The sequence below is a fragment of the Rhamphochromis sp. 'chilingali' genome (genome assembly GCF_963969265.1).
Source record: "Rhamphochromis sp. 'chilingali' genome assembly, chromosome: 1".
Lineage (NCBI taxonomy): Eukaryota > Metazoa > Chordata > Actinopteri > Cichliformes > Cichlidae > Rhamphochromis > Rhamphochromis sp. 'chilingali'.
Genome location: NC_137929.1, coordinates 49064360 through 49127067, shown reverse-complemented (window position 1 = coordinate 49127067; position 62708 = coordinate 49064360). Strand labels below are relative to the sequence as shown.

The following is a 62708-nucleotide window of genomic DNA, read 5'->3' as shown; positions in this document are numbered from 1 at the left end:
AACATCCATGTAGATGCTAAAAATGACAGCCTCAACATGGCATTTAATCTGTTATTAGACTCAATTGGCTTCTCTCAAAACGTAAAAGAACCCACCCACCACTTTAATCACACTCTAGATCTTGTTTTAACATATGGCATCGAACCTGAACATTTAACAGTGTTTCCTGAAAACCCTCTCCTGTCTGATCATTTCCTGATAACATTTACTTTTACAATAATTGATTACACAGCGGTGAAGAGTAGACTTTATCAAAGTAGATGTCTTTCTGAAAGTGCTGTAACTAAGTTTAAGAATATAATCCACCCACTGTTATCATCTCCAATGCCCTGTACCAACACAGAGCAGAGCAGCTATCTGAACGCTACCCCAACAGAGGTCGATTATCTTGTTAATAATTTCACCTCCTCACTACGTACGACTCTGGATACTGTAGCTCCTGTGAAAACTAAGGCCTCAAATCAGAAGTACCTGACTCCGTGGTATAATTCTCAAACACGTACCCTAAAGCAGATGACTCGTAATCTGGAGAGGAAATGGCGTGTCACAAATCTAGAGGATCATCATTTAGCCTGGAGAAATAGTTTGCTGCTTTATAAGAAAGCCCTCCGCAAAGCCAGAACATCTTACTATTCATCACTGATTGAAGTAAATAAGAACAACCCCAGGTTTCTCTTCAGCACTGTAGCCAGGCTGACAAAAAGTCAGAGCTCTTTTGAGCCAACCATCCCTTTAACGTTAACTAGTAATGACTTCATGAACTTCTTCACAAATAAAATTTTTATCATTAGAGAAAAAATTACCAATAATCATCCCACAGATGTAATATTATCTACAGCTACTCTTAGTACCATTGATGTTAAGTTAGACTCTTTTTCTCCAATTGATCTTTCTGAGTTAACTTCAATAATTACTTCCTCCAAACCATCAACCTGTCTTTTAGACCCCATTCCTACAAAACTGCTCAAAGAAGTCCTGCCATTAATTAATTCTCCGATCTTAAATATAATCAACCTATCTCTAATGATCGGCTATGTACCACAGGCCTTCAAGCTGGCTGTAGTTAAACCTTTACTCAAAAAGCCATCTCTAGACCCAGCAGTCTTAGCTAATTATAGGCCAATCTCCAACCTTCCTTTCATATCAAAAATCCTTGAAAGAGTAGTTGTCAAACAGCTAACAGATCATCTGCAGAGGAATGGTTTATTTGAAGAGTTTCAGTCAGGTTTCAGAGCTCAGCACAGCACAGAAACAGCTTTAGTGAAGGTTACAAATGATCTTCTTATGGCCTCTGACAGTGGACTCATCTCTGTGCTTGTCCTGCTAGACCTCAGTGCAGCATTCGATACTGTCGACCATAATATCCTATTAGAGCGATTAGAACATGCTGTAGGTATTACAGGTACTGCGCTGCAGTGGTTTGTATCATATCTATCTAATAGACTCCAGTTTGTGCATGTAAATGGAGAGTCCTCTTCACACACTGAGGTTAATTATGGAGTTCCACAGGGTTCAGTGCTAGGACCAATTCTGTTTACATTATACATGCTTCCCTTAGGCAGTATCATTAGAAGACATAGCATACCTTTTCACTGCTATGCTGATGACACCCAGCTCTATCTGTCCATGAAGCCAGATAACACACACCAATTAGTTAAACTGCAGGAATGTCTTAAAGACATAAAGACCTGGATGGCCGCTAACTTTCTGCTTCTTAATTCAGATAAAACTGAGGTTATTGTACTCGGCCCTGAAAATCTTAGAAATATGGTATCTAACCAGATTCTTACTCTGGATGGCATTACCTTGGCCTCCAGTAACGCGGTGAGGAACCTTGGAGTCATTTTTGACCAGGACATGTCCTTCAACGCACATATTAAACAAATATGTAAGACTGCTTTCTTCCATTTGCGCAACATCTCTAAAATTAGAAATATCCTGTCTCAGAGTGACGCTGAAAAACTAGTTCATGCATTTATTACTTCCAGGCTGGACTACTGTAATTCATTATTATCAGGATGTCCAAAAAGCTCGCTGAAAAGCCTTCAACTAATCCAAAATGCTGCAGCAAGAGTCCTGACAGGGACTAGAAAGAGAGAGCATATTTCTCCTGTTTTGGCTTCCCTTCATTGGCTTCCTGTTAAATCCAGAATTGAATTCAAAATCCTGCTCCTCACATACAAGGTCTTAAATAATCAGGCCCCATCTTATCTTAATGACCTTGTAGTACCATATCACCCTATTAGAGCACTTCGCTCTCGCTCTGCAGGCCTACTTGTTGTTCCTAGAGTATTTAAAAGTAGAATGGGAGGGAGAGCCTTCAGTTTTCAGGCCCCTCTTCTGTGGAACCAGCTTCCAGTTTGGATTCAGGAGACAGACACTATCTCTACTTTTAAGATTAGGCTTAAAACTTTCCTTTTCGCTAAAGCATATAGTTAGGGCTGGACCAGGTGACCCTGAATCCTCCCTTAGTTATGCTGCAATAGATGTAGGCTGCCGGGGGATTCCCATGATGCATTGAGTTTTTCCTTTCCAGTCACCTTTCTCACTCACTATGTATTAACAGACCTCTCTGCATTGAATCATATCTGTTATTAACCTCTGTCTCTCTTCCACAGCATGTCTTTATCCTGTCTTCCTTCTCTCACCCCAACCGGTCGCAGCAGATGGCCGCCCCTCCCTGAGCCTGGTTCTGCCGGAGGTTTCTTCCTGTTAAAAGGGAGGTTTTCCTTCCCACTGTCGCCAAAGTGCTTGCTCATAGGGGGTCATATGATTGTTGGGTTTTTCTCTGTATCTATGAAGCGCCTTGAGGCGACTTTTGTTGTGATTTGGCGCTATATAAATAAAATTGAATTGAATTGAATTGAACATCAGAATCTGTAAGGTTTCGGCTTTCAGCCCCAACGGCTGGGTGTGAAAGCCAACACCTCACTGATTCTGATACGTTGGGTCCGCGCTCTGTGTTTACGTCTTCTTGCGGAAACCATGTTTCGTGGTTGTTGTAGTCAGGTTTAAACTGAGATTCTGACATTTCTGGCAAAGTACATGTATATTTAAAATTTGATTCACGATTTTAATGAATCAATATTTCATTATTAAAGCTAAAATTGATTTGAATCAATAAATCGATTATTGAAACCCACCCATAGTCAGTACTAAGATCTTGGAAACAATCATAGTGATGGAGACACACACCCGTGGGATTCATAGATTTTGATATCGCTCTATCTTTGTCTCACTTTGATATAGTATAGTGAGGTTTTTAACAACCAGTTATGGGACCTAACCCACACTAGTGTGGACTTTTAGTTGAAGCACCTGCATCAATTTAACCCTCTCATACTCTGTTACAAGATCAGAAATATTTATTAGGGTTAGGGTGCTGTTGGCTTCCATATGATGTACCAGTGAAGTAGTCATCGCTTTGGGCACTGTAACATCCCTGGTCTAGAGGTAACTTAGACTTAAAATGCACTTTGAACCCACACTTATCCCATGCTCAAGAAATATTCAGGAGAGCGGAAAAATTCATGATATTAGACATATCATGAACTTTTGTGGTGGGGTCGGGTGGGCTGCTTCGGGCTCTGTGGGTCGGGCGGTGCTGCTGAACTGGGCCCCATTCCGGATGGGCCTGGGCCCCCTTGCCCTGGTGGGTTGCAGAGTATCGGAGTGCCTACTGGGGTCAGCGGGGGAGCTGGCCCAAGGGAGGGGCCACTTGCCCCTCTCTTCCTTCCCTCGCCATCTCCTGCTGCCTCCCTTGTCCTGCTCCACCACAATCACCCACACATGCAGGGCCTTGGGGTAAAGGTGTGTCACCAGGGTGCAGGGGAGGCATCCCCCCCTCTGTCCCCTTCTGGCTGCCTGTGCCTCAATTTTATCCCACAACTTAGACATTCACATTACTGACACCTTGGACCTTGGAGGTGGGCACGCTACATGGCATCCAGAAGACCATCAGGGTGTACAACCTCACTCCTGGCGCCATTGCCCACCTCTCAATTTTAAATACACGTAGACATTGAGGGCTCTCGGGAGGGGCTATGCACTTACCTGCTGCTCTCTGGCAGGTAGCTCCATGCCCTCCTGGGTTTTAAATGCACCTTACACATGCATCAACACTACATATGAGCGGGCGGAGGGTGGTTTGGAGTCTTCACCCCCCCACTCTCTGTTGCCTGTTGGGGTGGGGGAGCTGGGAGGAGGAGTTGCCATCCGATTGGGGCATCTCTGCTGCTGCAGAGTCGGGGCGGTCTGCTTTTCTCTTTCTGGGACAGTGGCTCAGCTGCCCCTCTGTTGGTTTTTCTTGGTCTCTTGTGCTCTGAGGGCCTCTGGATATCTGGAGCCTGGATCTCCTCCATACCTGCTTAATGTCCCGGAGGACGCAGCTATGGCTCCCCAGCAGATCATTACATGAAGGAACCTTTTAAAAACAAGTGCGCTCATGCTCACAGGTGTACACACGGGTGTTCACACCCACAAACTACACCCTTTTTGGCTCCTACCTCAAAGCACACCGTGCGCTGTCGATCTTACGTGCTGCACAATAATGTTTAACATTTAGTATTTACTGTTATATTCACATACATCATCGCGATGATGTTGTTTATTATATTGCTCTCTTTTTTGCTTGTTTTCTTTTTTCTTTCTCAACAGGTGATCCAGGTGATTAATGTGTGTATTTTTGTCTGTTTGTTTTCTTGGTTTTTGTTTTTTGCCCTTTATCACCGTTCCTCTTCCCCACTGTTTTTTTTACCCTACCTCTCTTTCTTTCTCTCTTTTCCTTCCCCCAGTCATGTCTGTGTGTGTAGCAAGTGAAAATAAAATAAAATAAACAATAAAAACAAAGGTCAATCAAGTAGACCAATATGGCAAGGCCGGGATGGTCCATTTGGTAAAGTAAACCCATTGGGCATCTTTCTTGGCCTTTAGAAAATAATTCTGATGGCAAAAGAACCAAACGGAACAGGCGGAACAAAAAGAAAGAAGTTTGGTTCCAGTTAAGTGTGATATCATGATCTTTTAGACTTCCAGGACTCACACAGAAGCATTGAAGGATGATGAAGATGATGGAGGGACAGTAAGACAGCAGTTCAGATGATGAGGATGTGTAAGTGCATGGCACCAGAAGAGGTGTGGATCTTATTCTCTACATTTGCTCATATTTAATGTGATAGTAACTTTGCATTTTGTGTGATAGCCTCAGGGATGATCCCTGTCAATGTGACTCCTCTCTTCTGGCAAAACTCCTACTATGACCCCTCCTGCTGACTTCCCCCTCCATACCTGAGAATATCAATTGACTGTTGTGTTGTTAGGTTTATAAAAATCACGTCAGTCTTTGTTTTTACATTCATCAGGTCCCAATCAGCCCAAAATGCAAAGAGAAATTAAAAATGTATGCCATGAAAACGTTCTGATCTTAGGAGGTTAAATCTGTAAAAATTGAGGTCCACAAATGACATCCACTACAATTTTTGTCAAATAACAATGCTGCATTTGTATCATTTCTGCCATTTTTCTTCTTCTTTTAATATTAATACAACTTAATTAACATAGTATTTTATATTATTTCACTTTCAATTTGAAAAATGTTACAAAAGCCTTGAAATAAATATGGTCTAGTAAAGCACACTGGAGGCTAACTCCAGATGTTTTGCTGTGTAAAACAAACAACAGTGGATGGAACAGCTGCAAAGTTTGTTGGTTGATCAGGTGGTTTGATAAAGGACTTCCACTAGCTTTTTACCAGTAAATGTTTTCATGGTGAAAAGCACTGTTTTCTATGTTGCCAGAAACATAGAAACGTTTCTCTCAGACTGACCTCTTTGCTCCTCACTGTGGTGTAAACCGACTCCAGCTCCATGTTAAACTGTCCCAGTGTTATCATCACTGCTACTTTTACCCTTGCAGTGTGCGTAGGCTTAATATTAGACTTTTTATACACATGTGGCTCCTAAATACGTTTCAATTGTAGGTCTGTTTTTTTAGTTGCAAATGTGAGTGAAATACAATCCATTTCCATGGTAACAATGGCAAAAGGCAGGGCACACTCTAGACAGGTCATTGATCAAACTAACACACAGCGACCACCACCAATTAACCTGACCTTACTAACTGCATATCTGTGGGCTGTGGGAGGAATCCAGAATACCCCGAGGGGTACGGAACAACCACGGGGAGAACATGCAAACTTCACACAGAAAGTTAAGATGTTTATTTAAAAAGTTCAGATGGTTTAATCAAACTCAGAACCTTCCAGCTGGGAGTCAACAGTGCTAACCACTGTGGCACCATGCTACCCACAACAACAAAAACTCCACCCAATTTATCCAAACACACAACTTTCCTCTTGCTCACTTACGAATTGAGACAAATTTCCCCTTGCCAACGTCCCACAGATCCACAAATGTGGGTTGTGTTCATGTTCCAGTGTAAAAATAAGATATATAGTCTTCAACTGTATATAAGCGTGATAGTGTCTTTCCATATGTCACGGTGCGGCATGGCACACCGTGGAAGGTGTGGGGAAAGGAGGACCCAGGCGCGGTGCTCTATGTATAAACAGTGTGTTTATTTACAGAGTGGAACAAAAACAACAATAAATCCCCGTGTTCTCCCAGACTCCCGTGTCGTGTCTCTGCGTGAATAGTTCGTGTCTCTGTGCTCTCCGCTCCCGTGTCAGCACCCCCCGGTGCTCGCTGCTCTTCGTGCCTTCCACGCTCCTCCTGCGGGAAACAATAGACGCAGCCGTCAGGACACAAATAACCGCGGGCATACACTTACACACATTAACTCAATTCAATGGGACCACTAACGTGGAGTCTCAAGGAATGATCCCGCGTCGGTGGGAGCTCCAAGACTCTCTTAAGTAGCTCCCCCGACGAGGCCTGATCAGCAGCAGGTGTGTGGCTTCGGGTGTGGCCAGTCCCCTTGCAGGGCCACACCCTCCAGGCCTGACGCCGCCTATAAACAAGTGCTCAGCCACCCACACACACATATACACAAGCACAGGGAAGGGGGAGCCAGTGCCGTAGCTCCGCAAACGCACATAACGCACACTGCGTAGGGCACCAAATGGCCGGTAGGGCACCAAAAAAAAAAAAAAATCAGGGTCGTAAAAAAAAAAAAAAAAAAAAAAAAAGTAAACCATATTAATACTATAAATATCATATGCATTAATATGGTTAAACAATACAAAAGCAACATAAAACAATTTTCTCGAGAAAAGGGGTGAATCTGCTTTGTGCCCTGTCTCCAGTCTCCTCCTGGTGCCCCCCCACTCCCAGTGGTCTGTTCTATAATTGGTAAACACCTGTTTGAACATGGCCTCGAAACGGCAACAGGAGTCGGGAGCGGAGAAAAGAAAGAAGAAGAGGAAGCGTGATGAAACTCAGGCGTCGCTTGCCGGTAAGGCAATGTTTAAATAATAATAATAAAAAAAGTTCATTATTGTAGCCCTTGCTTGCACGCTCATGTCCGTCAACTCTGTGATAGCTCCTGTTAGCAGTGTTCATACTGTGTTAACAAATGTTGCAAATGATTGATGTTGGGTAGTTTGTTTACGTTGTGGATATGAATATAGAATGGACTACTAAAAGCAACTCATCATGGTCACTCAATTGACGGTTTTCAGATAACGTTAGCAATCGTGACTCACGATTGCTAACGTTATCGTGATTCGTGAGACTAGCATTTCCCTCCTCAGGTTGCTAGCTGGCTAACGTCATGCATGCTACTGATTAACCTTAACTTTGGGATAGGTCAGTGATGCAGTCAAGTATTATTATCAGATTAGACAAGATTACTTTGTATGTTGCTGCATTTCAGGATATCTATAAAGACGCATATCTTATTTATGCCATTGACGTCTGAACACATAAATAGTTCTCGTCTTTCTTTAGGTTCATAGATCAAGGGCGACATCTGTTGGTGAAACTGTAATATGAAACCTATATCTTCCAGTAATATAGATTTCCTACTTGCGCATTTATATCAAATTATGTACAGCATGTTTATATTGCCATTTGCCATTATGAAAATCTATACATGTAAAATATAGTTAGTAATTTTTAAATGTACCAGTGACTTACTTAATTTATTAGTCTTATAATGCAATCTTTCGTAGGCCTACTGTAGATTCAAAATTGTATTTCTGTAAAATCCCTGAATATTTTCTCTTGTATGCAGGGTCAATGCTTAAATATGTTCAAGGAGGATCTCAAGGACAGGATGAACCATCCAGTAGTAGTGCCATCCCTGGACATCAACCACCAGCCATTGTAGACCCTGCAACAATCCCTAGCCAAGAAGAACAAGAACCATCAACCACCAGTTCAGGTACAGTTCCATACACAAGTACCACTGAGAGTCCTGTCACTGAGAGACTATCAGAAAGTGACACTGTGGAGACATGTGTGCCCCCTTCAACCGATCCTGCTGTTTGGCCAGCTCACATTGTAGATGCTGATCGTGTTGAAATTGTGCGGAGAGGTCCTTTTAATGTCAGCTCTGATTTTAATTTTCCAAAGGGGCCTGATGGAAGAGCATTTCACACTAGCCTTAAGTTCAAAATTCTTCCCAATGGAGAAAAGGTTCACCGGAGCTGGTTAGTGTACTCACCGCAGAACAATGCTGTGTTCTGCTTTGCATGTAAGCTTTTCAGTGTGAAGGATATAAAGCTGAGTACAGAGGGCTTCAGTGACTGGTCGAACATCAACATCCGTTTGAGGGGTCATGAGTGTAGCCAAGACCACATACAGTGCATGCTTAAGTGGAGAGAACTGGACACACGGCTAAAGAAAAGCATGGCAATAGATCAACAGGAGTTGACCTTACTAGAGGCAGAAAGGAAAAAGTGGCGAGAGATTCTCAAACGATTACTCTCAATAACTCTCTCACTGGCTTCCAGAAATTTGTCTTTTAGGGGCTCTTCTGACTGTCTTTATGAGCCGGACAATGGCAACTTCTTGAAGGAAGTAGAGCTTATGGCAACATATGACCTTGTAATGGCAAATCACTTGGCCAACATAAAAGATGAAGGTTCCCACACACATTACCTCAGCCCTGAGACACAGAACGAACTAATTCAGATTATCTCTTCAGAAACATTCCGCGCCATTGTGAAGCAAATCCAGTTGGCAAAATACTTCTCCATCATTCTTGACTGTACTCCAGATGTGAGTCACACTGAACAAATGTCAGTCATAGTACGCATTGTTTGTTTCCAAGCACAACCAGATATTAAAGAATACTTTCTTGGCTATATAAATGTGGAGCAAACAACTGGCCTTAACCTGTCCAATGTTGTCCTTGACAAGTTGAAGGAGCTTGGCATTCCATTTGAAAACTGTCGAGGACAGGCCTATGACAATGGGGCCAACATGAAGGGGAAGAAGCAAGGTGTTCAGGCCAGACTGCTACAATTAAACCCGAGAGCATTGTTTGTGCCTTGTGGAGCTCACACGATGAATCTGGTCATAGCTGATGCTGCCAAGTCCACTCCAGATGCAACTGGCTACTTTGGGTATTTGCAGAAGTTGTTCAATTTCTTTTCCAGTGCCACCCAGCGATGGGCCATTTTAACAAAACATGTGAAATTGACACTTAAATCTTGGAGTGACGTTAGATGGGAAAGCAGGCTTCAAAGTGTAACTGCTGTCCGGAGTCAGACAAAAGAAGTGAGGGGTGCTCTCCTGGAGGCCAGAGAAGCTGTAAGTGATGCAGTCGCAAAGGTGGAGGCTCAAGTGCTTGCTGAGGAAGTAGCCTCATTTCGATTTTTGATTTGCTCCATCGTGTGGTGTGAACTTCTTACAATCACAAACCAGGTGAACAAGTTACTACAGTCCAGCTCCATGCAGCTCGATGTTGCTGTCAGGCTCATTGACACTGCCAAAAGTAACCTCTCTAAATACAGACAGTCTGGGTTTGATGAGGCTGTGTCAGCTGCCAAAGAACTCTGTGAGGCCCTGAACATAGAACCACAGTTGAAGGAGAAAAGGCTCAGGAGCACAAAAAGGCAGTTTGCATATGAAGCTGTTGATGAGCCCCTCCATGATGCCCTTAAAAAGCTTGAGGTCACATTTTTCAATTGTGTTGTGGACACTGCTTTAATCTCCCTACAGGAGAGGTTTGAGACCATGAATCAAGTGAAGGAGAAATATGGAGTGCTGCTTGATTTCAGCAAAGTGAATGGGATGTCCAAGGAGGATTTAAAAAAAAAAAACACTGCACTGAAGTACAGAAGACACTGACAGATAAGGGAGTAGCTGACATTGATGGACCTGAGATGATGCAGGAAATCATCAACCTTCCTCAGCTGCCACCACAGACGTCTGCTTTGGAAATGCTGTCATTTTTACATGACAATCAGCTTCAAGAGGTATATCCCAATCTGTGGATTGCTCTGCGTATTGCACTGACCCTGCCTGTCACAGTTGCCTCTGCTGAGCGAAGCTTTTCAAAGCTCAAACTCATTAAAACGTACCTGCGTTCATCAATGGGGCAGGAACGTTTAAGTGGTCTGGCTGTTATCAGCATCAATGGTGACGTGGCTCAGAAGCTATCATATGATGACCTTATAGCTGATTTTGCAACCAGAAAATGCAGGCGTGTGCCTCTCTAGGCCCTAGAGAGGCACACCACGCCTGCATTTTCTGGTTGTCAGAGTATGCCCTAGAGTCTAGGGCATACTCTGACAACGAATTGTAAAAATGTTTAACATAGTTACTTAAGGAATGTGGCTTTTGTGTTCAAATTCTTATTTTTCTTATTTAAGTTTATTTAAATTCTATTGTGAAACTATTTGTAAATATATTAATAATAATAATACTATTATATTATATATATTATTTTTTTATAAAAAAAAAATTACACATTATTGCCAGGCTCTTTGTTCTTGTTCCAATGTTCAATTTTTGTTTCAGTATTTATTTGTAACAGTATTTTTAACCTCCTTTAACCTTATTTATTTGTTTAACTGTCATGTTTGTTGTTATTTAATTAAACAAATTCCACTGAGAAATTCAAAAGTATTAATGGTTTTTTTTTTTCAGTGGCGGGGGGGGGGGGCACCATAAAGCATTTGTGCTTAGGGCACCCAAATGGCTAGCAACGGCCCTGGGGGGAGCAACACCAAAATACACAGCAATAATAATAATAATAATAATAATATAATACATGACTGCTCAGGGATCCTGGGTCGCCCAGTCCCAGGACCCTGACAGTACCCCCCCTCTAAGGCTCCCGACGACCCCAAAACCAAAACAAAAAACAGCACAACCAACCCAGGGCGGGCGGCGGGGGGAACCAGGACGGAGGGCCAGAACCAAAACAAGCAAAAACAACAAAACAACAAACCGACCCAGTCCACAGTCTCAGAGTCAGACCGCGCATCCCGCAGCGGTGCAAAAAGAAAACGAAAAGACGCCACAAACAGTCACAGGCGGCCCATCAACACAACAAGAGAGTTCAGGGGGCCTACCTCGAGCCCAACGGCGGCGACGTAGCAGCTCCGGCGGACGGCCCCGGGTCCGGCGGCAGCAGCAAAACAGTTCAGGGGGCCTGCCACGGGTCCGGTGGCGGCGGCGCTGCTCCTCCGGCGGCCTGCCACGGTTCCGGTGGCCTGCCACGGGTCCGGTGGCGCTGCCCCTCCGGCGGCCTGCCACGGGTCCGATGGCAACGTCGCTGCTCCGGTGAGCAACAGCGAGGCGTGGCAACAGGTCCCTGACGCGCCGATCGCTGACGTGGACGCACCGGACGTGGACGGCGAGGAGGCCGCGCTAGACGTGGAGGTCCCTCCGGTCTGCTGACCTCCTCGGCCGGCAGCGAGAGCTCCTCCTCGGCCGGCAGCGAGAGCTCCTCCTCGGCCGGCAGCGAGAGCTCCTCCTCGGCCGGCAGCGAGAGCTCCTCCTCGGCCGGCAGCGAGAGCTCCTCCTCGGCCGGCAGCGAGAGCTCCCCCTCCGGCTCGCTGAGCTCCTGCTCGGGCATGCTGAGCTCCACAGCTGGCGATGCGGGCTCCTCCGGCTCACTGAGCTCCTGCTCGGGCATGCCGAGCTCCTCCGGCTCGCTGAGCTCCTCAGCTGACGGTGCGAGCTCAGCTGGCGGTGCGGGCTCCTCCGGCTCGCTGAGCTCCTCAGCTGGCGGTGCGGGCTCCTCCGGCTCGCTGAGCTCCTGCTCGGGCATGCTGAGCTCCTCCGGCTCGCTGAGCTCCTCAGCTGGCGGTGCGGGCTCCTCCGGCTCGCTGAGCTCCTGCTCGGGCATGCCGAGCTCCTCCGGCTCGCTGAGCTCCTGCTCGGGCATGCTGAGCTCCTGCTGCAGCTGGACGAAGTCTGAGGTTTCCCGAGCTTGCACCACCCCCCGGGCTTTACGCAGGGTGCCAAGGCAGGCGGAAACTCCCTTGAGCTGGCCGAGGTAGGGGTTTCCCTCCAGGATTGCCTCGATGGCATTTAACCCCACCACTCTTGCCCTTGCGTTGGTGGTGTGAGTTACCCAGTCCATCAGGCGTTGGACGCGTGTGAGGTCGCCCCCTCCGGACAGGGCTGCTGGAGTGGGTAGTGGAATGGAGGCTGCCGCTGGTGGAGAAGATGGCTGAGGGATGACCGCATGCGGATGAGATGACGACAGCGCCACAACCGCAGATGGTGAAGCAGCGAGTGGTGTGAAGACCTCTGACCGAGGTGATGTTACCTGCGCTGTCAGCTCGTCCACTGCAGACACAAACACAGATGGTGAGGGAAATGGAAAATTGTCCGTACTACTCACCACAGCCGGCTCTTGAGATGACCGTGGATGTGGCTGCGGTGAGGAACGCTGGCGGCGCGAACGTCGTTTCCGTGTAGACGTCGGGGCCGGCGTCTCAGGCAGTGAATCCACCAGCTGTCCGAGCTGGTGGGCAGCCTGAGGAGGAGAGTGGAGGTGGAGGGTAGAAAGTAGAAAGTCCAGGACCACCGCATTAAGGGAGCCCACCAGCCAGGGGAATTTAAAAAGCATCTCCTGCAGCCGCCTCTCCACGGCGCGACGCAAACCTTCCGCTGGCTTCTCCCACCACACCTCACATAGGTGGTACACTTCATCCATAATTTCCCTCCTGAGCCTCTCCTCGGAGACCGCTGGGTCCATAAGTGGCGGGATCATTCTGTCACGGTGCGGCATGGCACACCGTGGAAGGTGTGGGGAAAGGAGGACCCAGGCGCGGTGCTCTATGTATAAACAGTGTGTTTATTTACAGAGTGGAACAAAAACAACAATAAATCCCCGTGTTCTCCCAGACTCCCGTGTCGTGTCTCTGCGTGAATAGTTCGTGTCTCTGTGCTCTCCGCTCCCGTGTCAGCACCCCCCGGTGCTCGCTGCTCTTCGTGCCTTCCACGCTCCTCCTGCGGGAAACAATAGACGCAGCCGTCAGGACACAAATAACCGCGGGCATACACTTACACACATTAACTCAATTCAATGGGACGACTAACGTGGAGTCTCAAGGAATGATCCCGCGTCGGTGGGAGCTCCAAGACTCTCTTAAGTAGCTCCCCCGACGAGGCCTGATCAGCAGCAGGTGTGTGGCTTCGGGTGTGGCCAGTCCCCTTGCAGGGCCACACCCTCCAGGCCTGACGCCGCCTATAAACAAGTGCTCAGCCACCCACACACACATATACACAAGCACAGGGAAGGGGGAGCAACACCAAAATACACAGCAATAATAATAATAATAATAATATAATACATGACTGCTCAGGGATCCTGGGTCGCCCACTCCCAGGACCCTGACACCATATGAAGTGGACGTTTCTTTTCTAAATAAACAGAACAGCTTTTAAACACTTTTTTTATATGTGTCAGAATTATTTATTATTGTTATTTTGTTTTATTTTTTTTTACAAAAGTAAGTGGCATCTCTCCTTATTTTGTTCAAATTCAGTTACCTAATATAGTATTATTATTGCTGTATAAGCTTACTAATATTTTACACCTATTTTTTTTATTTAGACTTTTTTTTTAAATATAAATTTTATTGCTTTTGCAACAACATACAAAGGTTTGTTTTCCCAATAATATGCTGCTGTAATAGGAACCCTTTTCCCCCGCCCTCACCTCCCACCCTGCTCTCTTCCAAACAACAAAATAATTTTTTAAAAAACAAAAACAAAAAAGCCCCACATATAATATGTATACATTTGTACAATATGTGGCATTTATACATATTCAAGGAAACAAAAAAAAGAAAGGAGAGAGAAAAAAAAGTAGACAATAGAAATAGCTAGCACATACTAAACAATTTTCTCCTCATCCACACTCCTACATGAGTTGTCCGATGTTTACTTCTTTTATAAAGTTTTTAAATGGCATCCAAATTTCATCAAAATATGTTAACTTGTTTTTGAGAAAGTACGTTATCCTTTCCATTGCCATACACTGTGCCAAAGAATTTATCCAAGCACCAATAGCAGGAGGATCTGATGTTTACCAATTTAATGCAATCATACGTTTTGCCTGTAATGTACAATAATCCATACACTTAATTTGATGGGCTGTTAGTTTAAGATTTTTAGAATACACTTGTAATAGCAACATTTCTACAAATTTAATGGCATTTTAAGAGAATTTGCTTCCATCCTCACCCATGACGGGGTATTTTGGGATGAAAAATAAAACATTATTGTCCTTAATTGAATAGCCAGATAGTACCAGTAAAAATTGGGGCATTTCAACCCCCCTGTGTCAAAGGGAAGATACAACAAAGACAAGCGAATGCAGGGATGCTTTTTGTTCCAGATAAACTCTCTGACTAATGATGCTAATTTAGTAAACAATCCAGCAGGAGGAGCCAGTGGGACATTTTGAAACATATACAACAGTTTAGGTAATACATTCATTTTAAGAACACTTATCCTTCCAATAATAGATAGTGGTAAACTTATCCAACGCTCCAAATCTTTGGAAATTTTCTGTAGAATTGTATTATAGTTAAGTACCACCACATCTTTTAATGAAGGAGCTATTTTAATGCCTAGATAAGTGAGTTCAGAATTAACAGTAAAGCCAGATATATTCTGACTTACGTTTTGATTATACCCTTGTTTAAGTAACATTAATGATGATTTTGTTACATTAACTTTATACCCTGAGAAGGCCCCAAACTGGTCTATTAAATCCTTTATAGCAGGCACAGAAGTTTTTAGTTGCTTTAAAAATAATATGACATCATCAGCAAATAAAGCAATTCTATGCTCCTTTCTACCAATCCTAACACCTTGTATTTGTCCGCTGGTTCTAACACCTATTGCCAGCGGTTCAATAGCTAAAAGGAATAAAAGTGGAGATAAAGGTGAACCCTGCGGGCACCCTCTTTTAATGTCAAATGGTACAAAAATTATCTCATTTGTCTGAACCTGAGCAACAGACTGACAGTGTAATAGCTTGATCCAATGCAGAAATAAATTTCCAAACCCAAATCTAACAATGACATCAAAGAGATATGACCGTTCAATTCTATCAAAGGCCTTCTCCGCGTCAAGCGAAAGAATGGCTGTATCTTCCTGCTCACTTTGATTATGAAGAATGTTGAGGACTCGTCTTACATTATGAAAACCCTGTCTATGTTTAACAAATCCATTTTGATCATCTCCTATAATAACTGGAAGAATACTTTCTAATCTTTTGGCAAGAATTTTACAAATAATTTTAGTGTCTGTGTTAATTAAGCTTATAGGACGCATATTTTCACACTTGTTATTTAGTTTTCCAGGTTTAGGAAGCAATATTATCAGGGACTCCCTTAATGAGTCAGTAAGATTACCAGTATTAAAACATTCTATATACATATCTAAGAGGGGCTGTGCTAATTTATCTTTGAAGTATTTATAAAGGTCAATTGGCAATCCGTCTGGGCCAGCTGTTTTACCAGCATTTAGAGAGTTTATAGCATCTATAATTTTATATATACTAATTTGCCTGTCAACATTTTCTTTGTCTTTGTCTGAAATTTTTGGTATATCAAGTTTATCTAGAAATAAAGATTGCATTCTAGTTGCATTGTTGAATTCAGAGTTATATAACGTTTCATAAAACATTTTAAATGCATTATTTATCTCTAATGGGTCTACTATGATATTTCCATTTGAAGTTTCAAGTTTTGTAATTGCCTTTTCAGATTCCTGCTTTTTTATACGCCAAGCCAGGAGTTTGCTGGGTTTTTCACCTTGATCATAGAATTGTTGCTTTAATCTCAATAAATTTACAGCTGCTTTTTCACTTGTCATTTCATTGTATTGCGTTCTCAATAGTAATAATTCTTTTACAATATGCTCATTATTTTGACCTGATTGAAAGCTGATCTCTTCTAACATTTTTATTTTTTCTTCCAGATATTTTATCCTTTGGTTTCTTTCTCTTGTTTTCTTACTAGAATAGCTTATAATTTGCCCTCTTAAGTATGCCTTAAAGGCTTCACATCTCACACTTGCCAATGTTTGATCTGAATTGTGCTCAAAGTATTCATTAATTTGCTTGCCTAAAAACTCAAGAAACTGTTTGTCCTGCATCCACTTCAATTGAAACCTCCATTCAATCAGAGTTTTGATCAGTTTTGGTTCTATGAAAGTCAAAATAACGGCTGCATGGTCAGATATTATTATTTCCTTATACTGGCAATCTTTTATATAGTGAGCCAGCTCAGTTGATACCAGAAAGTAATCTATTCTGGAGTACACTTTGTGTGTACCTGACCAGCAAGAATATTGTAATTTGGTTGGATTTTGCTCTCGCCATATATCAATTAAATTTAACTCCTTCATAAATTGCCTGATCACCTTTTGTGTTCTATTATGAGTATTATCCATGCCTGAAGATTTATCCTTCTGTGGGTTCAAAGCACAATTTAAGTCCCCAGCAATTATACATTTACCTTGCAAGTCTGAAATTTTAAGAAATAAATTGCTATAAAAGTTTGGATTATCTTCATTTGGGCCATAAATATTAATTAAATTTAGTCTAGTAGATAGTAGATTACCTTGTAGTATTAGAAAACGTCCATTACAATTCTTAAGCACATGCTCAACGTGAAAAGGTATAGATTTGTGAATCATTATCATGACGCCCCTGGAATTGGAGGAGTAAGGCGCTGAAAAGATTTGACCGGGCCATATATGTTTCATTCTATTTGTCTCACTGCCTAGCATATGAGTTTCTTGTAGGAACACAATTTTGGCCTTTAATTTCTTAATCCTACTAATGACTTGTTTTATTTTTACTAACTTACGTAGACCTCTGCAGTTCCAAGAAACACAGTCAATCAAGACTTCTGCCATATATATTCACTTATGTTAAAACTGTACTATTAAATAAATACACACATATATATACACAAAAGAACAGTATTGTACCATGTTAAGCATTTACTGATTTGAGAGAGCAACCCTTCCCACACCCCAGCCTGTGTAAGAACATACAGGCATCCCTTAACCCCCAAAATACTTCCGTCCTCTTCTTGGAACATGTCCACCCTAAACCGAGGAACTGTTCACCCGCGTTTAGCAACAGTTGTTAGAGTAATTACAATTGATTAAAAGAATTTAACTAAAGAAACAAAAAAAAGATAATAACAATAGAAATAAATCCACCTTGTCAAGTTTTTACTCTCACAGATTTGACACAATAAGTGAAATTACTAGTAACTCTTATTAAGAGAACAAAACAACCAATGTCTAGCCCAGCATTGTATAACAACCCTTTGGCAATATAATAAATTGTTCAGTCCATTATGGTTCGTAAATACAGTTAGAACAGAGTTAGTGATCTACCATCATATACCTTATCAAACATCTTGTACTTGATTAAGGCTCTTAATGTAGGCATCCACATCCGCTGGTGTATCGAATACATGCGTACGTTCCTCGTTGGTCAAAAGCAGCCTCGCTGGATAAATGATCCGATGTTTCCACAATCCAATCTCCCGCAGCTCCTCACACCATCGTACTGACGCTGCTGTCTGTATGTCTCTGCAGGCAGGTCCGGCAGGAAGGCTATCTTATTGTCAGTTCTTTTGTCGTCCTAGCGGCTTTCATGATGCCTTCTCGATCTCTGTAACTTAAGCACTTAATTATAAAAGTTCTCGATCAGTTTGCAATGGAGCTTTGCCTTGTGTTTATCCTGTGCACCCTTTCCAGGACAGGAGGGGGGATTTTCAAAATGTCCGATATAAACTTCTCCATGAAAGTACGTGGATCTGTACCTTCTTCTTTCTCAGGGATGCCGAGGATTCGGATGTTATTACGCCGACTTCTTCCTTCCAAATCCTCCACCTTTTTAGATAGAAGTTTGGGCTGTCTTTCAAGGCTTTCCATATCATTTTTCAATAAGGTGATTTCGTCCTCTGCGTTGGAGATTCTTTTTTCAGCCTCGTCAATTCGCCCTCCACATTTTTGTATATCAACTTGAACAGCTCCTATTGCTGACATAATACCACCCATTTCAGTATGGAACTCTTGCTTGAGCAATCGAATAGCGTTTAATAAGTCCAAGGTAGAAGGCATTTCTGGGTTTGCAGGTTGCTTTTCTTGTTCGTGTTCATGCATAGCGTCCATCTGCCCTTCCTCCACCCCGCTTTCGTCTTGTGCCTCAAACGTAGTTTTTTGTTTGTCCTTGTTCAGTTTTTTAGGCATGTTAGCGTTCTCTTATGTTCCCAAACGAACTATGTCAAAACGTAAGTTCTATTTTGGATTTACAGAGAGTATTTAACGAAAAAGACAACTGAGCACGCGAAGCACGGGTCTCCTCACTTTGCCGCCATTACCGGAAGCTTTTAAACACTTTACTAGAATTTTTACATTTACCAAACACAAATCAACTTTTTTAGTTTTGTTAGATTTGTGTTCTCATGACTAAATATATTAATTTATTTTATGTTGTGAAAGAAGTTTTCTGATTGTCATTTTATTTTGAAAAGGATTTTATTTTGGTGATTATAGATTACTTCACTTCCTGTTCCTGTTGTTCCAAAGCGCGAACTGCTGAAGTAATGTATGGTTTTCCCTCCTGTGTTACTAACAATAAAAGAAACGGGAAAAGTAATCAACCACCAAGTGTGTGCATTATTAAGAGAACATGGCCGAAGAAGAAGAAAACTCTTCAAGTTCAACAGGTTATGGGCCCAGGCGTGACACAACAGGAGGAAGATGGCAGAGGTTAGTGTTCAACGGAGACGAAAACAGTTACGAACTTTGGGAGGCAAAGTTTCTCGGCCACATGCGGATCATTGGTCTAAAGGACACTATATTATCAGCCACTAACCCAGATGCAGAGAAGAATGCTGAATGCTACGCTGAACTGATACAGTTTCTTGATGATAAAAGCCTTGCACTGGTAATGAGAGATGCGACTGACGATGGAAGAAAAGCTTTAAAAATACTACGTGACCACTACGATAGTAAAGGCAAGCCCAGAATCATCGCACTGTACACAGAGCTGACGTCTTTACAGAAGAAACCAGATGAGACAGTGACAGATTATATTATCCGAGCTGAAAAAGCAGTGACCTCCCTAAGAAATGCAAAAGAAGTCATCAGTGATGGACTTATTATCGCTATGATTCTAAAGGGGCTTCCTGAAGCTTACAAGCCATTTGCTATTCACACAACTCAAAGCAGTGAAGATTTAACATTCACACAGTTCAAAAGCAACCTACGAAGTTATGAGGAAATCGAGAAATTTGACAACAAAGTAAAAGCGGATAATGTGATGAAGGTTGATTTAACATCAATCACCTGCCATGGATGCGGAAACCGAGGACATTTTGTAAAAGATTGTCGCCAAAAGGGAACACCTAAGTGGTGTAGCTACCATAGAAGCTCGACACACAGTGATGAGACATGTAGAAGAAAAACCAAGTACAGAGATGACGCAAAACTAACTGTAGTAAAACTAGAGGGCAAGAAAGAAGAGCAGACTTTTGTATTTAAAGTTAGTCAAAGACTTCTGCCTACTGACATAATAAGAGAAGGACTAATGGTGGACTGTGGTGCGACTTCACACATCATTACGGAGAAGAACAAGTTCATGAAGTTTGATGAGACTTTTGATCCTGAGAAACACTACATGGAGCTCGCTGATGGATCCAGGACAAACAACGTCGCACTCAAGAGGGGAGATGCCAACGTCTCTCTACGGGACATACAAGGACACTGTACCACCATCACACTGAGAGACGCCCTGTTCATCCCATCCTACCCTCAGAGCATATTTTCAGTGAAGGCAGCTACAAACTATGGAGCACAGGTGATCTTCAAGAAGGGACAGAATGAACTGGTGAACAAAGATGGGACAGTCTTCTCCATCGAAGAATACAACAGACTCTACTATTTGAAAACGGTAAACAATGAAACATCATACAATGACATGATGTCCTGTGACACTGTTAATCTGGCTTGTGATGTGAAAACATGGCACGAAATTTTAGGACATTGTAATGTTAGTGATGTGTTAAAGCTACCCGATGTTGTAGATGGCATGAAAATCACAGGCAGTGGGATGCTAGATTGTAATGTGTGCACAGAAGGGAAATTCACTAACAACAGAAACAGACAAAGCGACCCAAAAGCGAGTGAGCCATTACAGTTGGTGCACACTGATCTAGCCGGCCCCATTGAACCAAGTGGCCAAAGTATTATTTACGGATGATTTTTCAGGGGCAGTGTCAGTTTACTTTCTAAAACAGAAAAGTGACACCACAGAGGCCACAGCAAAGTTTCTAGCTGACTGTGCACCATACGGCAGTGTTAAGTGCATTAGATCGGATAATGGCACAGAGTTCACAAGCAGTTCCTTCCAGTCTCTTTTAAGGGAAAAGGGTATAAAGCATGAGACATCTGCGCCATATTCTCCCCATCAGAATGGCACAACTGAGAGGCAATGGAGAACTCTCTTTGAAATGGGGAGGTGCCTTTTACTAGAAAAAGAGGACAAATATTCAAAGCCAGGTTTGTAGCAAAAGGTTACAACCAGACACAAGGAATAGATTACCAAGAGACATTTGCACCAACAGCAAACATGACATCTGTGCGAACACTAATGCAAATAGCAGTCCAGAATGATCTTATTATCCACCAAATGGATGTTAAAACTGCATATTTGCATGCTCCCATTGAGGAAGAAATATACATGGAACAACCAGAAGGTTTTGAGCAAACAGAGTCAGGAGAAAACTTGGTGTACAAATTAAAGAAATCCCTTTACGGGTTAAAACAATCAGGTAGAAACTGGTACAAACTCTTGAATGACTACCTTGAACAAAATGACTTTGAAAGAAACCTTTCTGATCACTGTGTATACAGAAAGGACATTGGACATGAAACCCTACTGGTTATCATCTGGGTAGATTACTTGATCATTGCGGCTAGCAATACTAACTTGTTAAACACATTCAAAGAAACAATGAGGTCAAAGTTTAACATGAAAGACCTGGGGAAAATATCTAGTTTTCTTGGGATACAGTTTATACAAAAAGAGAGTGAAATCAGGATGAATCAGAAGAGGTACATTCAAAGAATGTTGGAACGCTTTGGGATGTCTGAATGCAAACCCAGATCCACACCGTGTGAACTAAAAACGGACACTACTACATGTGGAGGAAGTGATGCAAATGAGACTGTTAACTCAAGAGAGTACAGAGAAATAGTGGGCAGTTTGATATATGCCATGACATGTACGAGACCAGATATAAGTTGGGTTGTTAGCAGACTATCTCAAACACTAGCTCAACCCACGAGAGAGGACTTAGTAATGGCAAAACAAGTCCTCAGATACCTAAAAGGCACAAATGACTTTGAACTGATCTTTAAGAAAAGCAGTGAGGATCTAGATCTAATTGCTTACAGTGACTCTGACTGGGCATCCTCTGTAAAAGACAGACGCAGTACAACAGGCTACTGTTTTGCACTTACTAAAGAGGGACCAGTAATATCTTGGAAAACAAAGAAACAGCCTACAGTGGCACTCTCAACATGTGAAGCTGAATACATTGGTCTTGCAACCACTACTCAGGAAAGCATGTACTTAACCCAACTGTTAAACAGCATGGACAGAAAAAGGTACACATGTACTAAACTGTTTGGGGACAACCAAGGGGCCATTGCGTTGAGTAAAAACCCAGTGAACAGACAGAGGTCAAAGCATATTGATGTGAAATATCACTTCATTCGTGAAGCAGTAAATGAAAGGAAAATCTGCATTGAACACTGTCCATCAGAAGAAATGGCTGCAGACATACTAACAAAACCAGTTACAAGAGTGAGACTCAGAGGGTTTCAAAAATGGTTCTTTGGAAACGCATAAGATGCTATGGGTTAACAGCATGAGAACAAGGGGGGGTGTTAGATTTGTGTTCTCATGACTAAATGACTAAACTTAGAAAAAACACACATTAAGACAATAACAAAATCAGCTTACTATCACCTCAAGAATATTTCAAGGATAAAAGATCTGATGTCTCAACAGGACCTGGAAAAACTAGTCCATGCATTCATCTTTAGTAGGCTTGATTACTGTAACAGCATCTTTACAGGCCTACCTAAAAAATCAGTCAGACAACTACAGCTCATTCAGAACTCTGCTGCTCGAGTCCTCACTAAGACCAAAAAAGTGGACCACATCAGTCCAGCTCTGAGGTCTTTACACTGGCTGCCTGTCCGTCAGAGGATAGACTTTAAAGTTCTGATGCTGGCCTATAAAGCTCTGAATGGTTTAGGACCAAAATACATCAATGACCTCCTGACCCAGTATGAACCTTCCAGATCCCTCAGGTCATCTGGATCCGGTCTTTTATCAGTTCCCAGAGTCAGAACCAGACACGGAGAAGCTGCATTCAGCTTTTATGCTCCTTATATCTGGAACAAACTCCCAGAAAGCCTCAGATCAGCTGAAACACTCAGTTTATTTAAATCCAGGTTGAAGACTCACCTATTCTCAGCTGCATTTGAATAAAGCACCAAATCCACACTTTTAAGCTTAAATTTCAAAACTTACACTAACCACTGATCTTATCTATTTCTGATTTTATCTGTTTTGATTTTATATACTGTTTTGTTTGTTTGTTAAGCTTAAATTTCAAAACTTACACTAACTACTGATCTTATCTATTTCTGATTTTATCTGTTTTGATTTTATATACTGTTTTGTTTGTTTGTTTGTTTGTTTGTTTGTTTGTTTGTTTGTTAAGTGGGTTTAGAGCTCTGGGTAGCTCCCCAACTGGGTCTAGACTGGGTCTAGAGAGTATTTTAAATTCAGGGAATTTAAAATAGAAAGTAGCTCGTCCACAGAAGGACTGGTAGCTCCCCTTACGATAAGGGTTCAGATCGCGCGAACAGGTGTGGGATTAGAGCTCTGGGTAGCTCCCCAACTGGGTCTAGACTGGGTCTAGAGAGTATTTTAAATTCAGGGAATTTAAAATAGAAAGTAGCTCGTCCACAGAAGGACTGGTAGCTCCCCTTACGATAAGGGTTCAGATCGCGCGAACAGGTGTGAAATGTGTGTGTTTAGTTAGTTTGTTTGTTTGCTTGTTTTAATCAATTTTAAATCATGCTTTTTATTTGTTTTTTGTTTCTAATGTCTCTGTAAAGCACTTTGAATCACCTTGTTGTTGAATTGTGCTATACAAATAAACTTGCCTTGCCTTGCCTAAATATATTAATTTATTTTATGTTGTGAAAGAAGTTTTCTGATTGTCATTTTATTTTGAAAAGGATTTTATTTTGGTGATTATAGATCACTTCCTGTTCCTTTTGTTCCAAAGCGCGAACTGCTGAAGTAATGTATGGTTTTCCCTCCTGTGTTACTAACAATAAAAGAAACGGGAAAAGTAATCAACCACCAAGTGTGTGCATTATTAAGAGAACATGGCTGAAGAAGAAGAAAACTCTTCAAGTTCAACAAGTTTGTTTAAAAACACGATCCATTTTATTTGGATAAAAGCAGGTATACGGAGGAAAGTCACAAGTCCTAGTTTTACACTGGGACATGAACGCAGCTTCCGTTTGGGGAATCGGGACGACGTCATCAACAAGCGCCACAAGAGCTCTTCACAAAAATCTTCCTGGTTTCGGGTTAGTCGGCTCACATTTAGAACCCTGGACACAGAAGACACAGCAACGCAAGTGTGGATCTGATGGCACAACCCGACAGAAACTCACACATCACAGGTATGTTACAGCAGCTCTGCTCATTCTGAGTTTCTTTCTTTCTTATCTTTTTTCTCGTAATTTTTTTATAACTAACGTATTAGTAATTAGACTCTTATTGTATTCTAATTTTTGCGTCATAACTTTTGCACTGTCCACTTCCTGCTGTGACAAAACAAATTTCCCACGTGTGGGACTAATAAAGGTTATCTTATCTTATCTTATGGACATGTTGTTCCACGATGTCTCTAAGCCGATGTTAGCTGAGAGCAGGACGCTGTTACTTTGGTGATGAATTCAGAGGAAAAGAAAAATCTCTATTTTGAATGGAAAACTGTTTTAATGGCATCTGTTATTAAAGGTGATAGGCTCAGACATTCTTAACATGCTGTGTTGCCTTCATCCAGTTTTATTTATACAGCGCCAAATCATAACAGTTGTGTCAAGTAGCTTTATGTAAGTATATTATAAATGCTCCCACACGTGAGATTTAAGTTATACTGGAAGTTTCTCGAGCTCCTCTGCAGATAGATAGGCAGATAAATCTTCAAGTCATTTGAAAAAATGACTTTCAAAGAATTTTGTGTATATAGCACCTTTCAAGTAGACAAAAGATCAAAGTGCTTTTGTCTTAAATAACAAGGCATAAAACAAAACAGACAAAATTAACCAATAGCAATTCTAAAATGTGTTTTTAGTTTTTAAAAAAGAGACTACTGACTCCACAGATCTTAAGCTCAGAGGGAGAGAGTTCCACAGTCTGTGGCCACACTGGCAAAACCTCTGTCTCCCTTAGTTCTTAGCCTTGCATGTTGTATAACAAGCAGGCCCTAAACATATGGCCCCTGCTAGGACAGGGGTGGGCAATTCCAGGCCCTGAGGGCCAGTGTCCTGCAGGTTTCAGATCTCACCTTGGGTCAACACACCTGAATCGCATGATTAGTTCGTTACCAGGCCTCTGGGGAACTTCAGAACATGTTGAGGAGCTAATTTAGCCATTTAAATCAGCTGTGCTGGTTCAAGGACACATCTAAAACCTGCAGGGATGCCGGCCCTCGAGGCCTGGAGTTGCCCACCCCTGTGCTAGGGACAAAAGGCTGTAGAAGTTCAATAATGTAAGCTGGTGCTTGTCCACGAAGAGCTCTAAAAGTCAGAACCAGAATCTTAAAATTGATTCTTAATTGAATTGGGAGCCAGTGCTGCTGTATTAGCAACACTGCCACATGTGAATACTTAGTGGATTTGGTCAGAAGCCTTGGTGCAGCATTTTGAACAACTTGCAGACGTCCCAGGGAGGAAGAAAATAGACCCCAGTGGCAACATATACAGTGCAAACAAGGCAGGACCAAAAATAGAGCTTTGAGGTTCGGCTCACTAAAAAGAGCCGGCTCTTTCGGCTCCGAACTGGCTCTTCAGGTTGTTTTGTTGCTTTAATTAATTTATTATTAACAATAATATAAAATTGTGCACAAAAGGAATTACTAACGTAAAAAAAAGTGGTTTTATTTATATATGTTTATATATAAATATAAAACACATTTCTAACATGAACTGAACTTCCAAAGCAGAGCTACTAGATCACTTAAATTACACAATTGAAAGCATGTGTGTATTGTTTGTGTATTTATACACAGGCACTCATATATATTCAAATAATTTTTAAAAAAAAAGTTCATTTACCTGTTACTACCACACACCAAATCCGGTCGTTGGTACTTGCTGGCTTGTGTAGCCACAAGATAACAAAAGCTCCACACTGGCCCCCAGCATCCTGGAGCACTTCTGTTGTCTTTTGTACGTGTTTTGAGTTTTTATGTGCTTCTGAGTTTTTACGTGTTTTGGAGTTTTTACGCGCTTTGTCTCTAGGGACCACCGTAAATATACTTTTATTTATTCACTCCACAAAAATTGTAATAAATAAATCATATAATACAAAAATCAACTGTTCACATTTCAACTTTTAACTATTTAAATTTTCCGCTTTTTCCTTTTACAAATTTAAAGTGAAACAACACAAAACACTGCAAACCACAACACAATTAAATATAAATTATAATATGACAACAAAAAGAACATGCATATTCTCTGTCATATGGACCTGCATGAATAAACTTTCTGAATCCTTTATCATCTGCAACTGAAAATAGTTGTGGATGATTACTATACCTTTCTAATGTGACGTTGTTGTCCCTGGCTCTCTCTCCCTCTGGATCTGTTCCTGTGCTACTTAGTGTAACTACCGCCCCTCCCCCTCTGCCCAGCATAAAGCACAAGACTCGCGTGCAGAGTGAAGCGGAAAAAAGTGCGAGAGAGAGGCTGAGAGAAAGAAAAGAGGGGGGAAAAAAAACACGTGACGGCTCGCGATAAGGAGCCGGCTCGCGTCGTTCACTTCAAAGAGCCGGCTCTAAGAGCCATTTCGTTCGCGAACGACCCATCACTATGAGGTACATTATAATTAAGAGGGGCTATTTTGGAGCTGTAAGGGTCCATGTTGACATAAAAAGTGCTTCCAGATAAGTAGGGCCAAAACCACTGAAGAGCAGACCCTTTTAGCCAGCATATGATTCCAGGATAACACGATATCATGCTCAACTGTGTTAAAAGCTTCTGTCAGGTCCAACAACAAGAGGGCAGCAGGGCTGCCCGAGTCCAGAGTTAAAAGAATGTATTTAAAACCCTTAAAAGCAGTTATTGTGCAGTTATTTAAAACCTGTTTGAAACTTTCCAGAGATCACTTTAAGATCAAGGTGGGCCTGCAGCTGTAAATGGACTACTTTCTCCAGAACTTTTGAAAGAAAGGGAAGCTTCTAAATTCGCCTGTAATCGGTCAGAACAGTTGGGTCCAGATTGTGTTTTTAAGAAGAGGCTGAACTATAGCTTGTTTAAAACATGATGTGCATTGCTATAGGCTGTGTCCCATGTGTAAATGATCACCTTTTATTCAGGTTTTGATATTAAACATGTGTCTTTATGTGTTTTTGTATCATTACATTATTGGTTATTGGTCTTTTGTTTCTTTGTACCTCAAGACCTCCCACATCATCATGACTGTGAGGAAGAGGAGGGTCTGGATGAGCTGCAGGTCTGTAACCAGGAGATGAACTCCAGTCTGGACCAGGAGGACCCAGAGCCTCCACAGATTAAAGAGGAACAGGAGGAGCTCTGCAGCATTCAGGAGGGAGAGCAGCTTGGACTGAAGCAGGAGGCTGAAGGCATTATCGTCTGGACTGATGAAGAGCGACTCACACTGCTGGAGACCATCTGCAAACCTGTGATAAAGTTACACAGAATAGGTATGTAAAACCAGGGCTCTAGAGTGCGACCAAATTTCTCAGTGGTGTGACTTAAAAAAATTCGGTCGCACCAGTGCAACCAGCTGTTCAGTACAAAAGAAAAAAAGTCTCAGCAACTGTGAAAGTCTCCGTGTGGTCAACAACAGACACACCTTATGCCCATATCGTGGTCTAAACCGTGGGACCTCTCCCATTGGCCGTGGTCCAGATATTCCTGTAGCCCTTCACGTCTGTGTTTGAAAGTGAATAAAAGCATATCGATTAACTAAATCCTGAATCGAGTATAAATGTTTTTAGCCAAAAACGGCACAATCTCAGGTTAAAGCTGGTTAAACCAAACAGCTGAATCAGTGAATGAAAGCAGGTGCCCTGATTCTGCACAAAGACTTAAACACAGAGCGCAGACCCACGTACACATCAGAATCAGTGAGATGTCGGCTTTCTCATCCGACATGACATACATGGGCACGCCGACATTCTGCGTCTCCGTGTTTACGTATTTGTCTTTGTTTGTGTGTTTGTTTGTTTGTTTGTTTGCTGCAGGTTTCTGACTGAACCAGTAGCAAAAGATCAAAACTACATTTCACATTTAATAAACATTATCATGATATCAATACTTATTTTCCACCCTGATTTACGAATAAATTCTTTACAAATCCTACCATGTGGATTCATGGATTTTTTTTTTTTTTTTTCACATTCTGTCTCTCACAGTTGAAGTGTACCTCTGGTGCAAATTACTGACCTCTGTCATCATTTTAGGTGGGGGAACTTGCACAATCGGTGGCTGACTAAATACTTTTTTGCCCCACTGTATGTTGATTAATGGTTTTCTTCAGTTTTTGATCTACTGCAGAATATTTTTCAGGCGGTTATCGCCTATAAAAAGCCAGGTCAGGAAAATCTTCATGTTTTTCTGTGTTTTATTCTCAGTTACTTTGACTCAAAGGCATCTGCTGTGATGCTCACACCTCTGACGAAGTCTCACATGATCAGAAATGAAAGAAATGGATTATAGAAATCAGTGACGATACACAGCCCTAGTGAGTAGCCTAGGCCTAACAGAAGTGGATGTAGCTGTGGGTAATGAGAAAAGATGAAAAGAACAATTGATAACTTTTTTGCTAAGTTAAGGCCTGATCCGTCTGAAATTCATAGCCAGTGCTCTGATACGGACATTATATCCCCATGTTTGCGTGGGTTCTCTCCGGGTACTCCGGCTTCCTCCCACCGTCCAAAGACATGCAGCTTGTGGGGATAGGTTAATTGATTAATCCAAATTGTCACTAGGTGTGAATGTGCGAGTGAATGTGAGTGTGAATGGTTGTCTGTCCCTGTGTGTTGGCCCTGCGACAGACTGGCGACCTGTCCAGGGTGTACCCCGCCTTTCGCCCTATGACAGCTGGGATAGGCTCCAGCACCCCCCGCGACCCTGAAAAGGATAAGCGGAAGCGAATGGATGGATGGATGCTCTGATACGGACATTATATGCCGTGATAAATGTACTGCCCAAGTGTCCCCTCTCCCCACTGCCTTTCTTGTAGAACTGTGCTCCAAGTAAAGAACTTTGTTTTGACAAGATTGCTAGTAAATCATTTACAAATTAATGTTGGACAGCAGTTAAAAAAAAAAAAAAGTTGAACATTTAAAACTGTGGTCAGAGAGGTCCGGGTGAATATCCTGATGGCATGAGCGAGAGCAGTGAGTCCATCCTGGGTGATCCAGGGATGATGGAGGCAGGAGGTCTGGAAGGTGAAGCTAGATGGAAAACCGAGCATTGTTTTTGTACTCTCTTTGACAGTGTCAATCTTACTTGTGCCTTTGTTTTTTGTTTTCTTTATCACTGTTGTGTGTATGTATACCTTCCTGCATTATCTTATAATATATTTCCTCAAAAGTTTGTTTTTCCTCTCAGACTTCCTACAGGAGGATGTCTGTGAGGAGGAGGTTCTTGCAGACCAGCAAGTCTGTACCCAAGAGAGAAACTCCAGCCTGGACGAGGAGGACCCAGAGCCTCCACAGATTAAGGAGGAACAGGAGGAACATTGCAGCAGTCAGGAGGAAGAGCAACTTGGACTGAAGCAGGAGGCTGATACCTTCATGGTGACTCAATCTTATGAGGAAAGTTCCCACAGTGAGCCAGAACCAAACAGTGAGCAGCTCCTTTCTCACAGCTCTCCTGAACCAGAGAGCCGAGATCATGAAGAAAGCCAGCATGTGGACTCAGGATCAACTAGAAATGAAGAGCTGAAGAAAAGGAGACGTTACAGAAAGAGACGTCACAGTAAAAGAGGAGGCAAAGAGAGCCAACGTAAAACTGAAAGGAAAATGTCCCTAAAATGTGAAACTTGTGGCAAAACTTTCGAGTTTATATCCTGCCTCGCTGCACATTTAGAAATTCACGCAAGTGAGAAAATGTATTCTTGTAGCACGTGTGGGAAAAGATTTGATCAGAAATCTGCATTGGATCATCATTTAACAAGTTATCTAGGTCAGAAGATGTATTCTTGTAGCATCTGTGGAAAAAAAATGCACTCTAAAGCCTACATGCCTACACATATGAGACTTCACACAGGTGAGAAACCATATTCTTGTAGCATCTGTGGGAAACGATTCAATCAGAAAACAGGATTGAAAACTCACATAAGACGTCACACAGGGGAGAAGAGGTATTCTTGTAGCACCTGTGGGAAAAGTTTTCTTTTGAAAGCAGCACTGGAGCGTCATATAAGATGTCACACAGGTGAGAAGCCGTATGTTTGTTTAAACTGTGAGAAACCATTTGCAGATAAAACGGCACTGGACCGTCACTTAGTAATCCACACAGGTGAGAAACCATATTGCTGTAACAGCTGTGGAAAAAAGTTCAATCAGAGCGCAAACTTAAAGAAGCACATGATGAGAATTCATACTGGTTAAAGTTTCATGCTTAGAAAATGTGGGACGGCTGTGACTTACCCCCTATTTTTTTTTTTTTTTTTTTTTTTTTTTTTTTTTTTTTCAAAATTGTCAGCACTGTGTTCTTCTGTTCATTGGATTAAAATGAAGGCTCCGATATCATGTTGGCTCCTTTCTTTACTCAACCACACACTTAACTAGGGCTGTGCGATGTGACCAAAATCTCAGATACCCATATAAGACATTTATCGTCCCGACAACGATATATATCACAAAAAATTTACATTTACTATAAATTATGTGAATCTTGGGCAACTCGTGTGTTTTCAGCTGGGCATTGTGTACCTTATGCTGAGTGTTTTGACAGATGAATTAAACTATATAAATTCAGATATAATTTGTAACGGCCTCTATTTTCCTTTTTTTAATATTTGCTACATAGTGTGCTGCTGAGAAAAGCCTGTTCTTTTTTTTTGGACAACTTTATGATTTTACAATGTGACAGATAGTAGGTGGCTTTAAAGAAAAAAAAAAAAAGAAAAGGTAAAGGCCTGTTCTAACGTTTGAGTCTAAGGTTTATTTTGTCAGGGTTCGTACGGGTGCTTGAAATTCTTGAGAATGCTTGAATTTTAATGTTGTCTTTTCAAGGTTTGAAAACTGCTTGAATTTCAGATGTGGTGCTTAAAAGTGCTTGAAAGTAACTATATTTCATTCACCACAAATAACTATCTGACTGAATAGTTTTCGTATCAGATAAAAAAAATAAAATAAAATGAATCACAAAATGTAGAAGCAAAATTTTTTTTTAAACTATTTTTAACTACTTTTGATGTTTCCTCTACATTTTACCTTTAAAAACTATTTACTTTGCCTTGTTTGGTATCATCCTTTTCAGCACAACCTCGCATGTCTGAATTTACAGTTATGTTTTCATTTTGACATACTGTATTAACACAATTGATCTAAAATCAGACAAAAAACATAAAATCCTAGTAGAAAGTTATATTTTTTTTACTGTAACAACCACAAACATGTTTATTGAATCATATTTCATAACTTGCAAATATAAATTGTCAATTTTGCACAAGTTTTGCAAACAAAGTTATTTGCAGCCATTTACCTTTTACCTTGATTTTTTTTAAATAACCATTTCAAACTATTTACAGAACAATCAGCTGTTCTTCATTCAATGCCACACAAATTATTTGTGCAACTCCAAAACAATAATTTCTGTCCACTATAAAGGAGAACATCACAGCCTGATACCTGCAGGTCTGACAGCAGCAGGTGTATCACTCCTGTTTCTACCTGGAGACAGCAGTCGCCTCATTGTTCTGGCACACAAGACAACACATTAACTACACACTCCAAACACGCTAAACATCATAAATCTCTCACATCTCAAAACTCTCTCTCTCTCTCGTCGTCACTCCTAAAACGTCCCCAGTTCTTTTGTTTGTTTGGTTTTTTTGCTCATAAGCAGAGAGTGCTTGCTAGCGCTAACGTGACGAAACACCGTGTATATATTGTTTATCATGACTCTGGTTTTACGTGGCCTATCAACACAATTTAAAAACTGGTATTTATCACCTTGTTGCTTTGTCTTTAAGTGGTCATGTGATTGGCTTACCACAACCACTTTATTCTTCCTCAGTCAAACAGCAGCACTCATGCGATTGTTTTGCACCCTTAGCTCCAGGTGTTGTGCTAGACAGTGATCGTGATTACAGCTGTACTGTCCAGATTACTTACAGCTACTTCCGTGCAACTGATATAAGATGCGGTAAGCTGAACACAGCTTCAACCGTCTGTTTGTTGAAAAATAGTAACAGGCCGCATTTTCTTGTTAGTAACTGTAACGGCGTTGTAACGATAGGAATAGTAATTAGTTAGATTACTCGTTACTGAAAAAATTAACGCCGTTATTCCCATAACTGGTAGTTAGTGTGTAGTATAGTCGTTGTTTTGTTGTTTTTGTCAGTTCTACTAGTGAACATCACAGTTGCTTAGGGTTGCCAACTCCCTGAAAAATAAATAAGGGACACCTCGTGGCCAGGGCCGGGCAACCCAGTTGTCTTCACCCTTCCTAGTGCGGTAGCTCTTTTTTTGTGTGTGAAATTATTTTTTAACCATTTGACTTTAATTTGATTAAAGTAGATGCATATTCTTTGTGATATGACCATATGGGAAACAAATGATCATTTAGCCATTTATTTTTAGCTCACAATGACAACATTAACACAGTAAAACAGGTCTCTTTCTTAAACAGAAGCCTGTCATGCTTAACTTTTGAGAATATAAGTAAATCTTTCTTTAAAAGAACTCTGTCCTGCTTAACTTAAGATTATATAAATTAATAGAAAGCAATAGAACAAAAATATTCTTGTAACAGTGCACATATAGTGCATTTAGTACAATTGGCTTCAGTTGAGGTTTTATTTCAGCTTTTCTAATGCTAATCAGCTGCTCCTGTTTGTAAACCCACTTGTTCCCATGATTACTCATCTTAACTCATCATCATTATTCATCTACTTTTATGTATTAGTCATCTATTTGTTGTAATCATCTATCCTTGCAGTTGTTTATTACACAAAATAAATTATATTATCACACTTCTGGCCACATAGCGCTGATATTCACTGCACATGCCCATATTAACCTTAACCAGAGGGTTTTAAAAAACAAACCAGTGTTTACATACCATATCTGCTTCTGCCGTGGCCTGGTGGACAAAAAATTGGTTAAGGGTTCCCCGAGCTTTCACGCCCCTCATGTTCTTCATGTGCCCACCACTAGATTAGAAGATTAGAAGCACCATTAGAAGCATGCCTATGGGAAAAGTGCGCCGGCACACAGTGCAGTGTGCTTTAAAGGTGTTATCGTGCACTTTTCCAGCCAGGTGTTTTCCTTTTCCCATTCCTCCTTTTGCAGCCTTTTTTTTCTTTCTCTGAGCAACAAACATTGCTGCTCTAATGCTGGGCTCACACTGTGCGATTTTTGGCCCATTTTGAGCCGATTTTTGAGTCATGCGACCGATTTGGTGATCAGCCCGATTTTGGCCTTCTTCATCGTGTAGTATATGTGGGGTAACGAGAAGCGATTAACACCTCACGACCAGCTCCCGATCATCAATCGCTCGTGAGGGTGTCACCGCAGCCGCTCACACTGCTCACACTGCAAACACGTAAACGTCGGTGAAAAAGACTGAGCAGCACGGCTGTGCGGCGTGTGATCTGGACACAAGCGATGGAGGCACAACTTGTAGAACTTTGGAAAGCTCATCCGAGCCTTTTCGATGTGGCATCACAAAATTATCACGACTAGGGATGGGTACCGGTATCCGGTGCCATGATGGCACTGGTTCTGACATAAACGGTAGTAACCAGACCGAAAAGCAGCGCACATTTCGGTGCTTTATTTCGGTGCTTTTTTTTCCTGAGCTGTGACACACTTTAGATTCTAGCCAATCATTTTATGTTTCCGAGGATAGTAGGCGGGTCCAGGTACATACGTTCTTTTAGAGCAGAGCTACAGATTAAAAATGCCCAAGGCGAAGCGGTTAAAGTCTGGCTGTACTTCATAGCAAAATATGCAAACTCAGCAGCCTGCAACAAGTGCTTTAAGCTGATACTGTGATACTGTCAAAGGAGGTAACACCTCAAATCCGATGAAACACCTGGCGATGCATAGTTTTTTTTTTTAAAAGCCGAGAAATGCGCCGTATTTGATAGCTTGCTGCGAGACCTCACACCGGGCACATCTACTGCGGGTGGGTTGCCAGTTATCGGACCCAGAGTTAGCAGCATCCCCCAAAAACCCGAAGAGGGGAGTCCTGGCCCCTAGCCCTGCCAGTGTAGCAGAAATGATGACGGATGATGATGGCAGCAGCAGCCGTTCTTCTCTGCGTGAGTAGCTTAATGTTGTTCGTGTGTAATTTACGTTGAGTAGGCTAACCACGTTATTACATTAATGCATGTAAGGTGAACTAGCAAACATCATCATAGCTACATGCGGCTGTCTTCTTGTTTGATGGCAGATACTCCCTTCACCCTGGCCAAAAAGGCTAAAATGACCAAAGAAAAAGTGGAAAACAGTTAAACATGAGAGGTTTTTGGACAAAGATTGTTTTTTTTTCCATTGTTTAAGCACTGCTTCCAGCCGAGAGTGATACCATATATGCCACATAGCTGCAGAAAAGGCTAACATTGTTATCTTTTTACAAAAAAACAGCTGAACATGAGAGGTTTTTGGACCAATTTTGTGTTCTCCATTCTTTAAGCACCGGTTTGAGCACCGTTTAAGCACCGGCACCGTTTCAAAAGTACCGGTTTGGCACCGGTATCGGATAAAACCTAAACGATACCCATCCCTAATCACGACCACAACAACCGTGAAAATAGTTGAATTTACACTGCTGGTCAATCACAGCTGCCTGATCAATGTTTTTCATTAGCAATTTAGCAAAGTTGATGGTGGTGGTGTGTCTGTGTGAGTGAGAGACAGAGAGAGAGAGCGACAGATTTTCTGTTATAACCTTCATTTTATGGAGGCACAGTGTGAGCACTCAGGTCGCATCAGAGCATCGGGCGGTATAGTGTGAGACCTGCATCGTGACCTACCAACTTCTAACCCCTGCGAGTCAATCGTGCAGTTTGAGCAGGAGCTGAATAACGTGACTGAAAAAATCGCACAGTGTCTGCCCAGCTTTAGGTGTACTGTCGTCCGAGACTTGCACCGCAGTGTCGGCGTTTGTTTCCCTGTTGGCCATGCTTCTTGTTGTGGTCATCTGTTGTCTTCCGGTATTTTCTCCGCAAGCGACCTTTCCTCGACCAATGAGATAAGCGGTCTGAATTGTCATACTCGAATTGTCATAAGTGTGCTGTCAGCTCATTGGTCACAAAGCAGGAGAGGGGCTGGGAATTATGTTTTCAAACAAAGCGTTAATTCCATAAACATTTATAGACTACTTTTGATTCTCACTTTATTACGGGACAAAGTGTGTCCCTTATTAGCTCAATACGGGACTTATTGAGCTAATAAGGGACACACTTTTAGTCCCATGTACCCTAAAAAAGTACACGGGACGTGTACTTTTGTTTCTAAATACAGGACGATTCCATTTTTTAAGGGACGGTTGGCAACCCTACAGTTGCTGCCTTAAAGCCACCAAAGGCAGATTGCAGTGCCAACGCCGAGTGACACACCTGCTGTCAGACCTGCAGGTTTATCCCTGTGCTGTTCTCATCTGTGTTAGAGTGGACACAAACTATTTTTTGGAGTTGCATAAATAATTTGTGTGCCTTCTTATTTGATGCAGAGCACCGTTTTGTTCTGTAAATAGTTTGAAATGGTTATATAAAAAACATCTGAGCCTTGGCTGCACTTTTAGGTAAACCATAAAACTTTGTTTGCAAAACTTGTGCATATTTTTTAAAAATGTACAATTTCTATTTGCATTTCAAGTTATGAAAATCATTCGTTAAACGTGCTTGTGGTTTTTACAGTCAAAAATATCACTTTCTACTCATGTTTTCAATTTTGTCTGAATTTAGATAAATTGTGCTGATACAATATGTCAAAATGAGTAAATAACAGATTGGCAAGATAAACAGTTTTTAAAGGTGAAATATAGAGGCCAAATCAAAAGTAGTCAGAAACGGTCAATTAAACCCTGGACCCCAGAGGGTTAGAGGCTAAAAGCAAAGTTGTCACCAAGTACTGTTTATATTTGTGTGTATTGCTGCAGCTTTTTTGAGTATTAACTTGGTGCCTTTGGGTGAAATAATGGTAATATGAGGGACGGATCCATATGGTCACAAAGAATAGCCACTTGTTTCTGTGCTACCAAAGTTCCCCGGCTTTCATTCAAAATGTGTTTATCGTCAGCACCGACACATTAAACTACTTAAACATTATAAATGTCTTCAAGCTCACACTGAGGCCTGTGGGGCACAATCAGTCACAGAGACAGTTCACACATTTATATGTGTATTTGTATATGAATATTTCATACTTTAGGCTGCCTGTTTATTTAAGGGAGATGAACAAAATACATTGGAATTGTACATAATAACATCACAGATGATAAATTCAATAGATTTTAAGTAGATGCTTGTGCATTCTTAAAGTCTTATATGTTGAATTGAACTATGTGATCTGTTCAAAGCCTCTCAGTCAGTGCTGTTGTCCATGCCTGTCTGACTGTACATGATGTTATTGGCACAAACACTTTAAAAGTGATCATTTAGGACTTCAGCAATAAAACAGTTTTATTGGCAATTAACTTAGAAAACAAACAAACAAACATCTGTCTCCTATTTTCTGTCACACAGGAAAGAAGCATCAATATCTGATGAGAAGACTTATTTATTTCTTTTTTGGGTTTTTTTTTCAACAGGAGAAGAATATCCCTAACAAGTTGATTTGTTCACGTTTTCACATCTTCATTTTTAAGTCAAATGTGCATTTTGAGTTTATACACTATGTATATAAGGCGACCGTTTCCTTTCGCAGTATTTTTGTGTGGTGCGTTTTTCTATGTCTTAACAAAAGGGGAACAAAGGTGTTTAAGATCACCTAGGATGATTTGTTTTAATTTTCACATGGTCTTATTGAGGTGATGCGAATTGAAACACACATTCTTGGTTTTTTTGGGCAGTGGCGGTGGGGGGGTTGGAAAAGCTTGAAAAAGGACCTTGAAAGTGTTTAAAAAGTGCTTGAATTTGACCCTGAGATAGGTGTCTGAACCCTGTTTTGAGCACCTGGCTCTTTTTGCTTCTCATTTGTAAACTCTCTCCATACTCTTTCACATGATTCTTGCATTGGTAGTTGACAAGGTTTTCCATGTTTGAGTCTGAGGTGGGAACCGGTTTCCTGCATAATTTGCATGGTACAGTTTTCTGGTCTGTGTCAGACTTTTCATAACGAGGCTACATGCCTCGTTTAGAAATAAGGTCCTGGATTTGTTCTGACTGATCTTTCTGTTTCTCATCATTTCAGTTCATTTTGAAAAATCTCAACAGGATCTTCAGTTTTATTGTGAAAGGTTTATGTGGGAAATAAACAAGCGGATGGCGGAGCCACACGCTGGGTTTACCGTCATTGTTGCTAACACCAACGCGTAAAAACAGTGGCTTCAAAATGATGAAAAAAACTGATCATAAACAGTTTATTTTACAAAACAAGCGATAGCGTGATATGAAACCATAGACGTTTTCATATCATCCGATGTATATCATTATATCGAACAGCCCTACACTTAACTCAGAGTACACTCAGTTGAACTTCGTCTGATCAGCTGTTTGGGACTTGAAAACTCAGATTTGCCATTGAGTTTGTTGAACATGTTTCCTGAAAACGGGCATTTATCACCTCATAATTAGAACTGTCTCAGGGAAAACCTGATCTTATATTTCATGACAGTTAAAGTTATCTGTACTCCTATTCTGTTGGTTCATTGTTTTGTTTTGTTGTTTATTAGTGTTTGTTGTGTTCACAATGTTCAAATAAAGATTTATTCAAACGTATTGTATTTTTTCTGAGGCGTAATCTCTTATACATGAAAGCAGCACAGCAGAGCGTTCTGTTGAATTTCACACACGTGCACACATACCATCAGAATACCTGCAGCAACATGCTCACAATGAGTCACCATTAAAAAGGGGCAAATAATAAAACAGTACAGAAAGCCAACAAGTCACTGCTAAGGCACTGGGAGTCTCCTGTTAGTGAGCAAACTGCAGTACAATCAAACAAAAACACCAAACTCAGCATAAAAACAAATTCTATCAACATGAAATGTGACCCTCCATTATGCCCATATGGAAAAGAAATAGTAAAAACATATATGATTTACTCATGAAAGTGGCCACTTTCTAATTACTTTCATATATTTTTTTAGTAAGTATACAAAACATACAAGTTTCATTATATAATTTTTCAAGGGATCTTATATGTGTTTTCACTCTTGTATGCTTTTCATACAAGTTTCATACAAGACAGATAAAAACTTTATAAGATTTATATATATCTTTTCCATATGGGTGAACCCATGACCCAACCACCATCTGCAAGGAAAGCATGAAGAGAATTACTGCTACAACTGTATACCAATCCTGGCATACCTCAGCTGTTTCTCCCTGTCATAGCTATACAACAGTTACAAGAAATAGGAAATGGATTTTGGATTTGAGTTAAAGTGTCTCTTCAGTTTCATCTCAGTGAGTTTCAGTCTGTGCTTGTAACTGAACGATTATCTGCTGCAGTCTGAACGACCTGCCATTTTAAAGTCGGTCAAAGTTTGTTCGATCTCAAAAACATTTCCCATGAGCCTCAGGAAGTAGCTCACTGTGTGGTTACTGAGTGACAAAGTTAACAGCTTTCATCTCTTTGAATACAACAGTTACAGCTACTTTTAAGGAAACAGACAAGAGAAGGGAGGGAGGCGGACTTCATCTCACTTCCTGAATTTGAGTGAACATTTGACCAGAACTGAACTTCATGTTCAAAGACTCTGCAGTGATGACTTTACATTAGTGAAGTTTGTCAGTTAAAATGATAAATAAAGTATTTTTAGTGAAAGATTTCACTGTCGTGGGAAGAAGTGCTTTCGCCTGCTGTGACCATTTGCTCTGAGTAAGTATTACGTCTCTGGGCTGATCATCTATCAATCTGTTTGTAACTGTTTACAAAGCTTCATGGAAACGTGTTTGTTGTATTTTGAAGCAATGTAGTGACTTTGTGCAGCAGCCTTTAGAATATAATCAGTGATTCGTGGCTCCTTGAAAATTATCAGCAGCTGATTAATATTTCTATGGCAGGAGGAAAATACTAAATGTCTTTTCTTGTGCTTGCTAATGGTTTTAATCACTTTTCTACAGCAGTTTGAACCCATCAGAATGACGTGTTTGTGTGCTGGAGCATCTGTGAGAGTAACTATTATTGGTGTCAAAGCTCCCAGCAAACACAACAAGCAGACGAGGAGCAGACAAAGGAAACAAAATGTCCATCGCTGTTTCTGTAAGAAGTCAGTCGAGCTCCAAGACTTTAATTTTAAAACTTCCTATGCAGTTATTCCAAGATTTCAAATGTTTTGAGGGTCTTGATGTTTAATACATCAAAACTCTTAACTACACCTAACAAAGAAAAACAGTTGATAGAGGCCACTTTCACCATCCAGGGTAAACTTACTTATAACTTTATGACTGCATTTTAGTAATTTAGTAATTTAAAGAGTAAAAAGAAACTAAAAGAAAATTAAAAAATAAAAAGTGTCCACAAACTTGCCTCTGCCTGTTCTCCGTGTCAGGGTTCAAATGAATGAACACAAACACATTTTATTAGTTTCAGGAGTGGAACAGTTTTGAGAATTAGATTTATTTAATACTGTGTCTGAATGTGATTTATGACAAAGACTGTTTAACATGTGCATATATGTGATCAGTGTGCGTATGAGACCTGCAGGTGAAGGTGCAGACAGCTGTGTTCTTGTTGTGTTTCTGGATGTAAAACAAAAGTACTTCACATTTAAAGCTTCACTTGGACTTATAATCTGTTCAAGTTGTCTATTTATTATTCAGCTCACATGTGTATGATACAACTACAACTAAGTAAATTATTACTTAGTTTCATAAAAATCTCACTAATTTGTTTCTGCAGCACCAAACATGTCAAAGCATGCTGTAGTCAGAGCTTGTTAAGGTGTGATAAAAGGAAGGAAGCAGAGAAAGAAGAAGTTTTAAAGTCTTTGTTTTCTTCACAGTTCTCGTCTCGTGTGCTTCTTCTTCTTTCTCTTCACACAAAGTCGTAGAAGTTTTCAGACGTGTCACAGCTGGATGTGAGGATGGGACCCACTTTCCTCTGTGAGCTGGGCCTATTCTGTCAGTGCATCACTTCTTCCTTTGATTCATTGACTGATGAACATGTTTTAGTAAAATGACAGAGTTTCAGTCATTTGCAGCATTTCAGTTCATGTTTTGTTCTCAACATGGTTGTTTGCAGACTGGATTAGATTTCAGTGCACTGACGCTGGTTTAGTTTATCTAAGAATGGTTTGTTTCTTCATCAGTGATAATTTGATGCATTTTACATAAAATATATAATTTAAACCAATCACAGCAGCCTCTGGTAACACCAGGTGTGTTTGACTGATGCCATGTTTGAGTGAGTCTTCAGTTTGATGATGTGTGAAGTTTCTTCCTTTATTGCAGTTCTCTGTACGCTCCTCTGCAGCGGACACGCTCAAGGTGACTGAACAGTTTGCACTTTTATTTATTTAGTAAATATTAATCTTAATGCATCAATCTTAAACACTTTCCACTTCTGTTTTTATTTCTCAATATATTTATAAGTTTATGAACAGATTTTGATTTGTAAAGTACATAAAAGTGTTTCAGATCAATGATGTTGTGTTTGTGTTGGATTCTAGATGCTGTGCTAACTGTTGAACCCAGCTCGACCATGTTCATAGGAGAAACTGTTAGCTTCAAATGTGACATGAAGGAAGGAAAACACACTGACTGGGAATACAAAGTCATGAAGGATGGTCAAGAAATTTTAAACTCCAACACAAACAAAGGCCTCAGATTAAAAGTTGAATCTACAGCTCAGAGTGGTAAATACAGCTGCTCTGCTCACAGGACGACATCACAGAATACAAAGAACAGTAACATCGTCTCTGTAACTGTGACGGGTAAGTTGTCAGTGACATGTGCACTAAATAATGTTGTCATGGAAACTTGTTTCTTTTGCATTGAAGCTTAAACTTAAACTAAACAGGAAACTGATTTTACCTGTTACATCACTCACAGTACACACAGTGATAAAATACTCACAGACTCTGTAATCATTACATAGATGTGTTTTAATGCTTTAAAAAACATCAACTATGGATAAATTAAACTTTAAAACAAAGAAAAAGAAGAAACATGAAAAGTTTAATAAAGTTTAAGGTGACTGATGTTTCTGTTATTTAAACCAAAAACCACACAGAGCTGTGAAACCATCATTGTGTGTCCTTCAGCAGTGACCTGTGTTAGTTTACATCAGTGTGACTCTTTCAGGTCAGACAAACATTTATACTGTGATTATTTAGAGATTTAAACCAGAGTTACAGAAACAATATCCACATGTTGAGAAAGACACGAGAAGAAAATAAATAGAAAAATATGATAAAGAGTAATGTGGGTGGAAAGTTTCACCACATTAAACCAAATCTTTAAATTTCCCTTTTCTGTTTTTTATGAGTTCATAATGAATAATACATTTCCCCCTTTTCCCCTAACAGCAGGTAAGCCCAGGGCCACACTGACTCCAGGATCAACTATCATACCAGTAGGGGGCAGTGTGACTCTGGCCTGCTCTGTGGGGAGCTCTGCTGGCTGGAAATATGAGTGGTTCAGACGTGACCAAAACACTGACGTTCAAATCAGAACAGATGATCAACAAAACGGAGCAATCAGAGTATCTCAAGGAGGAATCTACCACTGCAGAGGAAGAAGAGGAAACCCAGTTTACTACACTGATAAAAGTGGTGATGTCACCATTAAGATAACCTGTGAGTTCAGTCATTTAGTTTGAAATTCACATTCAGACACACAGTGTTAAGTTTTCTCTGCTGAGCTGATGTTTCTGTTTGTATCTTAACTGTTAATAAACAGTTTCCAATAAGGTTGTTGTTAAAGGACGACCCAGCTGGCCTCAGATATTCAGCGGTGAGACGATCAGTCTGACATGTGAGGTGCAGGAAGGAGGTGAAACCACTGAGTGGGAGTATAGATGGAGAGGAGCCAAGCAGACCACACAGTGGACTCACAATAATTACTGGATATTCAGAGTTTCTGAGTCCAGCAGTGGAGACTACACGTGTAAGAGTCGACGCAGAGATGACTCATATTCTTCAACAGAGTGGAGTGAAGCCTTCAACTTGTCAGCATCAAGTAAGTGATGTTTGTTGTTGAGCTTCATTTTACAAACATAACAAGGATCAGCACAGGATGACATCAACCTGATTGTAGCCTTATTATAGACAGTTTTAAATCCATTGGACGTATGGGACTAAAGAAAAACATCCAAATATTGTTATTACCATGTCATAGTCAAAGGTGACTACGATGACCTGGATGACTGAGAACCTTCACAGACATATTACCATGTCATCACTACCACTCTCACCAACCCCAGTCATCATACTGAGACTGATCCTTTTCAAGCACTAATAGGTCCTGAGCCAGTTTATTATGGACAAACAGACATTTGGTCTGATTCCTGATAATTACTCTAAACAGAAGCTGAGGTCATTTTATTGTAAAGTTTGTGTGTGTAAGAAAGAGCAGTGAGGCTTGTAGGAAGTTAAACAGAGATGAGTAGGTGGAGAAAAGGTTTGTTGTAATATTTCAGATGGAGATGTTGTCATGGTGACTGATGGAGCTACAAGCAGAAATCTAATGTTTTCATTGTTGAGCTGGTTTATTGTAGCAGCCTAGAAACAGAGATGGTGACTCTGTGACGTCTGTGCAGCTGAAGTGGTGTAGAGAGCCCAGTGATGTGAACATAGTTTCTGCTGTATGCTGTGAATGTGAACACATCTCTAATGTGGAAACAACATTTTAAGACTGCGACAGACATTTTTTCCTCCACAGGGGACCGAACTGTTTGAAGGGATTTTCTTCATGGATTACATGTTTTTATACATTTTATCTCAGGAATGATGGATGAGTTTGTTTTATTAATGCAGTGATGTGTGAAATGTTTGATTTCTTCTGATGGTGTTGAAAGAAGATTAACTAATACCAAATAAAAGCAAGATATTAAAGTTTGAAGGTATGAATTAAAGAAATGGAAAGTTAGAAGTCTCATAATTAAACTGCTGCAGTAGAGATTTGTCTGTGCAGCTATGATGATCTGCTTCTGTGTGGTCTGACATCTGAGTCTTACATTAGTGAGAATCTTCTGATGAATCAAGCAGGAAGGCTTGATGCAGAAAAAGGAAAGCAGTAGTTTATAAATGGAAATGCATTACAGAGCTGTGTGAGAGGAGAAAGTGGATGAGACCAGTATTAACACTGCTGGGATGTTTTAACGATTAATTTGTGATGCCTGTTCAAACTCATACAATTGATGAAATAAAGAGGTTTTTTTTTCAAATGATGTTGTTATTAAATTAAAAAAAAAAACTTTTCTCACACAAAAATGAAATGGTCTTTTATCCATTTTTCTTCTTTTCTTCCTCTTTTCCCCTAACAGCAGGTAAACCCAGGGCCACACTGACTCCAGGATCAACTATCGTACCAGTAGGGGGCAGTGTGACACTGAACTGCTCTGTGGGGAGCTCTGCTGGCTGGAAATATGAGTGGTTCAGACGTGACCCAAACACTGAAGTTCAAATCAGAGCAGATGATCAACAAAACGGAGTAATCAGAGTATCTCAAGGAGGAATCTACCACTGCAGAGGAAGAAGAGGAAACCCAGTTTACTACACTGATAAAAGTGATGATGTCACCATTGAGATAACCTGTGAGTTCAGTCATTTTAGTTTGAAATTCACATTCAGACACACAGTGTTAAGTTTTCTCTGCTGAGCTGATGTTTCTGTTTGTATCTTAACTGTTAATAAACAGTTTCCAATAAGGTTGTTGTTAAAGGACGACCCAGCTGGCCTCAGATATTCAGCGGTGAGACGATCAGTCTGACATGTGAGGTGCAGGAAGGAGGTGAAACCACTGAGTGGGAGTATAGATGGAGAGGAGCCAACCAGACCACACAGTGGACTCACAATAATTACTGGATATTCAATGTTTCTGAGTCCAGCAGTGGAGACTACACGTGTAAGAGTCGACGCAGAGATGACTCATATTCTTCAACAGAGTGGAGTGAAGCCTTCAACTTGTCAGCATCAAGTAAGTCATGTTTGTTGTTGAGCTACATTTTACAAACATAACAAGGATCAGCACAGGATGACATCAACCTGATTGTAGCCTCGTAGTTTGTCCGACACTTTGTGAATATTTAGCTGGTACAAAGCTAATGTTGAGCTTTATTACCATCACCCCAGTAAGATGATGAAATAAACAAACATCATATACGTGTGTTTATGAAAAACACTTTAAATGTACAAAACAAATAATGACAAAACTACATCATCCCTATTTAAAAGTCTCTTGGAAATTTTCTTCCAGCTGATAACATAAATAAAACACACACATACTTGATCTCAGTCACCATGGTCGTGCTGCCCCTCAGCTTCCTGGTACATGCAAGTAAGCTTGAACATAAGTGATTTCCTTCCTTTTTAGAAAACCTGACCTCTAACTTTGACCTCGAGGTCACTGAGATTTGAACTTATCTGAGATTATTAGTAGATGATGAGTTCCCAAGTTATCGTAATCATGAACACAAGTGTCCAAGCCGCCTGCCCCGCCATTGAGCTGGGGACCCCAACGAATACCCCGTAAAGTGATGATGATGAAAAAAGTGCTTTACTGTGAATATTGAGGGCTGTTGCCAGTTTGACAGTATTCAGTATGATGTTTATGTAATATTCAGAATATCTGCTCCTTATCAGCTGCAACACTACTACAGATATCACAGTGGCTGCATCACCATCGTTCTTGTGAACACTGACACTTTTTAATTTTAGCGTTTTCAGTGCCGTCTTTACTGAAAGTGTAAAAACACTGAGACAAAACGCTGCTTTAGTTTAGAGAAGCTCCGTAGAAGGCTACGTGCTTGATTTTATACATCTGTGACAATGGGACACACCTCAGAGATTAAGAAGGGTACTACACATTTTATTAGGTACACCTTGCTGGTACTGGGTGGACCCCCATTAGCTTTCAGCACTGCCTCGATTTGCCTCTGTATAGTTGAAGTAATTGTATATTACACTGCACCAGCTGACATCTGTCCTGGAGATCCTGTTGGTTCCAAGTTACACAGAGAAAATTTTCTTTCGCTTGTGCTTTTTTGTACATATTACAAAATCATGTAAAATAACATGAGAGTGGCGGAGATGTGATCAGGAGTTCTGGTATTGGAGATAGTGCCAGCTCTTGTGTGTGTTTCATGTGAAGCCTGTTGTACATTTAAATCTGTTTACATACATGTAATTAAATCTTCTTATTTATTCAGCAGTGCCCAGGACTGGAAACTCTTCATTTCCTGCTCTGTTGATCGTTGGACTCGTCTGTGGACTTTTACTGATTCTTCTTCTGCTGTGTTGTTGCTTCAAACAGTCAAAGGGTGAAACCATTTCTCTCTGATATTACACTGAGCATAATCTAACCCTGAACGCTGCATGTAACGGTACAGCACCAGAACAGTTTGCAATAAAAACATCTGATTGTGTTTTTCTGTTTTGTTTTTCAGATTCATGCTTTGCCAGGTTTGTTTACATTTTCTCTCTCATTATTTATCAAACCAGAATTTCATCCCGTGTTTCTTATTAAATCCACTGTTTTACTACATTTTATGTTCCAGCACAAATCAAACCATAAACCAAACGATCAACCAGGATGAAGCTCGAGACAGCCAACATGCTTCTCCTCACCAAGGTCAGCGTTAACCGTGACGAGTTCTGCTTTAGACATTTCTGTTTGTAAGGTGATCAGATCCATGTATATGAGTTTTAATTGTTTCGTAGGTGATGCTTGTCTCTATGAATCAGTCAAAGACCACGATGACACAAAAAATGGTAAAGTATAAACAGCGGTTTATAAGTATGCAGACTCTTTGATTATTCTCATTTATGTGTAAATGTTTGAACTCTATTTTAGTTGAATCTGGGGATGTCACATATTCTTTGATTGAGTTTAAAAACATCACTCAGAAAGGTGAGTATTTATTCTGCTACCAATACAAAATACACTAGTTTACATGCTTTTATTGGACCGTAGTATCCAAATGAAGGAAAAACTAGACTTTCATTCATGTTATCGCTCCAAGAAGAAAAAGCAAGAAACCAGCTGATTGCTGTAATGTGCTCTGTTCAACAAATAAACTAATAAATAGAGGAGAAAGTGGAAAAAGGTGGAACCCATTTAAAAAGTTAAAATTCAGGGACTTCAATCAGTGTAGTTAGGAAGCATAAAACATTGTGAGTCCATTTCAGCTGCTTTGGTGCAAACCGCTGGTATTGTGAGACGTTACCATCAGGCTGCACAGGCAGACCAGGACGGCCCATTCTCATGTGCATGCTTTTGATCAAACTGTTAGAAATAGACTCTGCGAACACAGCACGAGGCCTCATGACCTTTACTAGGACTTGTACTCACAGCACAGCAATGTGCAGCTCGACTGAACAACAGCAACAAGAAAAGTCAGTCAGGGGGATAAAGAGAGAGCAATGACCTGTGAACACCACCTCGAAGATATTCTCTTGTTGGGTTTTTTGTTGTTGTTTCCTCTTCAGTACACCTCTTGTCATTCTGAGTTGCATCAAAGCTGCTGAAATGGAGCCAGGTATCCCTGAAGTTTGAATGAAAATGTTTCATACTGTGATAGTCGAATGTTCCCTTAATTTAATTTGAATAATGAATCTTTTACAATAAAACAATAAACCAAAGAACAATTAATAATCAGTCCAATTCCTTCAGTATTTAAAACCTTTGCTGATATGTTTTTTCTTTTCAGAGATTCCACTTTCCTTTTTCCAGAGTGTAATTTAATGTAACTACTTTTTTCCATAAAGGTTTTTATGTTCTTATGGGTGCTGGAGGTTATAAACCTTAACCTATAATCACAGGATTCATTTTAATCCTGTTCTCAACAGAGACAATACATTCAGTTTAGTCCAATCATGTCAAAGATCTGTATTTTAACTGAGATTAGCCAGCATCATTCTTCTCGTATTTCATGTGATTCTAATATCAGGGGTCATCTATCACTGAGGCGACCCTTCTGAATGCTCACTGGCTGTTTTTGATGTAGGCACAATGTGAAAGAAGCTTTTTTAAATAATGACAACAACGGGCTGTCAAAAAAAATCTTTTTCAATAGATGAGAAAATCCCTCAGTCAGTTCATGTGATGAGTTAGGTTTTCAATGACAAAATGATTTCAGTATAAAGAAAATCAAAGTTACTCCAAAGTTAGTTTATCGTCTGTCTGTCCTCCTTTAGATGAGAGCCCGTTGTATGCAGAGGTCTCCCACAAGAGAGCTAAAGCCAAGAGAAACAAGGGCAAGTAAAGTAGTAAAGCACACATTTCTTTTTGCTGTCTGTTTACACTTTTTACCCCTCAGTCTAAAAGGCTGATTTGAGGTATTGTCATCCTGCTGGCTGTGTGGACTTAGAATTAAGATGTTACTGACAATCATCTTTGACTAATAATGTGTTTATTTGCAGAAAAATCAGCCTCTGCAGCAGCTGAAGAAGTCATTTGTTCTGAAGTCAAGTCACAACCAGCTCTTGGTAATTACACAGAAATAACAGACTCATTATCGCTATAATGATGAACTCAAACAAGATAATATCTAATGCTGAGAAATGTTAGTCAGTGTAGAGAACATCCTTCAGTCATGTCATGTAGTTTAGGTGTTGAATGACAGAATGATATAAATATAAAGGAAATTAAAGACAGTCAACCTTTTCTGATCATCGTCTGTCCTCTTTAGATTACAGCCTGTTGTATGCAGAGGTCTCCCACAACAGAGCTAAAGTCAAGATACATAAAGGTAAGTAAAGTAATCTAAAAAATTGCAAATTTTTCATTTTGCTGTCTGCTTTATACTTTTATACTTTTATACACACCAAGAAAAAGTGTATAAATAGTAGAGCCTTTGAATTAAGATGTTACTGGCAGTCATCTCATCAAAAAATCTCTTTATTTGCAGGAAAATCAGCCCCTGCAGCAGCTGATGAAGCAGTTTATTCTGAAGTCAAATCAAAACCAGTTCTTAGTAATACAGAAATAAAATAGCTTACATACTGTGATTTGTTGTTGTAATGATTAACTCGATAAACTGAGTCCCAAATCACCTTTAAACACTGAATAATTCTGCATTGATTCTTCATGATCATGTGTCTGCAAAACCAACTAAATGTAGCAAAAGCAAAATTTAATTCATTTGAATTTAACAGCAGATTTCAACTTTTTTATGAAAAATTTTCTTTCATTGAAAAATAGGCAGCAGCAGCAAGTGATAGTGTGGTGTTAGGATCAGGATCTTTCCACTTCCACACAAGCATTTATTGAACTGCATGTTGTAAACATACACAGTAGACCCAGTGCATTTTGATCACTTGTATTAATTCTTTGACGGTTGCTGGACACACACACTGCAGCTCAACACAACAACCACAACAACATCGTTAACCAAAACTCTGAACTTTTAAGCCAGCGAGGCGTGATTGCAGACGCCGCGCAGGTGTGTACATCGCACCTGCAGCAGCATCGTAAACCACGCCCCCAACACATGTATTGTTTTTATATCTATATTTACAGATCTTTCCTTTGCAAATAAGCATCTTTGTTCCTCTTGTTTTTTTAAATGGGTTTGTACATTAATAACATTTTATATTTGTTTATTTCATATTTGGTAAACTGCCGTCAAATTTTTTATTCTGTTATCTCATTTTGTGTTTCGTTTAAACCATGTAGCCTTTATTATATAAATGTTATACAGTATATGCTTCAGTCTTGTGTGTTGTGTTTGTTGATAAATTACATAAACATAAATGCTGAGAGGAGTCCTTCAAGTGTTTATATAACACTGACCTGTGGGAACTTTGTACAGAGGCAGGAAAACTTTGAACATGTATGACACCCTTTATACCACACAAATGGACAAACTTTGTTGAGGGACAGGAGGAGGGGCGATAGTTTTCAACACAGAATACAGTGTTGAAAATTTCTGTTAGTATTTTAAATCTAATATTTCATGTCAGAGTTTTTGTGACTTAATGGGTGCAGTTTCATCTTAAGTCTTAAGACTTGCCTAGTGAAGTCAAAAACAGACGACAATGAAAACATGAAAGAGATCTCTCTCCTTTTAATTTAACTCACCTTGGATCCCGTTGGAAACTGTGGCATCTCAAATTCACATGTGTTCCCATGTCCTGTTAATGGTGGCAGGACCTTGTCAAGCTGTGTAACCAGCAGCTTTTTTGTTGGCGTTTGCATTGTACTGACATGAGCCTGGATCAGGAGCGTTCAACAATGCTGTCAACTAATCATGGCAGCACAGGAACAAGCTCTGAGCACAAGATCCATAGAGGCTGGGGTCTATCACACCAGGCAAGACCCCAGGTACAGGCTGTGTAAAGATGCCCCTGACACATAACAGCAGGGTGAAAGATGCTAGCAGGCAGGGCATACATGGAACGCCATAACCAAGTGGCCGGCATAATATACAGGAGTATCTGTGTCTGGAAGTGCCTGGAAGTCCAGAGTTCAAAATGGGAGACTCCTCCAAGGGTGATGGAGAATGACTGAGCTCAGATCCTGTGGGACTTCCGTAGTGATCAATGTAGCGATTCCCAGTGACAGCAACATCAGGAAGGAGGAACACGAGAAGCTGGAGAAGTGCAAAGGGCTCAGAGAAGAGCTCGAGAGGATGTGGAGGGTGAAGGTGACGGTGATCCCAGTGGTAATTGGAGCACTAGGTGCAGTGACTCCCAGCAGATCCCGGGAACAACATCGGAGATCTCTGTCCAGAAGAGCGCAGTCCTGGGAACAGCTAAGATACTGCGCAGGACCCTCAAGCTCCCAGGCCTCTGGTAGAGGACCTGAGCTTGAAGGATTGACCGCCCACAGGGGCGAGTGGGGAATCTTTTTATATATACCACACTGCTGCTTACTTCTCATTGCTTTGGGCAATGAAACAGGAAATGTCTGTCGTTTCACGCCTCTAAACCCACTTACAGCGACATGTAAGGCAACAGTGGCAAGTTCAGAAAAAAGGACGACTTCCTCTCACCTCACACTCACTTCTGTTACTGTTTGAGTTGTCCGTTTCCTGTAAATCAATTTATGATGAAACCAGAAGATTTTACAGGGGTTTAATGGAATAATCTATATTAGTAAAGCTCAGTTTTATCAATTAAGATAAAAAAAAGTCAATTTTTTAGTTACAGATTTCATTGTTGTGTGAGAGAGTGCATGGATTAACTGATGTGAACATCTGCTTATGGTGAGTATGACACTGCTATTTGTCAACTGATAGTTGAAGCTATGAGGCTAAGCTAGATGAAAATGCATTTATTTTATATTTGAAGCAATTTAAGGATTTTGTGCAATTCAAACTGCTTTTCTACAGCAGTTTGAACCCATCAGAATGGTGTATTTCCATGACGGAGCATCTGTGAGAATAACTATTATTGGTGGCAAAGCTCCCAGCAAACACAACAAGCAGACGAGGAGCAGACAAAGGAAACAAAATGACATGTAATCTGCTCATTTTGTCTCTTTCACTACTCAGCTCACATCTGTATGATAAAATGATTCTTATTACTTAGTTTTATAAAAAGAAATCTCCTTAATTTGTTTCTGAAGCACCAGGAAAATACAAACATGTCAAAGCATGCTGTAGTCAGAGCTTGTTAAGGTGTGATAAAAAGAAGGAAGTGGAGAGAAGAAGAAGTTTTAAAGTCTTTGTTTTCTTCACAGTTCTCGGCGTCTCGTGTGCTTCTTCTTCTTTCTCTTCACACAAAGTCGCAGAAGTTTTCAGACGTGTCACAGCTGGATGTGAGGATGGGACCCACTTTCCTCTGTGAGCTGGGCCTATTCTGTCAGTGCATCACTTCTTCCTTTGATTCATTGACTGATGAACATGTTTTAGTAAAATGACAGAGTTTCAGTCATTTGCAGCATTTCAGTTCATGTTTTGTTCTCAACATGGTTGTTTGCAGACTGGATTAGATTTCAGTGCACTGATGCTGGTTTAGTTTATCTAAGAATGGTTTGTTTCTTCATCAGTGATAATTTGATGCATTTTACATAAAATATATAATTTAAACCAATCACAGCAGCCTCTGGTAACACCAGGTGTGTTTGATTGATGCCATGTTTGAGTGAGTCTTCAGTTTGATGATGTGTGAAGTTTCTTCCTTTATTGCAGTTCTCTGTACGCTCCTCTGCAGCGGACACGCTCAAGGTGACTGAACAGTTTGCACTTTTATTTATTTAGTAAATATTAATCTTAGTGCATCAATCTTAAACACTTTCCACTTCTGTTTTTATTACTCAATATATTTATAAGTTTATGAACATGTCAGAACAGATTTTGATTTGTAAAGTACATAAAAGTGTTTCAGGTCAATGATGTTTAGAATAGAATAGAATAGAATAGAATTCAACTTTATTGTCATTGCACATGCACAGGTACAGGGCAACGAAATGCAGTTTGCATCCATCCAGAAGTGCTTTAGTGATATAGATATATTACAATATATATTAGCAATAATATAGATATGTGAGTATATTATATATATATATATATATATATACATATACATATATATATATATATATGTATATATATATATATATATGTATATATATATATATATACATATATATATATATATATATATGTATATATATATATATATATACATATATATATATATATATATATACATATAGTATATGTTGTGTTTGTGTTGGATTTTAGATGCTGTGCTAACTGTTGAACCCAGCTCGACAACTTACATCGGAGAGACTGTTAGCTTCAAATGTGACATGAAGGAAGGAAAACACACTGACTGGGAATACAAACTCATGAAGGATGGTCGAGCCTTTATCCCGTACAACATATACAAAAATTACAGAAAACAAATGAAGTCTACATCTGATACTGGTAAATACCAGTGCTCTGGTCATATGAAGAAATCACATTATACAAAGAACAGTAATACTGTCTCCCTGACTGTGCTGGGTAAGTCCTCAGTGACCATGACCAATAAATATAATATACTTAATATAATAATTCAAATATTAATCTAAATTATAAAACAGAGTGTACACTTAATTAATGTGTTCATGGAAGGAGCTTTGAAAAAAAAAAATTCTTTAGCCAGGACCTGTGTTCTTATTACTTGATAATAGATCATATGTATACATATTTTATTTCCCCCTAACAGCAGGTAAGCCCAGGGCCACACTGACTCCAGGATCAACTATCATACCAGTAGGGGGCAGTGTGACACTGGCCTGCTCTGTGGGGAGCTCTGCTGGCTGGAAATATGAGTGGTTCAGACATGACCCAAACACTGAAGTTCAAATCAGAACAGATGATCAACAAAACGGAGTAATCAGAGTATCTCAAGGAGGAATCTACCACTGCAGAGGAAGAAGAGGAAACCCAGTTTACTACACTGATAAAAGTGATGATGTCACCACTGAGATAACCTGTGAGTTGAAAAGTTTTCTTTGAAATGGGCAGTGGTGTGAACAAGCGTTTGCCCCCCTCCAGATTTCCTACTTTTTGTATGTTTGTCACACTTAAATGTTTCAGATCATAAATCAAGTTTAGTGTAATATTAGAAACAGATAACACAAGTAAACAGAAAATAAAGATTCTAATCGAAAGGTTTTATAGTTAAAGGAGGAAAAATCCACGCCTACCTGGCCGTGTGTGGAAAAAGCCCCCACCTTGTTAAATAATATTATTAACTGTGATCAACCACATTTTTTTATTACAACGCTGAGTTTAGTTTCACTCCCATATCAAGGCCTTATATACTGCCTTGATATTACTACCAGACCTGCTGAAGGTCGGTCTGTCAGGCCTCAGTTGCCTCAGTTAAGGTCAGTGTTCATGTCTCCACCCTAAGAGAGAGACTAGTCAGAAATGGCCTGCATGGCAGAGACAACAACAACAAAAAGAGGAAAATTAAGGCTCGTCTCAGTTTTGCCAGAAAAAAGTTTAATGATCCCCAAGACTTTTAGGAAAATACTTTGAGAAAATAGTTGAACTAATTGGAAGGTGTGTGTCCTATTACATTTGGCTTAAAAGTAACACAGCATTTCAGCAATGGAACACCAACAGTAAACTACGGTGGTGTTAGTGGGATGGTCCAGGTCTGTTTTGCTGCCCCAGGACCTGAAAGACTTGCTTTGGTAAATGGAGCCATGAATTCTGCTGTTTATAAAAACATCATGAAGGAGAATGTCCAGCCATGCGTTCATGACCTCAAGTTGGAGCACACTTGGGTTCTGCAGCAGGACAACGATCCAGATCACACCAGTAATCTCTGGCTGTCTGGCTCAGCATGTTTTCCCTTCCTACTGTTGCTCATAGGGGGTCATATGGTTGTTGGGGTTTTCTCAGTTTACTTTGTATTATTGTACAATATAAAGCACCTTGAGGCAAATGTTATTGTGATTTGGTGCTGTATGAATAAAATAAAATTGAACTGAAGTCCACCTCTGAATGGGTTAAGAAAAGCAAAATGAAGAGTTTGGAATGACTGAATCTGGTTGTTGCTGCCAAGGACGCCCTAACCAGTTATTAGGTTTAGGTGGCGATCGCTTTTTCACACAAGGTTTGGATTTTTTTTATACTTAATGATAAAGATTTAGAAACTGCATTTGTGTTTACTTTTGTTATCTATGTTTAACATTTAAATTTGTTTGATGATCTGATGATCGCCCTATGACAGCTGGGATAGGCTCCAGCGCCCCCCGCGACCCTGAAAAGGATAAGCGGAAGCGAATGGATGGATGGATGGATGGATGATCTGAAACATTTAAGTCAAAAATACAAGACATAGGAAATCATGAAGGGGGAAGACACTTTTTATACTACTGTACATTGACTCGTCACTATCAAGCAACTCAATATTAAATTATTTCTGTTGATTTTATGTTTATTTGTATCTCAACTGTAAATATGTGTAAACAGTTTCCAATAAGGTTGTTGTTAAAGGACGACCCAGCTGGCCTCAGATATTCAGCAGTGAGACGATCAGTCTGACATGTGAGGTGCAGGAAGGAGGTGAAACCACTGAGTGGGAGTATAGATGGAGAGGAGCCAACCAGACCACACAGTGGACTCACAATAATTACTGGATATTCAATGTTTCTGAGTCCAGCAGTGGAGACTACACGTGTAAGAGTCGACGCAGAGATGACTCATATTCTTCAACAGAGTGGAGTGAAGCCTTCAACTTGTCAGCATCAAGTAAGTGATGTTTGTTGTTGAGCTTCATTTTACAAACATAACAAGGATCAGCACAGGATGAAGTAAATGTTCTAGAAAGCAAATCATATTGTTTTTGTGAGACAGAGATTTTGTGAAGCCTGAGGCCTGTGAGGCCAACACTGACCTCCCTTTCAGGTCTGCCATTCACAGGAGGAGCCATAGGAGTTAAATGCAATGTGTGAGGGGATCAAGGGTGGAGACCTTGGCAGTAACATCCCCAGCTCCTAGCTATCATTGCTGGCTGTTGTGTTAAGGAGTATCCACTCTCTTAGAGGCAAAGGCAAAGGCAAATGACTTAGGTATCCAGTTCCCAGTTGCTGAAACTAGCAATTACCTCCCTGGTGTGGAAGGAGGAAGAGCTAGTGCATGAGTTTGACAGATTGACAGAGCTACAGTTGGGCTCACCTCAATCTGGAACAAGTCTCCTGGAGAAACTCTTGGGTTCTCTTTGGCAAGAGTTGCCAGACAGGGGTGGATGTCCTAGTACCCTCGGCTTGCTGCATGTGTTTGTGTTTTTTACCAGCGAAAGAGAGGATTGCTTTCCACTGGGTTTGTCACGATATGCGCAGGCAGATTGTGTGGATTCTCTTAGGTGAGGACCCAAATGCAGACCACAAAAGACAAAAACGGGAAGTAACAGAAAGTGTACCATTTATTAACTAATCACCAGTCAGTTGTAATTTGCATCAGCTAACAGGGGAGGGTGCTAGATATGCCTGGTAAACCTAAACATATAGTCAGAGTATTGCTCTTGATGTTGCAGAGCTGTCTTGGAACCTGCCTGTTTAGTTGATCTATTTTTCTTTAGAAGCTTTCATTGTTATTCAAATGGCAAATTCACTTGAGTTGATTGAAGTTAACAGTTCACGTTTCTAATTTACAACAGCTGTGCCCAGTCCTGAAAGCTCTTCATTTCTTATTTTGATGATCATTGGAATAATTTCTGGAGTCATATTTATATTCTTGCTGCTCTTGTTCTATTGCTACAGAAAATCCAGAGGTGAGCATTTTTGTTCCACTGATAAAAGATTTTACTCTTTAAATATTTAAGTACACAGAATCAGCATTCAGGCACGGGAAACTGTTCACAACAATGTATAAAAATCAACCATGCAAAGGCAAATGTCTTATTTCAATTTTTTTTTGTTTTAAAGGTTCTACTGATGACCAGAGGGTCAGTCAGGTAGAAGATCAACAGCAAGTATACTCCTCACTTCTTCATGGTTAGCACTCTCTCTGGTTCAAATATAGACTCTATTCTGAAGCAGTTTGCAAGACTGTACTTTAACATCTGCTGCGGTTTTAACACTGTTGAATTAAACGAAGCTACAACAATATCAACATTTAATATAAATGCTACTTGCATGAATACTTATGCTTAAATTAGGCTCACAGAAATGAGAAGACTAATTTTCTTTGACCTGCAGGTGACCGTTGTGTCTATGAGTCCATCAGATGGTCTAAAAACACTGAAAATGATACAGTATAAACTTTACTTTACACACAGTTTGTGGAAGCTGTGTGGTTATAAAAGAACTGTAATTACAACTATAATATTGTAATTATAGGTCACCAGAAGGTGACGATGTCTGTGTTTCAGCTCTTATGAACAAGAGGCGTGAATACACAAAATAAGAGAAATGAAATATACAAACAAGCAAAAATAAACATTATTTATACAGTAATAGCAGAGTTTATCTATCAATCATTTAATTTTCTTCTACTTATCCAGGTCTGGGTCACGGTAGCAGCAGCCAAAGCAGAGAAGCCCACACCTCCCTCTCCCCACCCACCTCCTCCAGTTTATCTGCAGGAACGCTGAGGTGCTCGCAGGCCAGCCGAGACACTTAATCTCTCGAGTGTATTCTGGGTCTGCCCTGGGTTTCATCTTCGTCAACCCCAAAGGAACCAAATTAAGGGACTAGTCTAGCCTACCCGGGATAGGCTTCCCAGGACCCCACCCTGGAATCAAATCTGGGAACGGTGCTCAAGGAAGCATCTGGTGACTGGGCGCAACCTGAAGAGGAGACATGGGCCTGTGGGGCCACCACCCGCATGAGACATCATGGGCGTGGGGTGTAATGTGGGGCATAATGTGTGTTGGGCGGTGATCTGATCCGTGGGCTTTGGGGCATAACAGTGTTTTCATTTGATCAACTTGAGGCAGCTGGTGACAAAATGTAGTCTTATCCAGGATATTGGTCACGTAGCCAAATACTATACCATAAATTACTATAACTACACTCAACAAAAATATAAACGCAACACCTTTGTTACTGCTCCTATTCCCCATGGGATGGACGTAGAGACCTAAAATTCATTCCAGATACACAATATAACCATCCCTCCCAAACAGTGGTCACAAATCAGTCCAAATGTGTGGTAGTGGGCACATCTGCTATATTGAGATAATCCATCCCACCTCACAGGTGTGCCACATCAGGATGCTGATCTGACATCATGAGTAGTGCACAGGTGTACCTCAGACTGCCCACAACAAAAGGCCACCCTGGAATGTGCAGTTTTTTGCGCTATTGGGGGTCTGGGGACCCAGAACCGGTCAGTATCTGGTGTGACCACCATTTGCCTCATGCAGTGCAACACATCGTCGCATGGAGTCTATCAGATTGTCAATTGTGGCCTGTGGAATGTTGGTCCACTCCACTTCAATGGCTGTGCGAGGTTGTTGGATATTCGTGGGAACTGGTACACGCTGTCGTATACGACGGTCAAGCACATCCCGAACATGCTCAATGGGTGACATGTCCGGTGAGTATGCTGGCCATGCAAGAACTGGGACATTCTCAGCCGCCATCTGCCCTGAACAATGTGAACCATGATTCATCCGTGAAGCGCACACCTCTCCAACGTGCCAGACACCATCGAATGTGAGCATTTGCCCACACAAGTCTGTTACGGTGACGAGCTGGAGTCAGGTCAAGACCCCGATGAGGACGACGGGCATGCAGTTGAGCGTCCCTGAGACGGTTTCTGACAGTTTGTGCAGAAATTGTTTGGTTGTGCAAACCAATTGTTCCAGCAGCTGTCTGGGTGGCTGGTCTCAGACGATCTTGGAGGTGAACCTGCTGGATGTGGAGGTCCTGGGCTGGTGTGGTTACACGAGGTCTGCGGTTGTGAGGCCGGTTGGATGTGCTGCCATATTCTCTGAAACGCCTGTGGAGACGGCTTATGGTTGAGAAATGAACATTCAATGCACGGGCGACAGATCTGGTTGACATTCCTGCCGTCAGCATGCCAATTGCACGCTCCCTCATTGATTGTGGAATCTGTGGCATTTTGCTGTGAGACAAAACTGCACATTCCAGGGTGGCCTTTTGTTGTGGGCAGTCTGAGGTACACCTGTGCACTACTCATGATGTCAGATCAGCATCCTGATGTGGCACACCTGTGAGGTGGGATGGATTATTTCAATATAGCAGATGTGCCCACTACCACACATTTGGACTGATTTGTGACCGCTGTTTGGGAGGGATGGTTATATTGTGTATCTGGAATGAATTTTAGGTCTCTACGTCCATCCCATGGGGAATAGGAGCAGTAACAAAGGTGTTGCGTTTATATTTTTGTTGAGTGTACTTTATGCTGCACTGAAGCCACATTTCAACTTAGATAAGCATTTAGCAAACCACAAACTTTCTTAGCCATCAAGCTTAAACGTTACTCTTACCAATGGGTCTAAGGATGGCTAAAAGTAGGTGGCAAGGAGGGAGTCCACAATAGAGGTTTGCTTAAATAAAATATTATAAAATATAAATTAGATTTACTTATAAATTAAGCATTAATACATTAAACATAAATTAAGCATAAAAACCACTAATAGGTTAATGCCAGCTGGAGTGGAAGAGAGAGTGAATATTTTGGTCTGGAAGACAGATGAGCTGATGATGCCAGCCAATCATCAATAAGACCAGACAAGGACTTAACAATGGGAGTTGAACTGCATTAACCTGATTACCAAACATGATAATTACTGAGTTTCATTATGACTTTTGATTGTTTTATAATCATCATTTTAAAGCTTTTAAAGCAGTAAAATGAATACTTATGTTTCAACTGTTTTTTTAAATTTTCCAGCTTTGGGAAGTTAAAATGATAGATTTATAGTATAGTACACACTAAAAACTGCTGGGTTAAAAATAACCTAATTTGGACCCAGCGGACTCTGGCTGGTTTCAACTCAACAGGGTTGGGTTATTGGTTTGATCCAGCACACTGGGTTAGGCTAACTACCCAAAAATTGGGTTAATTGATTAGTGTTTAAAGTTAAGATTACAAAAAATTGTGTTGAAACTCAAAAGGGTTATATTACCATTCAGATTTGAGTTAAAACTAAATATTTGTTTCCCCTAAATTCAGCATATTAAAAAATGGGTTAAAGACAATTAAAGATAATGATAAAAATAAATATAACTACTTTTATTGCCACATTATACATAAAATATGTAGACAGTGAAATTCGTACAAAATATATCAAACAATGAAAGTATAATAGAAGCAAAACATTTTTTTTATAAAGCAAAAGTATATTACTACAAATCAGTCTTGGGTTAGAACTACCGGGCTCTGTTTTAGAACAAATTACATGTAAAAACTTCAATCATTAAACCAGGGGTGATTTGGGATTTTTTAAGAAAGTTAACTTGGAAACCCAACAAAAGTTATTACTTATTATTTGATTATTTATCACAATTATTAATTATTAACGGATTTTAGTTCAATTATCTCAAGATAGTTAAAAACTCTCCTCCTCTCAGAATAGACCAAATACTCTAGATAAACAGATTTTAAAAATCACAAATGTAAATCAATAGAATAAAACAAAAAATTATTGAAAGCTTATCTGTATAAATATGTCTTCAGATTTAAAAAAAAATAGTTAGTGGAGTCTATACAGTGGAAAGAAGGTTAAAGAAAATTATGCGATCTTTGTGCCACTGCCTGAAAAGCAGTAACCTCTGACCTTAAGAGCTAAGATCTCCAGAAGAATGATTTTTGAGCAGTCAGCTCAGAGATGGTGAGCTTGACCATGTAGTGCCCTAAGAGTTAAAGCCAGGATATAAAAGCAAAACCTAAATTTTACTGGCAACCAATGAAGAGAAGCCAAATCTGCAGCGTTTTGCACAGTCTAAAGTTACAAGTCTGCTACAATAGAAAGAAAATACAATCAAATACAAACTCAAGTCAGAAGATGCGATCATTCTGTGGGTTCATGATAGAAATGAAGGTAAATTGATGTAAATATTCCTTTATTGAATGAGAAAATCATGACATGTCATAACTCTCTTTGGTCTGATGGAAAAGATCTTAGAGCTGTAAATAGGACAGTTTTTAATGGGTCTAACAGGGCAGAGATGAGATGCTACAAAAACAACATACTTATAAAATATCATTTGATAAGGTCGATTAACTTACCTCTGAATATATGTGGCATATAAACATCTACAGCAGCAACAAACACAAATCTAGCAGTAATATTTATCCATTTATCCAACGTAACTGAGAAAATGCTGACAGCAGGTACTTGGGCTGTCTGCTATTATTTGAAAAAAATAGTCCACCTCTACTGGATGCCAGCTGATTACCCTGAATATCCAAGTTGCTATGGCTATTGTTAAGAGGCCATGAGTGATACAGAGCAGTGTATGCTGATAGGATTCTCATCTTAGGGATGGCTATTCCTTTTTTTTTTTTTTGACATTCATGAAACTGGCTCAGTGTGGCGCTGGTTTCAATCATTATGCAGCTGCACTGTGTCAGGTTTCCTGGGTAGTTGAACCAGCGTTTTCAGTTTTGTCATGTTCAGCTTATTTTCCACATCCATGTTTTTCACTTCCAGTTTTCTGTGCCAGCCTGTCTACCAGTGTATTATGTTCCAGTTCATTCCATGCATCATTAGTTAGACTAAGTTCAGCCGTGTACTCACCTGTTTCCAATTGACGTCATCATTCAGCCTGTGTATTTAAGTTCCTCAGGTTCACCAGTTCATTGTCGTGTCATTGATGTTGTCACTGCTGTCTATTCCTCGTGTTTGCCTTCCAGTTCAGCCAGCCAGCCAGCCAGCCAGCCAGCCAGCCAGCCAGCCATCTATCTTCCCTGTTCTGTTCATCCTGCCATTGCAATAAACACCCTTAATCATCACTAGTCCAGCATTTGGGTCTCCTCTACTCCACATCCACACAGCAACTCCTGACACACTGTTTATTAAGCTGAGGACGTCTGCAGTCAGCTGAGGCTGAAGAAGTCACTTCAAGCAGGGAAAGTTTCTCACACTGAAAATGCTGCATCCAGATGAACAGAGTCAACTTTCTTGGATAAAGATGAAAGTAAAAATATAAAAAAAAAACATGACAGAGTGTATCTGTAATAGTACAGACATGATGGACATTCAGTTTGTTTATTTCTGATGACCTCTGTGTTTTGATTATAATCTCTGAAATTCATTGAGAAGCAGATGAGTCGATGCTCTGCAGATAAAGTGCTCTTTGATTGAAGTTTAATTTCTGCTTCATTTTCTCAGGTCATTTATTTTAATCATTCCTCCTGGTTGAAACTGACTTCCACCTGTTAGCTCCTGAAAGAGCAGTGGATTTTATCACATGTGACTCTGCTTCAGTCACATCCCAGCAATGAATTAAAGTCATTATGTTTTAAATGACATTGATATAAAAAGTCAAGAAAGTACAAATGATACAAGAATCCAAAATGTAGTTTGATTTCATCATAAAAAAAATAGATACATTAAGGTGTTTAAATTACACAGAAAGACAGAGTTTACACACTGTGTGTCTTTGTCTGCTGAGCTGTTTGCAGGTTTACCTCCATGTCAGTGTGGAGCTAAACTAGACAATAAAGTGCTGTGTACTCTTTTCTGTCAGGATAAAGTATAAGACAGTCTGTACACTGAAGTCCAGCCTGAGCTCTGAGGAAAGCAGCAACAACACAAACAGCTTAAAGTGCACAAAAATCTGGAGACTGATTCATGTAATAATTAAATAAATTCCCCTAGGGATCAATATAGTATTCTGATTCTGATTCATGTAGGCTTCATTAAAGAAGTGAAACTGGCTGATAGACTGAAGGCTACTTTGAACTACTGGAAGCATCTGTGATTGTAATTAAACTCAAACATATGTTCAACATGAGTCCTGTGTGGGTTTCTTTTTTCAAACTAACAATGAAACTGTTTTTGTGATGTTTCTGAAACAGTTTCAAAACATTTAACACAGAAAAGATGTCGATTGAGTGTATTTAACTAAACAGACTCTTAAAACGATCCAACCAGTTCACACTGAATGCATCTGGTGAGCAGGTCATCACAGTGTTGTCTTCAGTGCAGCAGTACTGCTCCTGCAGATACTTCCTGTCAGATTTCTGTCCTGTAGACTTATCACTCAGACAGGCATCAAGGTGCACGGTGGCTTTAAACCTGGAAGAGAGGAGCACCAGGGACAGAGCCAAGCAGACGACAGAGAACGGGACACTTTCACTCTCTTCCGGGAGGATGAACGGGATGACGATGCGGTTTCTTCCTGGTGGACCATATTTTGTTGAGAGAGACTTAAATCTTTCCCACACTCCTTCATCTTCCTGCAGAGGGCTAACACTGATATTTGGGATCTTCTGTCCTCCGGCTTTCTTCAGTGAGTTCCAGTAGTTTGGCAGATTTGGGGGTTGATGTTCGTCAAAAAGAATTCCACTGTGGGGAACAAACGGTAGTGAAAGATTACGGTAAAAAACTCTGTGCTGTGGCTTCATTTTCCCTGTTGCAATGCCATAGGTTACATCAGGTGTGGTGGCACAGTTCCAGGGAGAGTACAGGACCAGGTCAGTGATGGTGGGCAGAGGCAGCAAACACTTGGCTGGGATCATGGAGTCTGTGATTGATCCATGTGCCACAAAGATTATGTCAACAGTGTCATCATGGTTCTTCTTTTCTTCTTCATCAATTTTACTTTTCAGAAAATCAAACATGTCTGAGAGTTTTCTGAAGGTGCCAGACTCTGAATTTTCTCTCAGCCACTGCAGGACAGTTTCATCTTTGCAGTTTTCTGTTGCAAGGTTTATTAATCTTTTCCTTTCAGCAGAGCTCCTGGGACTTTCAGGGCGACATGCAGCAGCCAGCCTTTTCCTTTTATAAAACAACAAAAAAAATAAATCTTTTTTAGCAAGTACAGAAAGCTTTGACTGGATCAGTGTG

At 40.5% G+C, this 62708-nt stretch overlaps 3 protein-coding genes and 1 long non-coding RNA gene across 4 annotated transcripts; 2 read left to right on the top strand and 2 right to left on the bottom strand.

The window, feature by feature from the left end:
• Positions 1 to 6546: 6546 nt before the first annotated feature.
• On the bottom strand, positions 6547 to 11618 carry LOC308401907. Its single transcript, XR_013972649.1, has 3 exons — positions 11483 to 11618; positions 6819 to 6966; positions 6547 to 6728 (listed from the first exon to the last, which is right to left on the bottom strand). It is a non-coding gene; the product is annotated as an uncharacterized lncRNA (long non-coding RNA).
• A 458-nt stretch (positions 11619 to 12076) lies between these two features.
• On the bottom strand, positions 12077 to 13790 carry LOC308408405 (uncharacterized protein; the record flags this gene model as incomplete). The annotated part of the gene is made up of 3 exons (XM_080900625.1): positions 13464 to 13790; positions 12143 to 13373; positions 12077 to 12080 (listed from the first exon to the last, which is right to left on the bottom strand). The coding sequence occupies exons 2-3, from the start codon at positions 13150 to 13152 to the stop codon at positions 12077 to 12079; spliced, it is 1014 nt and encodes a 337-aa protein (XP_080756751.1). The 5' UTR covers positions 13153 to 13373; positions 13464 to 13790.
• A 10000-nt stretch (positions 13791 to 23790) lies between these two features.
• LOC308401154 (uncharacterized protein) lies at positions 23791 to 31116 on the top strand. The gene is made up of 3 exons (XM_080889259.1): positions 23791 to 24182; positions 27191 to 27454; positions 29370 to 31116. Exons 1-3 carry the CDS (start codon positions 24149 to 24151, stop codon positions 30371 to 30373), a joined length of 1302 nt encoding a protein of 433 aa, XP_080745385.1. The 5' UTR covers positions 23791 to 24148; the 3' UTR covers positions 30374 to 31116.
• Positions 31117 to 38806: 7690 nt separating this feature from the next.
• On the top strand, positions 38807 to 48888 carry LOC308400819 (Fc receptor-like protein 5). Its single transcript, XM_080888799.1, has 18 exons — positions 38807 to 38986; positions 39232 to 39377; positions 40113 to 40230; positions 40561 to 40596; positions 40779 to 41042; positions 41637 to 41906; positions 42010 to 42288; positions 43595 to 43864; positions 43969 to 44247; positions 45479 to 45589; positions 45716 to 45731; positions 45827 to 45900; positions 45990 to 46040; positions 46123 to 46179; positions 47466 to 47525; positions 47691 to 47756; positions 47960 to 48019; positions 48179 to 48888. The coding sequence occupies exons 3-18, from the start codon at positions 40194 to 40196 to the stop codon at positions 48262 to 48264; spliced, it is 2016 nt and encodes a 671-aa protein (XP_080744925.1). The 5' UTR covers positions 38807 to 38986; positions 39232 to 39377; positions 40113 to 40193; the 3' UTR covers positions 48265 to 48888.
• Positions 48889 to 62708: the final 13820 nt, after the last annotated feature.

Excerpts from the sequence above, each read along its gene's own strand:
- LOC308400819 (XM_080888799.1), top strand. The coding sequence starts at position 40,194 with ATGGGACCCACTTTCCTCTGTGAGCTGGGCCTATTCT. Across the intron at positions 44,248-45,478 it reads CTTCAACTTGTCAGCATCAA|CAGTGCCCAGGACTGGAAAC; the intron begins GTAAGTCATGTT and ends TTATTTATTCAG. Across the intron at positions 46,041-46,122 it reads CCACGATGACACAAAAAATG|TTGAATCTGGGGATGTCACA; the intron begins GTAAAGTATAAA and ends ACTCTATTTTAG.
- LOC308401154 (XM_080889259.1), top strand. The coding sequence starts at position 24,149 with ATGGCACAACCCGACAGAAACTCACACATCACAG. Across the intron at positions 24,183-27,190 it reads CAGAAACTCACACATCACAG|ACCTCCCACATCATCATGAC; the intron begins GTATGTTACAGC and ends TTGTACCTCAAG. Across the intron at positions 27,455-29,369 it reads GATAAAGTTACACAGAATAG|ACTTCCTACAGGAGGATGTC; the intron begins GTATGTAAAACC and ends TTTTCCTCTCAG.